The following is a 60,948-nucleotide window of genomic DNA, read 5'->3' as shown; positions in this document are numbered from 1 at the left end:
TAAGGGGAAAAACCCCTAGTTTTTTCTCGCTAAAAATCCAAATTTTAGGTGAAAAAAATTTGGATTTTCCTTGTCTTTTGTTCTCTTCTCTCTTGTTTCTTCTATTTCAAGTAGAGTGTTGGAGCATCATACAATTTGAAAAATAATTGTACTTTTGGAGCATTATAAATAAAGAAATAAATGGTCCTCGAAATATAATCTACTTTGTTATTTTAAACTTTATTTTTAATTTTCTGAGCATTTTCACTTTATTTTGGTCATTTTAAACAGAGTTTTGTTAAAAAACAAACAAAAAACGATAACAATTTTTTGTATCCCATTGGTATTATTACACATTAATTCTCTTATCACATTATTTTTTCACGTAAAATTGTGAGATAATATTTGGCGTAACACTACCAGAATATTTTAGGAATATTACCAATGTTTTTGTCTCCTAAAAACTTGACTTTATTTTTGTCATATTACAAATTTGTATCCAATAAAAATCTACTTTATATCTAAAAACTAAATTTATTGTGATGATTCGTGTCGACTATGAATATAATTTATAGATAAGTACATAAAGTATTTATTTCAGGTGTTTTTGACAGTTTCTTCAAAAAGGAATGTGCTTTTGGCTCCTGAAAACATTTGCAAGTCACACCGTTGAGGCGCTAATATCTTCCTTCTCACAGTCCAATGAGTACATATTTTCAACCAAAAACTTTAGCAAAGTAGACTAAATAGACACATTCTGTACAGTTGCATCCTCTTGTATCTGACAGCAAGGATTCTCTCCATGTTGATTTTTTTTTAGATGTATACAAAAACATCTGCAGACGACTTCATTACACACTTAAGAAGTGTTAATTAGAAGAAATAAAATAGCCAAAACTAAGAAAGCGAAGGTTGGTCACAGCGGAGGGAAGTGAGGAAGTCGCAGTTCAAAAACAGTCTCTAGTTTTATTCCCTGGACCAAATGGGGAAGGCTCCGCCCTCTCTCAGGAAGCGCTGTCGTTGTGCCCTCAAGCCAGGCACTTTTACAGAAGGCCAGCCAATATTCCAGTTGGAGCCTGCAAAAGGATCTCGGCTGATATTTTACAAGTTTTTTTTTTAAAATAACATTAAAACATTATGGCTATGCTGAAAATACATTCTGACATTTAGAGATCGACTATCTATATAAATGTGCAAAAAGTTGTAAACGAATGGAATGTGATGCGTGTCACAGCCTGGTTGGCTCCTCGTCACTGTCACTGCAATTGCCACAGCAGTCCTAAAGGGCGACAGAGAGACAATCAGTCTAGCATTAGTACAACATGACTTGACATTCACTATTTAGCTTCTAAGGTCTTAGAGCTATGAAACATAAAAACAGAATTTTTCTACAATTTTTTCCCGATTGTCTCTAAAAATTAGTTGACAATTTTGCCGCTCAAATGGTTTGCCGCTCATATGGTTTGGTTTATTGATGGCAACCACCCTTAACCCTATTGTGAGTAGGATGGGCGATAGCGTGATATATATTGCAGCCTCCTGCGATAGCAATAGATATCATGATATTTAATTTGGTGTGTAAATGATAATGAAACCATTTCAAAACGGGTTAGAAAAGATCCTAATTTGGCGGTAAATATAATCTTAGAGAAAAATGTAATATAAAACATTTGTACGCACGTACAACACTTAAGACCTTCAGTATATCAGTATGTGGAATTAAATTATGGAATGGATTAAGCAAATAAATCAAACAGTGTACTAATATAATCCACTTCAAGAAACTCTTCAAACTTAAAGTGTTTACAAAGTACAAAGAAGAAGAACCATGTTAAACATTCTGAATCCATCCATTCATTTTCTAGATAATCTTACTCATCTCACCATATGAAAAATAACTTACTGCACTAATTTTTTTTTAAATTTATTTATTAATTTTTATTGTTATTACTTATGGAGTATATTGTGAATAAATTGAGAACAAGAAGTGAAAAGTTTTAGCAACTGCTATGTAAAGGAAAAGGGGTAGGATTAAATAAGCTATGCTTCTTCCTACTCTTTTTCGAACATGTTGAGTAGAGAAACTGGAAATTGTGATGTATCATGTTGTATGCATGTATGTTCCAAATAAACACAAACTCAACTCAACCCAACATATTGTGTGATTTCTGGTTGTATTATTTTGTCAAAACTATTATTAATGTACTTGCTAATTTAATGTTAATATCTGGTTACCGTACTTTAAGCACGTATTATTCTGTTTTTTTAGCTACCTTACATTCTTTTTTTGTGATACTACAAATGTTGGTATCCAATACCAAGTAGTTACAACCAGAGGTGGGTAGAGTAGCCAGAAATTGTACTCAAGTAAGAGTACTGTTACTTTAGAGATTTATTACTCAAGTAAAAGTAATGAGTAGTCACCCAAATATTTACTTGAGTAAAAGTAAAAAGTATGTTGTGAAAAAACTACTCAAGTACTGAGTAACTGATGAGTAACATACACACACATATCATATATATATATATATATATATATATATATATATATATATATATATATACACATACATTGATATATACAGTATATCATTTATATTTATTTATTTTGCCGTTTTTGTTTACATGTTAAAGGTGTTTTAATGAATATACATGCATGTTTAACACATATAGATTCCTTTCTTTCATGTTGACAAGAATATAAGTTGGTGTATTACCTGATTCTGATGACTTGCATTGATTGTAATCAGACAGCAGTGCTTAACGTCCACGTTTTCAAATGCAGGAGAAAAAAAGTTCCTCCTTTCTGTCTAATACCACAAGAAAGTGGTTGGTTTTTGGTATCTTATTTGTCCAGCTTCCATATTCGTTTTCACACACTTTACAAGAAATACATTGGCGGCAAATTCCGTAGCTTGCTAGCTTGTTTGCGCTGGCTTTCGGAGACTCTTATTTTGAAAGCGCAGGCACGATGGAGCGGCACTTTTATTGTGAAGACAGGAACTGTGCAGTCAGTCTTTAGGCTTGTGACGGGATGTACGTTTGAAATAAAAAAGTGTCTTTTTTCCTTCACACTTTTGATTGATTGATTGAAACTTGTTTTAGTAGATTGCACAGTACAGTACATATTCCGTACAATTGACCACTAAATGGTAACACCCCAATAAGTTTTTCAACTTGTTTAAGTCAGGTCATGTGACCGCCTGGCTCTGTTTGATTGGTCCAACGTCACCAGTGACTGCATCTGATTGGTGGAACGGAGTCAAACGTCACTAGTGACTGCATTTTATTGGTGGAACGGAGTGAAACGTCACCAGTAACGCAGGCACTTTGAAGGTCTGTCTGACAGACCAAAACAAACAAAGCGTGCATCAACAGATCGATAAAAATTAGTAGCGAGTAGCGAGCTGAATGTAGATAAAAGTAGCGGAGTAAAAGTAGCGGAGTAAAAGTAGCGTTTCTTCTCTATAAATATACTCAAGTAAAAGTAAAAGTAAGTTGCATTAAAACTACTCTTAGAAGTAGAATTTATCCCAAAAGTTACTCAAGTAGATGTAACGGAGTAAATGTAGCGCGTTACTACCCACCTCTGGTTACAACTGATACAGATATTTAACATTTTTAAGATCATTGAATGACTTTGACAGGATGGCAGTGTAACAAATAATATAATATAATTAAATATTTAAATTATTTCCTATTATTGGCTCTGATTTAATCATTTGGTTTTTGCCCTTAAAGCCATCCTGTGTTCAGGGACTTATTTCCTGCAAAAAACTACCAAATCAATCAATCAATCAATCAATGTTCATTTATATAGCCCTAAATCACAAGTGTCTCAAAGGGCTGTACAAGCCACAACGACATCCTCGGTACAGAGCCCACATAAGGGCAAGGAAAAACTCACCCCAGTGGGACGTCGATGTGAATGACTATGAAAAACCTTGGAGAGGACCGCATATGTGGGTAACCCCCCCCCCAGGGGAGACCGAATGCAATGGATGTCGAGTGGGTCTGACATAATATTGTGAGAGTCCAGTCTATAGTGGATCCAACAAAAATGACAATGACACATTTTTTTTTAACTACAGTAGTATTGACTGACACTATACTTGTTATCCCTACTGTCGATACTTGTATCGATCCGCAAACTTTTGTTTACATCCAAGAGCTCTAGCTTGTGGTTAGCGGTTAATATATCATCCTACAGTAGGCCTATTCAACTGGCGGCCCGCGAAAGCTTTTAATTTGGCCCGCCGAACATTACCCAAGTAGGCTTGATAAAACCATTCAAAACAGGGTTGCACATGTGTGCAGTATCCCGCCACTCCGCAGGGGACAACAACAAAGCATAGGTGTCACAATGAAGCAGCAGTAGGTGATTAGAAGATGGCACTATCAACCCTAAAAAAATCTAAATAAATCACTTAAATCTTTTAACAGCGACTGGACAACAAAGTATGAATGTATTGAAATTGCTGACTCTGCAATGTCTTTTGTATTCATGGTCGTGTTATTTTTGGTTGTTAAACTCTGGCGATAAAAACTGATTTAAATACATGTAGCGCTGAATTTCACCACCAGAGGGCGATAAAGCTACACCTTAGGTTTAATTGTGTTAAATTACATGTGTGCAATGTTTGCTGTGCGTATTAAAACTAAACCTTCTATTTAATTTATGTAACAAACACAATGGACAATATTTACCGTATTTTTCGGAGTATAAGTCGCACCGGAGTATAAGTCGCACCTGCCGAAAATGCATTATAAAGAAGGGAAAAAAACATATATAACACTGGAGCCCGGCCAAACTATGAAAAAAACTGCGACTTATAGTCCGAAAAATACGGTATGTAAAATACACAAAGAACGTTATATTTTTGTAATATTTACATTTCCAGTCTTACAAACCTAAATAAAGGAAGACGTATAAAGAAACAAAACTGAGGAAGAAAACTAATTTGAAAGAAGGAACATCAATCATCAAAAACTAAAAACTAAACAAAAACTAAAAACTTACCTTCTGTTTATTAGCTATCTGTCTAGCTGCACACGCTGGAAACGAGCAGCGAGGGCAGAATAATTCATTTATTGACGGTGCAATGTGATAGCTGATGTATTTACTTTGTATATAAGTACACATAGTCTCAAAGGAATATAACCCGTGGAGGCACTTTCTAAAGACATCAAATTTTGATGTCCGGCCCCTGACACCTTGGACTCTTAAAACTACGGCCCTCTTCATTATGTATTTGAATAATCCTGTCCTACGGTGTGTAGTGTAGCATGTGTGGATGTTCCTTGTCCTCTAGTGAAGATTCTAATTCTGATGATATTTGTAAGACACATAGTTTATTTTCCGCCATGCAAGCGAGGATTGGTGATTTAGAAGTAGATTTGCACCGTGGAGGGACGATAGCCACTCGTGAGGACGCTACATTGCGTTGAGAACGTGTTCATTCACTTGTCGCTGTCAAATTTACAGGACACAGCTAGAGTATGTCAACATGCATTATCACAATATAATGATAGTATTAAAAGCTATATTGGCCGCCAAATTTATATGATTTTTATTGTAAATCATCTATATCGCGTAACCCTAATTGTGAGCGCAAAAGTAATGAACGTGACAAATCTATTATTATCAAACCTCGTCGTTAAAATTAAAGCCACCGATAAGAGTTTTTTAGATCTGTAATTTTTTTGTCAATATGTCAATGTATGTTAACACAATGGCCATTTAAAATGTAATTAATGCCTAACTTAACCTGATACGGCTCTGGTATTTTGTACCACTTTTTATACCACTAGTGGTGCCACTGTTTGGTAATCGTTATCCGAGATTGCAGCAGGTCACCAATTTTGTATCATAAATATAAATAATTAATAAATAAAATGAATAAAAAATATATATACAATATTATATAGTTATAATGAAATACTGAATCAGAATAATGAATAATCGCAATGAAAGTACTACTTTCTGTCTGCCATGTTGATAATATTGTCATACTACATATACTCAACTAACCTGTCTGCCAAACAGCCGCTGCAGCAGCCCCTGTTTGGGTGGCGGAGACGGCTGCCCTCGCCAATCCAGGTCAGGTGGTATCGTCCCATCCGGGTAAAAAACATTGAGCTGGGCAAAACACTCCGTCTCTATCATCTGCGGGACAAAAATAAACAGTCGTCACAGTTAAAAACTTTTTGTCACACCTGGGTGAAGTCTTGTCTGGGTTTCGTCTGTTGTCATGTTGTCTTGCCATTTCCTGTTTTATTTTGAAAGATTAACTCTCCCTCTCGTTTCAGGTCACTTGCCCTTCCTCCTGTTTCACTGGTCTGACGTCTCTCCTGATTGCCTGATTGTTCCCACCTGTGTCACACTCCCTCATGTGTATAAATGTCTCGTCCTCCTCTTGTCTTGTGCCAGAGTGTCTCGTTACTTCATGTGCGTACCTCCAGCGTTCCCTTGCCATAGCATTGTCCACAGCCACGTTTCTTGTATCTTTTTTGGATCCATGGGAGTATTTTGATTTGTAAGTTTTCTCAGGTAAGAATAGCTTCCTAGCATCACCTCCATTGGAGCGACTTTTGTTATACTTAGTAGTTTTTTGTTCATAGCCCCTTTTTCCCTCCGTAGACGGAGCGTTTTTGAGTTATTGATATTTTTGTTAGTTTAGAGCTCAGGTCAGTTGTGTTTTTATAGCCTGTTTTGTTTCTCCTGTTTTGGACCCCTTCCCTTGTCCAAATAAATATATTGTCTTCAAATCCTGCATCTGTGTTCAGAGTCCTGTTCTGGTCGTGACAGTACACTCTGGCCAGTATGGACACAGCAGGATCGAAGCAGTGGGCCGCGACCCTTCATGCGCAGGAATCCCGCCTCTCCACTCATGAGGAGCGGGTGGCAGTCTTGGGCCAGGGAATCCAGGGGATCGCCCGAATCCAAGAGAACTTTCAGACCGCTGTTACCTCCCAGGTGGGCCAACTTGCGGAACAGGTGCAACTTTTGTTCACCCAAATGACCAAGCCTGGTCCCGCACCCCATGTGCCTGAGCCGCAGCCATCCCCCATGACTCAGGTACTCCCCACCATTCATAGTGGGGTGGGAGCCCGATTGGCCCCTCCAGAACGCTTTGCGGGTGAACCCGGACAATGCAAAGAATTTATCATAAGCTGTGAGATGCATTTGGAGCTCTCGCCCCATGCCTTTCCCACCGATCGTGCTAAGGTGTCTTTTATGATCTCTTATCTGGCGGGGAGAGCAAGGAAATGGGCCATGGCCGAGTGGTCCAGGGGCTCTCACATATGCAGCTCACTCCAAGACTTCACAGAGACTCTCCAAAAGACTTTTGATCCTGTCTCTACTGAGCGCTAAAGGGCCAGAGAGCTAAGTAGGATTCGTCAGGGGAAAGAATCAGCTTCTGATTATGCCATTCGTTTTCGAACACTGGCCGCAGACAGCGGATGGAACACTACAGCACTCTATGACGTCTTCCTCAAGGGGCTGGCCGGCCCGCTTCTGGAGCGACTGCTACCCATAGACCTACCCGCGACCCTGGACGACCTCATCACCCTCGCCATCAGGACAGACCAACGACTACAGGAGTTCAAGTTTCTCCAAGGAGGCCGTCCGACGGATCCAGACCACCAGCTGCAGTTTTCCCTCACCGCCAGTTCTACTCCAGGTCCTCAACCAACAGTACGGATTCCCTGCCTGAGAGGGGAGAGGAGCCCATGCAGTTGGGCCGGGCACGACTCCCTCTGGTAGAGCGCCAACGTCGCCTTAAGGAGGGGCGATGTTTCTATTTTGGGGAGGTGGGGCATCTCGTGGCCGCCTGCCCTTCCAAGTCGACCCAGGTGAGGGATCAGAATCCTGCCTCAAGTGCTACCGTGCGTACCTTGACACCCATTAAGGTAACCAATGACTCTATTAGTGTGGTTATGCATGTTTTAATTGACTCTGGGGCTGATGAGAGCTTGATGGACTGGGGTTTAGCCAAGAAATTGGGAGTAAAAACAAGGGTCATCACACCCCCCCTTAAGGCTAGCGCCCTTAATGGTAGCGCTTTATTCACGATCACCCATGTCACAGAACCCGTAGCCATAGACATTGATAATCACCACGAAGTATTGAACTTTTTTTTGTTTCACTCACCAGCACGCACCCTGGTATTGGGACATCCATGGCTCGTTTACCACAACCCCCACATAGACTGGCCCACAGGCAAAATCAGGGGCTGGGGTGGGAACTGTGTGGGGAAATGTATGAGGGTTAGTGCCCCAGCAAAAACCACCACGAACATCAACTCTGTTTCTGCTCACTTTACCATAGAACCACAGCACCCAGATTTGACGTCAGTACCTCCTTGCTATCACCACCTGAAGGAGGTCTTTAATAAGGTAAAAGCTACATCGCTCCCACCACATCGTCCTTACGATTGTGCTATAGACCTCATTCCCGGATCTACCATCCCCAAGGGGCGCCTATATTCGGTTTCAGGTCCCGAAAAACATGCTATGAAAGACTACATACAATCCTCACTTAAAACGGGACTCATCCGTCCCTCATCGTCACCTGCTGGAGCAGGGTTTTTCTTTGTATCCAAGAAAGACGACACCCTGCGACCATGTATAGACTATAGTCCCCTCAACGACATAACAATAAAGAATCGGTACCCTCTGCCATTAATGTCATCAGTTTTCGATCAGCTCCAACAGGCCAAAGTTTTTACCAAGCTTGACCTACGCAATGCTTATCACCTCATTCGCATTAGGGAAGGTGATGAGTGGAAAACCGGATTTAACACCCCTAGTGGCCACTACGAATATTTAGTAATGCCTTTTGGTCTCACTAATGCCCCTGCTGTTTTTCAGGCTATGATTAATGATGTGTTGAGAGACTTTTTGGACAATTTTGTTTTCGTCTATCTTGATGACATACTAATTTATTCTGACAATCTGGACATTCACAGACACCATGTCAGCCAGGTTTTGCAACGGCTCCGGGAAAACCACCTGTACGTAAAAGCTGAAAAGTGTAAATTCCATGCCGACACCATCTCCTTCCTGGGCTTCATTGTAGCCCCTGGAAGTGTACAGATGGATCCGGCTAAAGTTAGCGCAGTCGCCAAGTGGCCAACACCTGATAGTCGTAAGAAGGTTCAGCAATTCCTCGGTTTTGCGAACTTCTACAGACGATTTATCAGAGGCTTTAGCGCAATAGCTTCCCCTCTCCATGCCTTGACTTCTCCACAGGTGCGCTTCCACTGGTCTCCGGAGGCAGAAAGGGCGTTCCAGGATCTCAAGCGCCGCTTCACGACTACACCCATCCTCACGCTACCAGATCCACAACGCCAATTTGTGGTCGAGGTGGACGCGTCGAACGAGGGAGTTGGGGCGGTCTTATCCCAAAGACTGGAGGCAGATGGGAAGACCCACCCCTGTGCTTTTCTGTCTCGCCGGTTGAGCCCTGCAGAACGTAACTATGATGTTGGCAACAGGGAACTTCTGGCGGTCAAGGTAGCGTTGGAAGAGTGGCGACATTGGTTAGAGGGGGCACAACATCCTTTCATAGTTTGGACTGACCACAAGAACTTGGGATATATTCGAAACGCCAAGAGACTGAATTCACGTCAGGCCAGGTGGGCATTGTTTTTCAATCGTTTTAACTTCACGTTGTCTTACAGGCCGTGGTCCCGCAACGTCAAGTCAGACGCTTTGTCACGCCTCTACGACCCCGAGCCTGCTGCCAAGTTACCAGAACCCATCCTTCCACTGAACTGTGTGGTTGGAGCGGTCACTTGGCAGATAGAACGAGAGGTAAGGCACGCTAATGGTGAGACCCCTCCACCTAGTGGGTGCCCAGAGAATCGCCTGTTTGTCCAGGTCAGTCTGCGCCCACAGGTGATCCATTGGGCTCACACCTTGCTGCTTACCTGCCATCCGGGGGTCCGGAGAACTATGTTTATGATCTCACAGCGGTTCTGGTGGCCATCCATGGAGGCGGGGGTCCGGGAGTACATCGAGGCGTGTCCGGTCTACGCTCGTAACAAAACATCCTCTGGGCCACGTGTTGGACTTTTACAGCCGCTGCCTATCCCTTCCAGACCGTGGTCTAACATCTCTATGGACTTCGTCACTGGCCTCCCGGTCTCAAGAGGTAACACCACGGTGCTCACCGTGGTCGATCGATTTTCAAAGATGACACATTTTATTGCTTTGCCAAAGTTGCCCACAGCCAAGGAGACTGCTCAGATATTGATGCAGCACGTTTTTAGAATTCATGGATTTCCCACAGACATTGTATCAGACCGGGGGCCCCAATTCATCTCACGGTTCTGGAAGGAGTTCTGCAAGCTCATCGGGGCTACAGCCAGCCTGACATCAGGATACCACCCGGAGGCAAACGGCCAGACCGAGCGCCTCAATCAACAACTGGAAACCGGCCTCCGATGCCTCGTGTCCCAGAACCCAACAACGTGGAGTTCCCACCTGGTTTGGGTGGAATATGCCCATAACTCCTTGCCTACCTCTGCCACTGGTTTCTCCCCCTTCAAGTGTGTCTACGGCTACCAACCGCCAGTGTTCCCAGACTCAGAGCCAGAAGCTTCTGTGCACTCCGCCCACGCCCTGGTGCGCCGATGCCGTCGTATTTGGCTTGCGGCCCGACAAGTGCTCGCTCGCCAAGGAGATCGGGTCAAGAAAGCAGCCGACCGGAAGCGGCGCCCAGCACCTGATTACCGGCCAGGACAGAGAGTATGGCTATCCGCCAAAGACCTGCACCTCAAGGTTCCCTCCAAGAAATTAGCGCCCAGATTCGTGGGTCCCTTTCCCATCACCAAGGTCATCAGTCCAGCAGCAGTACGCCTCCGCCTACCCAGGTCGCTCCGCGGCCACCCTACTTTCCATTTCAGCCAAGTCAAGCCTGCCAAAGAAAGCCCCATGGTCCCAGCCACCAAACCCCCCCCCCCACCGCCGCTGGTAGCTGTAGACGGAGGACTTCTGTACCGGGTCAAGAAACTTTTAGCGGTACGCAAAAGAGGTCGAGGTAGACAGTTCTTGGTGGATTGGGAGGGGTACGGTCCAGAAGAGAGACAGTGGATTCCCCAACGGAACATCGATGATCCCTCCCTGATCCGGGACTTCTATAGACTCCACCCTGAGGTCCCTGGGCCGTCAGGAGTCGGCCCTAGAAGGGGGGGTTCTGTCACACCTGGGTGAAGTCTTGTCTGGGTTTCGTCTGTTGTCATGTTGTCTTGCCATTTCCTGTTTTATTTTGAAAGATTAACTCTCCCTCTCGTTTCAGGTCACTTGCCCTTCCTCCTGTTTCACTGGTCTGACGTCTCTCCTGATTGCCTGATTGTTCCCACCTGTGTCACACTCCCTCATGTGTATAAATGTCTCGTCCTCCTCTTGTCTTGTGCCAGAGTGTCTCGTTACTTCATGTGCGTACCTCCAGCGTTCCCTTGCCATAGCATTGTCCACAGCCACGTTTCTTGTATCTTTTTTGGATCCATGAGAGTATTTTGATTTGTAAGTTTTCTCAGGTAAGAATAGCTTCCTAGCATCACCTCCATTGGAGCGACTTTTGTTATACTTAGTAGTTTTTTGTTCATAGCCCCTTTTTCCCTCCGTAGACGGAGCGTTTTTGAGTTATTGATATTTTTGTTAGTTTAGAGCTCAGGTCAGTTGTGTTTTTATAGCCTGTTTTGTTTCTCCTGTTTTGGACCCCTTCCCTTGTCCAAATAAATATATTGTCTTCAAATCCTGCATCTGTGTTCAGAGTCCTGTTCTGGTCGTGACACTTTTCAGGCATACTGATAAAAATGTCTGACCATACCTCGTTCTGCCAGGGAATTGAAACGCTGCCTGTGGACACTTTGCTGTAGAAAGACTCGTCTTTTGGCTCAAGCTCCACGCCTTTAACGGTGGAGAACTGCTCGATGTCCAGCACGTCTTTGCAGTAAATGGCCTGTGGCTGCACATACACATCACCAAGCCAAAACAATACACAGTTTAGGTGTGTTTTTATTCGGTGAATGGCTATCTCTGTAGGACTTACATCAGGAATGAAAGGTGCTTGCAGCATGCCTGCTTCCAGCCTATTGAAATTAATGGAGCGAAAGATGGGATGTGCTTTGACCTCTGAAGGGCCGCCTCCCTGGCAGCCCACTCTCACACTGGGGTCCTTAGCTAACAGCTGGAAGAAAAACCTGTCATTCTAGAGCCAATGGAAGGAAGTTATTGAGTAGCATTCACTCACTGCTTTACAGAGTGACTTGGCCTCCTCTGAGAACTTGCTGGAATATTCTTCCTCCACCTCCTTCACCAGCCGCTCTACTTCCTCACGCTTGATCTTTTTCTTCCTCTGCTGGAAGGGCGACTGGCCCTCTATCATCTCGTACACCAGGCAACCCAGCGCCCACCAGTCGGGGCTGAAGGTGTAAGATTCGTTTTTCACCACTTCTGGAGCTGCGGGAGAAGACCAATAAAACCGTTTAGATACCAGGCGACCACCATTTGTCCATTAGAGGTGGATTTAAGGCGTCTTACCCATGTATCCTACCGTTCCCACACGGCCCTTGATGGTCTGGCCCTCTGGTACGTGTACGGCAAGGCCCAGGTCTGATATCCTGATGTGTCCTAGAAACCACACACAAAATTTCTGGTTTCAGATGGAATCATTCTGCCAGGGGAAGAGCCCCCCCTGGTGACTCAGAGCTGAAAATACTAAGGCAAACTGTTTTTTTAATCCAAAAACAGATTGCAATGATGCTGTCTGATAAAATGGTTAATATAAGGCTGTATTTTCTTTATAGAATAGGAAAAAGATACTAATATCCCTATTAGTCTTACTAGTTTTCAAAAACCTATGGAATACGTATAGCGTTTTACAAATAAAGAGTTAAAAAACAAAATTACAGATTGAAAATTGACACCATTCAGTTGTTTTACCATGCCTTTTTTCTTTAAATATATTTCATAATATAACAAAAGGTGATTCAAAAATAATACACCAAAATCGTCACGCATTTATTAAGTTCTTAAGCACTTTAACAGACTGAATCAATGGTCATTTGAAACAGGAGTTATCCAAGTTTTATCGTGTTACAATTTCAACAATTGTGGTCATGTAATCCTTTCGGCACGGTTCAATTGTAGGAAGACCACGTGTTTATTTACCCTCAAAATGGCGACTCTTCAACAGCAGGCGTTTTGTGTGCTTAAGTTTGCGAAAACAAATGCCATTGTCACAGTGCAGCGTGCTTTTAAAACATAATTTGGCATTTATCCACCCTATCGTGAAAGCATTTGACGGTGGGTTAAACAGTTTAAAGAGACTGGCTGCTTGTGTAAAGGAAAGAGTCCTGGAAGACCTCCATGACATGAAAGATTGAATAACAGCAGCAATCAACACGGTGGATCGCGACATCCTGGGGCGCCTTTGGGAGGAATTCTCATATCCTTTTGGTGGCCATGTTGAGCACTTGTAAAGCATGAAATAAATACTCCAAGTTATGTACAACACATGCCTTCAAGCTAGGTTTTCTATTTTTAATTTTTTTAAATTATATATATATGTATTTTTTCATTGTCAACCTGGTAATTTGATATTTTATACTGTGGTTTTAACCTCGAGGGGGACAAGCGGTAGAAAATGGATGGATGGATACTGCAGTTTTAATGTTAGCTTTGAAATATCCTTAAAGACTATTATTAATAATATCTAATATTATTATATTAAATATTTCACCTAAATGTATTAAATGTTCTTGTTTTTTATATTTATTACTATCCCCATCATTATTCTTATTTTATCCCATTATTATTGTTTTATGAAAGGCACTATTTATAGAGTACGGTATATTATTACTAATATTAGTGCCGTCAAATGATAAATCAGATTAATCACTGGTTTGAATTTGGATTAATTTTTCATGATTAATCACAAGTTATTACTCACTTGCATAATTTTAGTAAACTTAAAAAAAGCCCCACAGTTGGACACAAATGCAGTTATTGTCAGAATGTCATACAGGAACGTCTTTTTTGAATTTATGTTTTACTTGAATGCACTAAATTTATTTGCTCAAAACTTGCTAACAGTTTCGGCTAAAGTCCCTCTAGGGGTGTTTTTTGAAGTGAAATCTGCCAGCGAGCACAACAGTCAGAGTCTCCTCACTCATCTTTGCACTGGCGTGTGCATTGACCCAATCACTGACCGTGCAACAACCCTCGCTACCTATAAGGTGAAGGAGCATGTACGGTCAAAATAAACTGTATGATTTATCCGCGTATATTCTTTTATAATGCGATCATTTTTTGTGATTCATCACATGAGTTAACTTGTTATTATTGACAGTCCAAATTCTTCTTCATATTATTATTATTATGACTCTTCTTTAATAGTCCAAACTACAGCAAACCTTAGATTTAATGTAATGTCACCTTCCTAAACAGTAAAAGCCCTACTAACCATGGTCGTCCAGCAGGATGTTTTCTGGTTTGAGATCTCTGTTTGTCAAAAAAAGAAAGAAAGAAAAGCCTAAAAGACATGTAAGGGACAAAACATCTGTCTGTGAGGGAGCTACATTCCCACCTGTAGACGATATGTTCCCTGTGCAAGTCCTCCAGGCCGCAGCAGATCTCGGCTGAATAGAAAACCGCTCTTTTTTCGTCGAAGCCCGCCTCGCCCATGTGGTAGATGTGAAACTTGAGGTCACCTCCGTTCATGAGGGTCAACACGAGACAGAGAGTGTCTTTGGTCTCATAGGCGTAGGCTAAGCTTACCTGGACAGAGGACATCATTTCTTATTTTATAATGGTAAAATTGCAAAATGAAGTGTTTAATAATGGTTACGTCTGTCGAACAACCTGTTAGATGTCATCATGGGTGCATGGACCACAAATTTTGACTGACAACAAATGCTTGCTGTGTTGCCTGGGCAAGTGCTTAAGTTCCCAATCATGTAGTCTTTCTAAACTGTTGTAAAATAAGCATGAATAATAATCAAATATGATTAAATTATATTAAAATACACAGCAAAACAAGTTCAGAAAAAAAGTTGAGATTAATGAAAAGGTGACTTTCGGGCAGCATGGATCAGGTGGTAGAAAGGTTGCAGGCCTCGAATTTTTACTTTTTAAGGTCAAGGCAAGTGTTAACTTAAAGGAGGGCTCCTATTTTAGGGCACCAAGGCAAGTTGGAAGGGCACCAAGGCAATCATTATTTTATTTCGAGGCAGGGACTCCAAAGCGCACACACACACACACAGACACACATATATATATATATATATCTCCGGTATATATATATATATATATATATATATTAGAGATGTCACTTATCACGGTTATCATTATTATCGCGGTAATTTGAAAATGTGCTCAAAATTTTCAAAAACTCCCTATACTAAAATCCTTTAACCAAGTTTTATTTATTTTTTAAACACAAACAACACATTCAAAATGTGTATATGTACCTCAAGTAGAAAGTTGAATGTGCATATATGAAAGCAACACAAGCATTATAAACAAAGTAATATGGCAGAAACTAAATAATACTATAAATAAATGTGAAATATTCGCAAGATGGCACCCTTTTGACATAAGACGTAACTGCACTTTTTGTCCATATAGATAAAAAAAAATAGTGTTCATATATGAGGTCAAGTCTTACACATAGGACTGCACAATAACGGGCAAAATAATACGATTATTTTTTATCAATATTGAAATCACGATTATTAATCATGATTGTTCATTGTTTGGTAAAACAGTGTTGGGGTGTGAACACATCGACGCCATAATGTAATTTGTAATATGTCATAAAAAATGCTCTAGATTCTAGATCTATATATTTAAAGACAAATATTTGTGTTTTTGTTCATTAATAGTATCAGCGTGTCAGATTTTTTATTACATGATGCCTTTATCTGTATTTTTAAAGTTATGCACACACATTTACATGTACTAATGTATGTACATGTACATGCTGTATCGGGACAGATCCATTGAGAGTTTGCGCAGAAATCGGTCGTATAGGAATTAATTATACACCATAAAACATTAACAAAATGCTATGTCACATGAATGGTTATTAAAATAATTACTTTGTGGAATGAAAAAAGACAAGTAATGTAAAAAACATGGTGTTTACTTTTTAATATCAATATAAAACACAAAGCAGTTTGGCCAATGAAGATATAATCAAATAAACAAGCTTTGTTCTTCAACAACAACCATGTACTTCAGTGCAACAGTTTGGCCAACAAAAATAAAGAGGAGTGACACCTCTCACATCTAACACACAATCTTTGTGCCTCACCGACAACTCAGCCAGCTTTCAATTCAAATCAACTTTATTTATAGAGCACATTTAAAAATTTACCACAGGGGTAGCCAAAGTGCTGTACAATGAGCAGGTTAAAAGATAAAACGAGTACCGAGCAAACACAACACAACACAAACAGAACACGATAAAAAATAAATAATTAAAATAGAATTAATAAAAACATAAAAACATAAAAACAGGATCACAGCAGGTGTATTATGGGGCGCCATTGCAGGATGGATATCACTCAGTGTTAAAAGCCATGGAATAAAAGTATGTTTTTAAGAGAGATTTAAAAACAGGAAGAGAGGAGGCTTGTCTAACACTCAGGGGTAGGTCGTTCCAGAGCTTGGGAGCAGCAACGGCGAAAGCTCTGTCACCTCTAAGCTTCAGCCTTGTGTCGGGGACCGTCAACAGCAGCTGATCAGCTGATCTTAAGGATCGGGTGGGGCAGTAAGGCTGAAGGAGGTCGGAGAGATAGGTTGGCGCGAGGTTGTTTAGACATTTAAAAACAAATAAAAGGAGTTTAAAATGTATTCGGTAACGCACAGGGAGCCAGTGAAGGGATGCTAAAATATTCGATGAAATTACAAAACATTTTAGCTAGTAATGACGTTATTGGAACACTAACAAAGTTAGCAGTTAAATAAAGGACAAGTGAGCATCCCAGTAAACAAACTAAATACTTTATTAACAAGTTGTGGCAACGTTCCCGACACATCACCCGCTGCATGGTAACTCAGTCCCAGCAGCTGACGGAAGGACGCTAGCAGCACGTTCAAAATTAAACTGCAACATCAAATATTTTCCTTCTCCAACAGCATTGCGCTCTTGAATGTACACCGACACTCCACAGAAGTAAAAACGATTGAAATGAAGTGAAACGAAGCGATCGGCCCCCTTAGCTCGGAGGGAACATTTTCAAAACGAAGTCCATGAAGTTGCCGCCATGTTTCCCGAGCCGAAAGGCTCTAGTGAGCATATGCAGATGCTGCGGCGTTTCAGTATTCGGAAAGTAAGCTGTTGCCTAAAATGCATTAATAATTGACGGTTTTTCGGTAATTAAAAATGTAAATGGTATAACTAACCGTCTGGAAATTTACCGCGGTTTATCATTATACCGTTTATCGTTACATCCCTAGACCATTACCAAGTAGAAAGTTGAGATCGGTCACGGCATATTGTTGCTGTGGATGCTGAAAAATATTTTAGGGCATTACGGCAAGAGACAAGGGCGGTCGCAGCAATTGCCGCGGTTAAATTCGAGCCCTGATTTTGGCCTGGACCCTGATGGTTGCGGGTTCGATCCTCAGTCCCCCTGTGACCATGTTGAAGTATCCTTGAGCAAGAGGCTGAACCCCCAGTTGCTTCTGATGCTACGTCATCTCTAGGCGAATGTAGTAAAAGTGTCAAAGAGCTTAGAGAGTACCTTAGAGGTAGAAAAGCGTTATATAAGTATAATCATTTACATAACTGTGGTATTTGGTCTACATTTTAAAAGTGTTGTAATACTGGGCAGTACTGTAGTTCCGAAAAATGTTGTTCTTCTAAAATGTAGTAAGATGTTCATAAATGATTAAAAAAATAAATAAATAAATAAAACAGAAAAACAAGTTAAAAAATGGCTATGGTTTCATGAAAGGAAACGTTTGTCACAATGTTTATAGAGAACAATATGCACTACAATCATGGGGCAGCAACTAGAGTATAAATTCGGACACCTTTTTCTTGTGATCATGTAAAAATAAAACAGGGAGTTATTGTCAAAATGAAAACACTTTGGCAAAAAGTGCCACTGAATGAGGTCTTTGATTAGGTGAAAGAAGAAATCAGCAGGTTTTGGCGGACATAGAAAACATCGTAATGAATGAAGGGGATTCATTTATTTTGACTTAGCCTAAAATTTTTGTGAAAATAGTCCATTAGAGGCTCAGTTTTAAAGGCCGTTAAGGGCCGTTCACACATTGCTGTTTTAGATGACAATTCGCCGAAATCCGCCAAAGACGGCAATAACACCAAACACAAAACCTGGCCATGAACCCTGAGAACCACGGGGAACCGACAAGAAAAATCCTGAACCTGTTTTAAGCACTGTGCTACAGCCACAGCAGCTACCTGGGCTGGCACCTCTGCTGGCTGGTACCTGATTTTGAAGGAGAAGTAAATCAAATAAACTTCAACAATGTTACAAAAAAGTCTGACATAAGTATAGGCGCAAATACATTTCTAACCACATTTAATGAGTTAATTAAAACGTACAGTACACAAAGACCTGGATAAAGAAAGCAAAGAACTACTCTCTCCCATGATTTAACAATGACCTATGGCAAACAATGAAAAAAGGTGATAAGGCACTTGAAAACTCCCTAAAAACAAAAATGCAATTAATCATTTGGCCTATACTGGCCTCAGAAATCAAGTTATAAGTCAGTTATTAGGAAGCAAAACTAATTATATAACTAAAAACATTGAAGAGTCTAAGGGCAGTAGCTCTAAACTTTGGCAACATATAAATGGCCTAACTAATCCAAGTAAGTAAAACACCAAAAGTTAAAAGTTAAAGTACCAATGATTGTCACACACACTAGGTGTGGTGAAATTTGTCCTCTACATTTGACCCATCCCCTTGTTCACCCCCTGGGAGGTGAGGGGAGCAGTGGGCAGCAGCGGTGCCGCGCCCAGGGATCATTTTTGGTGATTTAACCCCCAATTCCAACCCGTGATGCTGAGTGCCAAGCAAGGAGGTAATGGGTCCCATTTTTATAGTCTTTGGTATGACTCGGCCGGGGTTTGAACTCACAAGAATGACTCTCTTAAAGTACAAGGAAGCATCATTAATGACAATGAGTCTATGGCTAATGCTCTGAAAAGTTGTGTTTTTTTTTTATTCAGTGCATTAACTATCAAATAAATTTAATGACACAGTACTTTATTCAGAAGACATACACTACATCTGGAAAATACTGATAATTTTTGCATGAAGGAGGTGTCTAATGACAAACATATCAAACATAGGCAACTCGATGTCAAAAGACATCCATGACCTTATCACAGCTGTGCTTAAAAACACCAAGCTATTTTAGTACAGCCTATCACACACCTAATAAATCTTTCTATTCGATGTAATACATTTCCAAAGTGCTGGAAAACCGTGGAAAAGACGACAGTTTTGCCTTGCAGAACGACTCCCTTGTTTTTTTACTACTTGCAGCAAGCAACATTAATGCAGCAACAACTCCGCTGGCCAGCTGGCACATACACTTTTAATAAACACTCCTCTGCTTCTCCCGCTCCCGTGTCAGGTCAAAGTTCAGACTGTACCAGGCTATGACTTAAACATGATTCTTTAATTTTGGACCTTCAGAACAGCATCTCCTCATCCATTGTGTCAACAAGGTGACACAGTCGTCCCCATCGCTAGTGTGTCTTTTTCCGACTCATGCATTCAAAGCAGCAAAGTTTTCACTCTCGTTTGAATTTGACCAAATTGAGGCGGTGAGAGCAGAAGAGTAGCAATGCACGCTACAAGAACCCGAAGGGGTTCTTCTTTCAATACACAGAGGGAGCAGCAAAAACAACAAAGACCGGGGGTTTCCTGAAGTTATGAGCAACATATTTATCATGTTCATATCACTTGTGTGCTTAGCTGAAGCTAACTAAAATTAATCTCTTATATATAATTTAATATAACTTGTGTGTGTGAGCATATAAAAAGCATCCCTTAAGGCAGGGGATGGCTCATCATGAGGGTCAGGCTGCAGGTTTAATACACAACCTTCAAATTCCCAAAGACAAAGAAACGGATTGAAAATGAATCCATGCTAGCAGCTGTGTGCCTTCAGGCAAACTGCTACAGGGTGTCACGTTGAGCAGCTAATAGAAATCTGTTTGAAAAAACAAACAAAAATGCACCAATACATGCCCGATCAACTGTTGCCCTTTTACGCATGAGTTTTTTCAAATAATTTTATGAATTTAGATTATCTGGATGTGCTATGAAATGTGTTTATGTGAATGACTTCAATTTAACATGGACCCTCTAATGTGTTATCTTCAGATAGATACATCTTTAATTTGTTTGCCGGATGAAATGTTACATCTTTTTAGCTTCTGTCACCATCACTCTGGTGTATCTGTTTTAATTTGCTTACCACAAATCTGCTGTTGACTTTCTCCAGAATCTGCTTCTCATTGAGCGCCATGGACTCTCCTTTGCGCTTCTTGATCCTCTTTTTTTCCAGCTTCTTACAGGCGTACATTTTACCTGTGGCCCGTACCTGACACGCACACACCTGTGGGACAAAGCAGAGGAGGGGATAAGAATGATTGGATCTATAGCTTAAAAAACATCCCGACACATATTTACATTCACTAATAACAGCACATGCTGTAGCAGGAGTATATATTCTATGTGTGTGTCAAGCCACAGGCGGTTAATTCATAGACAACTGCAAGCTAAAAATACACTATGCTGTTAATAATGTGTCTTTTATCAATTGTTCTCATATCCCTGCGCTTGGACATCAAATGCACAGAAAACAAAGAACGCATTCAAAAGTAAAACATTGTGAGCAAACTTAAGACTCTTTGTCTGAGCCCAAACATGCAAAAAACACCACAGAATAGTTGTATTTGTTCTAAAAGAAAATGTTGTATGTCTTATATTGCGAATAAATGTGAGTTTTGATTAATAAAACTACAAAACACAGAAATATTTCATTCCTTTTACATATTTGGTTAAGCAAATACATTAACGGAATGAAATAAAAAAGCAATTGAAGATGGTAATGTAATAAAATACACATTTTAATAAATAGAAAAATACAACTTTAATTTCTATAAATAATACTGGAAAAATAAATAATGTGCATGTTTCCTATCATTCTAAAAATATTAATAGTAACTTTAAAATGATGCAACAACATATTGTTTTTGTTCAAAAAACATCAGTATACTGTAATTATTATTAAAATTACTAATAACAAATATTAGTCATACACAAATTAGTGAGTATAATCAAATGTATTGATAATAACCACATGTATAACTAATTATTGTATTCATAAAAAAATCTAAAATATGTAATACCTATTTTTAAATATTCTGAACAAAAAGCTATTTTGTTCTTATTAAAGGGCAATTTTGTGTTGATTTTCATTCCAATGTGTCCTGCAGCTCTATGCATTAAAAAAATATATTACTTCAAGGCATAATAATCCAACAAATACGGTACATCTCAACATAATAATTTATACAGAATTGTACACTTTTTATTAACTCATGCAGCTATTATCCTATAATTACTCACCTCTCCAAATCCCCCTTTTCCTAAAACTCTGTACTGTCTGAATGTGTTCTTTGTCACTGGTTGCCTGGTGGACACATAGCGAGAGAAAAAGGCAGAAGTCATTTGTTACATAGCCTGCAGCTCAGAGATACATAACCATATCTAAAACCTGCCATTTTAAGTAAAAAGCGTATATATGTTTTTCTGTTAACAGCCCGCAAAAACTACTAAACACGTTCCACAGAACACTGAATACTGAGAATTCATTACATTTCAGTGAGCGAAGAGCCCACTAATTTCTTGCTGGTTTTGTAATGCAGTACATTGAGGTAGCTCTCAAGGTCCAATTTAAACTACATGTCCCAACAGGCCTGTTTTACCACCTGCTACCTCATTATTACCGTCAACTAATGATGTCTCAGGTCCCGATTTCCCGATGTTGTTATGCAACTCATCTTCAGGCTATAACCACACCTTGTTTTATTTATTTTTTGGTGAAAACATGACATCACGTAGAGCCGTGCATGGACTCTGCAATTTGCACAGACGTCATCATGGATTACTAATGACCAGTTAGGAAAATTAGTTTAAAAAAGTAATTAATTATAGTTACTCATTACTTTCCCCAAAGAGTAATTGGATTACTAACATAATTACTCTTGATACATGTACAAAAAAATACTAGTAAGAGTAATTAATGTTACTTTTTTTTACTTTCATATATCTGGTGTATTCAGTTGAGATGTTTCATGAGAGAAGAGTGCGTGAGTGTGTGCCTTTTAAAAGGCGGCGCCTGTTGCCAAGTGAATCGTGACATTAGCGAGGGTGCACTCATTGACTGTTTTAGCTCAGTATTGGTAGTCTGCGGTAGTGATGTGTGATACCACTGATTTCCAATCCCATACAGAGAATCAGAAGTACTATATATAATACTGGGTAAAATTCAGGCTGGTTTCTGCGAGACCGATCAGATACTTTGTGCAAATATACCAAATGTGTCTGGTAAAATTTACTGTACTGTATTTCAAGTGTTTCTGCTCTTGGGGAATCATCTTCAAACCATATAAATTCAGAGGGCGAAACGACATAACTCTGCAAAGAATGTGTTATATTATTTATAATCAACTCTGTATGTAGTGTCTCCAAATAGCCTACAATAAAAGGAAACATACATTTGCTGTTGTATAATACTGAGTGACTAATTTTATTTGCTAGTAATTTTCTTAAACAAACAAATGACAGACTGAATGACGGAGCACAACACAGTGTGCTACTCTGCTCGCGCATTACATATTTACCTCTACGGAAAAAAAAGTAGTTCCCGCCAATCGCGTTACATTTAGACAACATCTCCTTCATTTAGTTACGTAACACTGTGTTCCTGTTAATGATATACATTATCTCAAATAACTTAAGTATCATAAGTATTGATATTTTGATTTGATAATCGAAATTAGAGCATATAGATCTGGTATCAGCGGTATCGATATTTCAGTATCGATCCGTACATCACTAGTCTGCGAACTGAAAGGAGATTGTTGACAGCAGCGCTAGTGGAATGTTTTTTACTGATAATGAATGAAGCGATTAAACGTGCATCAATGGCTGTGTCTCTCCTTGTCCACAAATTGGGTATTGTAAGAATATTATTGTTGATGATTGTCACTTTATTGAATGTTCATTATTCCCCCGTAGTAGTAGTAGTAGTAGCAGAAGTAGTATTAAAGTGCGCACGCGTGTGTACGTGCGGTGCCTGTCGCTTGTACTAGTAAAGAGCTACATCCTGAAGTGAATTTGCTGGGATTCTAAAGTTTTCTTGTCTGCATCAAGAAGTAGCGTGCCACATTACATCAAACGTATCAATAACAGAGTTGTAACGTACATAAAAGTAATTAATTAGATAAATCGTTACTAGAAAAACTAACAGCATTATTATGATAACTTTGGAGAGGGTGGGGTGTGGTTTCATTTGCAATCTGGGAATGCCTCCAAGAGCGAACATCTTGCAGACAGACTCAAAAAACAGGTTTAAAAAGTGACTGTGGAAAAAAATGTACCCATCATTTTCACCAAAACATACAGGTATTGTCTAGACCACAAGGAAGTGTTTTAAATGTAGTTTAAAACCATCAAAGGTCTAGTTTAACATATGTTGCTGTGTGAAATCACACAAAGCTCTGACAATATCCAAGTTCACTGGACTCTGTCTTGGTTTCTTTCACATAGAAATCCTACAAAATTGCAGTATCAAAGCTGTAACTGCTGATCTGGTATGTATTTGCCTGTACCTTTTTATTCAGAATCTATGAAAGCGAGATATTGCCGCAGCTGTGTGTGCTTTTACACAGTGACTCAGCATTTAGCAATCACATAATTTGATGCGTGACGTGACGTATAAAATACTTGACAGACTGATTTATGTCTGGAGAATTGAGTGCTGGATGTTCAACCTTACACAAAGGCAGTGTTCCACCTCTGTTATGGCTCTGAAACTACCTCCAAAGGCAGGAAAATAACTGGGTTGATTTTGCTGATACAAAAGTTAGGATGGAAAAATTCTATGTAGTGTTTTCAGTTTATATTTCTGATATAAAAGGAGTTTTTAAGGAAGAGATTAAAAAAGATCACCTCTCCAGCCATTTCCACTGTAGGAACCTGTTGTAGTACATGCTGTCGAGGTAGTCCGCGAAAGGCGCCATGCTCAGGAAGTCGTGGATCAATCTACAAGATAAGGCACCAAAAATGTGCATCATTCGGGTGCCCTAAATACAACAACAGGCCTTAACGCTGTTGAGATTGCCAACCTACTTGGTACAGTCTTTGAAGAGCTCTTTGCACGCCTCTTGATGCAGCCGCTCGGCGCACTGAGTCTTCATTGTCTCCTCCACCTCCGGCAAGTGGTCCTCTCCCTGTGTTGCAAAAAAAAAAGCTGCTCAATTGTGACAGCAAACAACTGCATACTTGGAAGTACACATTAGGAGACATAAAAACACAGTAATAAGTGTTCCTGTTTGTGTGTCGAATGTAAAGGCATTGTAGATTGCGGTTGTGAGGGAAGAACCAATGATACTATGGTGCAGATTGACGCATTAATGTCACTTTTCTAATGCTGTAGTCTTGTTGCATTGGGGTCAAACGGGGGCAAAGAAGAGAAAGTAATAACAGAATAGAGGGGAGTAGAGTGAATTTGGAGAACCTTTGGATTGAAGAATACATCAATTAGTTCCTCCCCGCACTCCCTCCTCTTCTCATCTGGCGTCACCTCGTACTCGGCCTGCGGGGGGACACAATATGTGAATTCAAATTCTGACCCAAAACAGCTGGCTTTCTGTTCGTAAACTATTTTTGAACAATTTTCCTTCTGCATCATTAAAGTTTGTCTAATGCTAAGTCTAAGTAGAGGACATATCTTCTTTAGACTTGTGCATTTAGGACAGGGCTATATTCAACTGGTGGCCCCCATCACCAAACTGGCCTCCGAGTTCAGTTCAAAACAAACATTTTTGCAGCAAATTCCTAAAAATACTAGAGTGCTCCTGTTGTAAATTCCAGATGGAGGCAGATCGTCGAAGTCTTCTGTCCCGTCAGGGACGAAGAGGATTAAGTTAAGTCCTGTTGTAAAGAAAAACTCGAACCACTGTATACACATTGACAAATCCTTGCATTGACATTTTAACTTTAAGCATAGAACACTGGGACCAAACCTGTGATTTACGAAAGCCCTCTCCTTTTAGGCAGTTACGTTTATTTTTTGTAATGTGATTTATATACCGGTAACTTAGGTGTTGCTGTAGCGAGTTTACTTCAGATGCAGTCAGTAGTCATTTGTTTAACTTGTTTAGTCATACTAGTGGTATTTCTCAAGGTGCCATTTTAAGCCCTCTCTTTTTCACCATTTAGGCTATTTAACTGGTGGTCCGTGAGTTCAGTTCCAAAAACTTGTGAGAGGCTCACCTTTTTGCAGCTTATTCCTAAAAACACTAAACTCAGGGCTGTCACAGAGATGATTTTTTTGCAGAGTGCTCCTGTAACTCTAACAATATAAATAGACCAAAATCAAATGTCTACTGCAGAGGATGTCGGTTCTCAAGAATATACAAAATAAGACTACAGTGAAGGAAGAAGTCCGGCCCCCGGGTCATTAGCTTTCTAGAAATGCGGCCCCTAAAATAATTTAGTTGAATATCCCTGTTTTAGGAGGTCACACTCGATAGAGCTAAAATATTTTAATTCAAGCCGTTTTCCAGAGGGATAAACTGTGGAAAAAGAAAGTGGGTTTAAAAAAAAGTTGTTTAATCTCGACAACTCTACTGGCTTAACTTTATAGCCAACAGGTGGCAGTATGCAAAAATATGCCATTCAACGTAGAAAACAGGGCAGGCTCTTGCTTGATTAATGAAAGATTGCATACGCTCGTGAGCCGTCCCCTCCATTTCCCTCGCAGCGGCCGTAAAAGCCAAGTCTGTCTGTAAATGTCCAAAGTGCTTTCTCTCGCTGGTAGTGCCTCAAAACAAACGCTAAGTGATGACGGAGACGGTTCAATTCTCCATCTTGCTCTCTTGCTCTCGTTTTCTCAGCGGAGCCCCCTGAGAGACACAGGAAGCGGTCACGGGGTCGAAGAGTTTTTAATGCGAGCTGAGAGCCGTAAAACCGGCCAGTCAGACTGGAGCCTTGTGTCGGATGGACGCTGCCGCCACTCATCGCATCATGGATATCAATTTCATAGATATAAATCAATATATTGACTTTGGTCAATTTTACAATTCTGTTCCTATTTTTCATTATATGTTAAATGACTATTACACTTTGTTTTCAGTATGAGCCACTTTTTGTGTAATTCGGTGTCTGCCCCGGTTTTCGTACACTGTCTCAGTTATTGTGCGGCCAAACACTCCATGTATCAAATTCACTCCAATAAAGCAGCACGGTGGAACAGGGGTTAGTGCATGTGCCTCACAATACGAAGGTCCTGGGTTTGATCCTGGGCTCGGAATCATCCTGTGTGGAGTTTGCATGTTCTCCCCGTGACTGCGTGGGTTCCGTACGGGTTCACCGGCCACATCCAAAGACATGCACCTGGGGATAGGTTGATTGGCAACACTAAATTGGCCCTAGGGTGTGAAAGTGAGTGTGAATGTTGTCTGTCTATCTGTGTTGGCCCTGCGATGAGGTAGCGACTTGTCCAGGGTGTACTCTGCCTTCCGCCCGAATGCAGCTGAGATAGGCTCCAGCACCCCCCATGACCCCAAAAGGGACAAACGGTAGAAAATGGATGGATGGAAAGGTAAAATCGATGTTCAATAAGCCATTTTGTTCATCATTTAGATGTATCTCACATAATTGTCTGGAAGTAAAACCATAATTATTCTCTACTACTCAGTGGCCTAGTGGTTAGAGTGTCCGCCCTGAGATCGGTAGGTTGTGAGTTCAAATCCCGGCCGAGTCATACCAAAGACTATAAAAATGGGACCCATTACCTCCCTGCTTGGCACTCAGCATCAAGGGTTGGAATTGGGGGTTAAATCACCAAAATGATTCCCGGGCGCGGCCGCCGCTGCTGCCCACTGCTCCCCTCACCTCCCAGGGGGTGAGGTGATGGGTCAAATGCAGAGAATAATATCGCCACACCTAGTGTGTGTGTGACAATCATTGGTACTTTAACTTTAACTTTAACTTTAAAATGTGTTTTGTGTTAATATTTGTGAGTGTCTGCAACGGACTAATTAGATTTGCACGATTTATTGTGGTAGAAACGTCTAGTTTTTGTTCGATTTATTTTTTACCTTTTGGAAACTGTACAATGATGTTGGTCACAACATTAGGTACACCTGCAAATTCTAACGAGATGTTAGATGTTACTGATCATTTTGTTGCTTTGTTTGGCTGCATTACAGCGCCACGATATTCCATACAGTGTGATACAGTCACTGTAAACTACAACACACGGTCAAGCTCATTTAAAGTGCAGGTGTAACTAAGGAATTGTATGCTGTAAGTTTTCTAGAGTCGGGATGGTTTACTTACGCACAAAAGATGTTAAAAACGGTCACCCGCACAGATACCGCTACAGTATTAAGCAAAGAAAAACAGCATGGCCACTGGTGGGAGTATATTTTAAAAGAAACATAAGGCTAAAAAACGTTTTGTCCTTTTGAAGCATATTAAACATAATGGTTAAAAGAGCTGGGAAAAAAATATTGATTTTCTGATGCATAAAAATCACAATGTGGACGATTGTGACTCAATGAACAAATGTCCAAATATTCATTATTCATTATTATACATATTACATATGTTAAATAAATAGTGAGGGTTCTAAAATGCTTGAGAAATTGACCGATATGTTTTTTTTTAGGACCGATACTGATTATAAGTAGTCAAGGAGGCCGATAACTGATATTTAGAGCTGATATTCATTTGCAGTAAAAGTTATTTCAACATAAATAGTATACGTCAGTAAACAGTTGGACAAGGCTTTAAGTTGTTTTTTTAACTTTATTTTTTAGGAAACGTCGGACCAGTAGTGGCATAATGTTTTATGTGGCGCTAATGTTGTGGTTAATTTGCCATCAAAATACATCAGGGGATTTCACAAACACCTTTGTTACATGTGTCTAATGCTGCGGGTCAGAGGAACATCAACATTTGCATTTCAAAGTATGGGACATCTTCTGGGAATGATGGTAAAAATATGGGACTTTGCTACATTACAATAACTCACCATTAACTCAGTTTTATAGCAGTTCATGGATTGAATCCATTTTAAGGTTTCCTCATGAGGAAACAATTCTGGGCTCCATCACGTAGCTTATAGTTGAGACATTTTTCAAGCTTGTTGACCTCATTTCTTTCTGGTTGTTACACTAAGTATGAGAATGTGTGAGCTGCTGTCTGCTCCTCTTCTTTAGTTGTATAATAAGTATCCTATTAATAAAGATATTTACACAAACTTTGGATTTTTGGCGGAGATATCCTTTCTGTCGCATCGTTGTTTGACTGAATCGGAACATGACACTCGCGGCGCTCCTTTAATGAGCTCACGCTCCAAGGGTTGCGGGCGGAGGCTTGCCAAGCGACTCCATAGCTGCAGTAGCAAAAACAAACAAAACAAGACCGGAAAGGCGCCAGAAAAGAAGGACAAAAACTGGATTTCCCAGGGGGGGAAATAAAGTTTTGACAGGTTAGCAGAGGAGACGTACGAGAAACGGAGGCGTGGCCGCGTGAACGCCGCAGTGAAAGCAGCTGAGCCGACTGTAGAAAAATTCTCACAAGAACTCAAATTAATGCCCTGTCAGATATCAAAAAATATTAAGGGGAGAATTAACAATAAGAGTAATTTTTAGTCTATTAAAAAAAGGCAGATACCAATTTTAAAAAAAAAAGGCAGATACTAATACAAGTCAAAAAGCCAAATATTGGCGCCAATAATCAGTCGATCTACAATATATAACCTTAGAGGAAAGTCTAATTTAAAACATTTGTATGCGCATCCAACACTTAAAACCTTTAGCATATCCGTATGTGGAATTAAATTATGGAATGGATTAACCAAATAAATCAAACAAAGCACCAATATGATCCAGTTTAAGAGACTGTTCAAACTAAAAGTAATAATGAATTATTATTTATTTATTCACTGTTCTGTTACAGACCACAAGGAAATGGGATAAAATTGCTATGATATGAAAAGGGGTAGGATTAAATAAGATCTGCTTCTTCCTACTGCTTTTCGGACGTGCTCTAATGAAACAACTGGAAATATGTGATGCGATACATTGTATCGTATGCATGATCGAAATAAACTTAAACTCAACATAACTGAACTGATCTCGAATTAATGCTAACATTCTCTAAACTAACCATGGGAGAACCATTAGCTAACATTATTTTATTGTTACATGTTAGCTGGGTTAGCACGGAAGAGGGAGGAGGAGAGGACAAGCTATGCTCGCCGCAGTGTAAAATAGTAGTAGATAGACGACACACGTCTTTGAGCTGCAAGTTTATGGCAACTACTTATGTCATGTATCTAATCTTTCATATACAGTATATAACCTACTCAGTGGCCTTGTGGTTAGAGTGTCCGCCCTGAGATCGGTAGGTCGTGAGTTCAAACCCCGGCCGAGTCATACCAAAGACTATAAAAATGGGACCCATTACCTCCCTGCTTGGCACTTCCCGGGTGTGGCCACCGCTCTTGCTGCTCATTACTCCCCTCACCTCCCAGGGGGTGAACAAGGGGATTGGTCAAATGCAGAGAATAATTTCACCACACCTAGTGTGTGTATGACAATCATTGGTACTTTAACTTTAACTCTATGTCTAAAATGTGCACACTAACATCCCCCCAAAATTTTGAGATTCCCACATCTAGTGGTTAAACTATGGCTTCCTATCACCTGATCCACTTCTTCAGTAGACTTACACTTGAATCTTTGTTTCCTAAAGGCCAACCGCTAACAAAGAGTGAGTTTGGAACTTTTCCCCAATTTTACCACAGCGTCCAGAAACTTGACGCAGCGCCTCAGCTCAGGTCGAGTCTCGCAAAACACCCGGAAGAGTAGGCGCCCAATGGGTTGGCGCTCGCACAGGCTGCTGTAGTCTTTCTCTGGGGGAGGACAAAAAGCAAAGAAGATCAGTCAAAGCCTCGTACAGTGAGTAATGAGTGTAAATATTTTCGACAATGGGCAAACCAGTGGTAATGTTCAAGAACAGGAAAGCCAAAAAATGTGTTAAAAGAATTGCCTCCAATGGCTGGAATCAGATTCTTTGGACTTGTATCGGAATGATGGGAAATTGTTGGTAAAGGAAAAGTGGAAAAACTAATGATCCAAATCGTGCCACATTACATATGGATACAATTTCATCTAATTATAGGATTGCAAAATGCGTTTTGTGCTGTCGTGGCTAAATTACATTTTGGTGCCCCCCATGGGTGTGCTCGGAATGCTTTAGAATGCAGGGCAGATATCTTCACGTTTTTTATCATCATAGCATTAGACCAGGGGTGTCAAACTCATTTTAGCTCAGGGGCACGCATGGAGGAAAATCTGTGCACGCGCAGGCCGGACTATTAAAATGATGGCATTAAAACTGAAAAAATAAAGACAACTTCAGATGGTTTTCTTTGTCTTACTTTGACCAAAAATAGAACAAACACATTCTGAAAATATAACAATAAAAATATAGAAAAAAAATACCGGCAGCGGTAAAGTTTAGATCCATGAAGGAAAGAAGAAAGTGAATGAATGTTTATAACTGAATACATTTACATATGCATAAAAATGTGTTTTCTTTTGTATAATTTTTTTTATGAATTAAGTAACGTTTATTACAACCTTGTTCCAAAACACAATATAGAATATAATGTGAGGTATAACAGGATAATGCATACATTTATAATTTGTTTTAAAAACAGTTACAAAAAAGTTGGACCCCAAAAATTTACTGTGGCACCCCATTTTGAAAATTCCAGCAGTAGGCGGCTGTGGCCTGCTTTCTAACTTGTTTTAAAATATCATCCCGGGGGCCATAGATAATTCGTACGCGGGCCAGATCCGGCCCGTGGGCCTTGACTTTGACACCCCTGCATTATACAAATGGTCAATGACTTATGGGCAATGAATTACCCTTGAAAAAAATTAACAGGCATGCACTTGTCACTGCCCTCAAGGTGTGTACTAAATTTTGTGATGATTTGGCCAAACATTGAAAAGTTACAATAGGTGTGTGTGAGGAGTCAATGTGTTAATAACCATCATGTGGTGTATTTGTCAGAAAAATAAAAGCACAGGCAACACAATTGAGTTGCATGTTTTGACCAGTTTTTACCATTTTGTGTGCAGCGGTTCCGGACTAAAAGTCGGATACAATCGATACAATACAGTCAGATAACGTGACAGTTAATTTGCAGGGTCTTTGTTTGAATTCCAAAGCCATTATCCCCCTCCGGACCTGCTGGTCTTCTTCACAATGGCCCCCTCATGATGAACTTAGTACCCTGTCTCTTGGAAGGTTCCATCATGTCGTGGATGCTTGTGGATCAATGGCTCAGTAAGAGGTGTGATGTACACAACGTGTAAAGAACATGCTGTGCATCACCGAGCAGAAAGAGGTGGGCTGTGGCATTGTTATACCAGGGGATTCAATTTGTGATATTCAATTATTCACACCTGGAGAGTTAAATCCACAACCGATGTGTGATTTCATTCAGTATACTTGAAACAGAGGTGATGTGACAAAAGGAAAGAAGCTAACAAACAAGGAAGTTGACTCTTTCCTGAATGTCTTTCTCAAGACACTTCTCCATGTCGTAATAACAACCATACACAAAGTGCTTAAAGCTCCCCTTAGTGATACATGTCAAATCCTCTCGCTTTGCATCCTTTCATTGTTCGACTCCCCTTCTGCATCAGCGTTTAGCATCAGGTGTGGCTTCGACGATAACAACTTCCTTCCTGTCTCGGTTTGTTTTTTAGCGTGAAGGAGCCATTTGACTCATTCAAATAGAAAGGCGATTTGCATTGACAACGACAAAGAGAGAACCTGCTCAAAGCCCGCTTGAGGCCATAGACAGAAGACTAACGTTTTGACATCAGTAGATGGCAGCGATGATGCCCTTTCACACCACTTCTGCATCTTGAGCGCGGCCGTCAGCTAAGCCTCCATTTATGAGGTCAATAAGAAGTCAACAAAGCAGCCTCGAATCAAAAAATAGTTGATTCATTAACTCATGAACAAAGTCCCGAGCACGCGCCTCGGGCGCTTAAACGGAGGAAATCTGTGGTTAGGTGCAGTGGGAGGAAGCTGACTAACTGCTACGTTTTGAACGTTACAGTTCTTTCATAACAGAGGTGACAAAGCGTCTTGTCACAACGTAGATTTGCACCAATGTGACGGAATGTTTTAAAGATCCCATATTGTGCTAAAATGACTTTTTAATGATGTGTCCCAACAAGGAAACGTAAAAAAATCAATCATCTCCCTCACTTGCTTGCTGCATGTTTGAGAGAAGAGGCACTCAAACGATGGCTTTTAAAGTTCCGGCATTCCATGGCGTCATGAAGGGAAAACCTAATTCCCCCTGGACATGATACCGCCTCTGACCTGCCCCTAGTAGATGTCTCCATCCGGTCTACTGTATACTTTATGCCCCATGGAGGATAGTTTTTTTTTAAAAACTCACATCTTACAACAAAGTCTTCAACTATCAGTCAGTGAGCTACAAACATTTGGTCATTTAGTTTTTCTCCAGTGAATATTCTTACCTAGCATGATGTTGCTGTTAAAATGTGTAATTATTGCACACCAGCTCACATAGCTATGCTGGCGTTGCTATTATTTTTCTTCTCTTGTCCCAGTCCTTAATTTGACGTTGTGGAGTCAATTTATATGAATCATGAGCTCACCAGATACCTAATAACCTGCACAACCTAACGAGATCCAATACAAAGACAAGTAACTGCATGATTAAGGACAGGCTTTGTCTGGTCCTAAACAAGATTTTGTAATTATATTTATTTAATAACATTAATAGACTCCTTAAGGCCTCCAGCCCACCCTTAACCTACTGTAACATCACTGCCTCACATGCACACACTATGTGTATTTACATGCACTAAAAAAAATGATTGACTTAATTTGGTTGAGACTAGGTTTTCAAAACACTGAAATAAAAATAACTATAATTAGGTTTAGACTTTTTAATCATGGTATTAACATATTTAGATTATGTGACGTTGTTTCTTGCATGTATACACTCTCATCAATCGATCATTGTATCAGGCGTTCTACACACTTGCCAGTATTCCCAACGCGATAACCCGGAAGCACAGTAGATGGCACACTCAATGATCAGAAACCCCACAATACTTTTACTTATACACGCTCAGGTCTTTGTTTCATCAATAATGTTTTTCATCAAGCGTTATTAGGCCTCTTTTGGGGGGCTGAATGCTACCTAAAATATTAATAAATCCTCCAAAATTATGTGGTGGTGTTTTAATGTTTTTTTAAGTTCAGAATAGTGCCAACAAATGTAACGTAAAGTAGCCAGAATATGAGTTTTAATAATCATACAAACTGTTATTATTTACTAAAAAAATATTATAAACATGACAAGTTCATAGTGTAAAGCAACTTACACATAACGGATGATAATAATCATAATAATACATAATTATTTTACTATTATGATGACGATTATTATTATTGCATCTACTGTGGGGTTAGTCTTCACCTTTCTTTAAAAACTAGTGACGCCCCTCTTTCAAACTTTAATTTAGGGTCCTTGAACACACCACAATTATGTTCTAGGAGATAAAAAAGTTAAACTTAAAAATAACTTTGTCAGATGCTGCCACAAATAGATATTTTACAATTTTTCTATCACCTCATCCTGGTTCCCAAATGTTGGTGCTGTGTGTGAATGTACAAATGTGAGCTTTGAAGACATTATGACGTTTGTGTTTAGCGGTCAATTTTTGTTTTTTTGTATACACATTCCTACATTTGATTTATACAACCTTATTATTGAACTTTGACAGCAAGTTTGATTTTATTTTCACTTTTATGACATTGAATTTTATAACTGACAAATTTAAATTCAAGAAAAAAATCTTAAAATCTTTACAAAAGCCCAGGCCCTGCTCAAGTGGTCCCCCGAGTGGCCCTAAACAACCCGAGAGTGTTTATGCTAGGAGCCGGTCTTGCTTGTGGACTACAATGTATCTCATTGAGCATCTACAATTTCTTCTTACACATTGGCTACCATATTTAGTCCACGCAACCAAATAGGATCCCATACAAGAGATGTGTCAAAGTACAATGTTTTAGTCAGAAATAATGGTGAAAATGGTGTGGGACGCCGACCTATGCATGCTGCTATACTATTAATCCGTTATTTGGACTGTCGCCGTGGTATTAATGTACACGCTCACACACACACAGTACACACACAGGCCGCTTTGTTTGGACGGGGGCCATTAAAGACACAGCAGGGCCGGTGACTTCCACGGATAAGACTGGAAATGACACGAAGTGCAGGGCAGTGAGAGACCACGGGATGCATGGCTTTACTGTGAGACACTAATTACATTACAATATTACCCCAGAGAAGATAATAGGGCAGTATGGAAAGTGTTTACATTGAGTCATTTCATTAGGAGAAAGAGTACAAAACAACTTTTCATTAACATGCAATTGTTTTATTTCTTTTTTTCAATTATTAGCACTTTGATGTGCGTTTCTTCGTGCTCAAATAAAGTATTTTTTAGTAAAATTAATAAATAAAATGTTGAATATTAATAATCTAATAAAATAACCTAGACAATATGTTAAATGTATTTATTTCTTATTTAATAGCATCAAGACTTTTTTTAAATATTTTTATTTTTTATGTGCTGTCATATTTTATTACCAGATGCACTATGTGTCTTTCATTACAAACGTTATTTTTGTAAGTTTTTAAAGTGTGTAAATCATATAATTGTATATGATATTTACATATGTACGGTATTATATTTACTTTGTTAAAATTGTCACATACTATATTTTCCCATATCATGCATGCATCTAGTTTATGGTTAAAAAAAATATTTGTTTGTAAAACACATACTCTGTATGCTGCTGTGAAAAAATTACATTTACTCAGCAAGAGCGCATAAAAAATTAATTATATAATAACTTATTTTGCTATTTGTCTGTCAAAGTGTGGCAATTAGCGTTTGATTATGGTACTGTAAAATGTTGCTGGCTTACCTGTGGATTGTCGCAGCTCTTCACACAAACTAATGTGGGGAAACTGCAGCATTTGCTTCCATTTTTTACTCTTGCCTTTCCTATTTCCACCGCCTCCTGTAAAGAACAACAAAACATAGAGTAAACACGTGTTCATGTTAGCCGCCGCGTTGTGTTGTTTATCTAATGTAATGCGCTTTCAATGCAAACAAGATGTTTTGTTTGCCACCAAATAATGAAATCTGCCATACGATCATAATCGATAACAGGCAGAAACGACTCAGGCAATGTAGATCCAGATGCACAACGTGGGTATAAATACATTACATATGCCCTCCAGGCCGCTAGATGAACTTTTGAGCTTTAAGTCACGAAGGAAGGTCGACTCAGTTGACACATAGCAAGTGTGTTTGTTTTGTTTGCAAATTGCCGCAATATGCTTTTGTCAATTTTTGGAATAACTGAAAGTGATTTACTACAACCTAAAGGCAAAACAAGATGATAAAGATTACGCACAGACAACACCATCCTTTGTTTTTATCATTTGCTCAACAAATTTTACAGACTTTCCAGACCCAACTCCAAAGTTTTACGTAGAGGCTTCCACAATTTAAAAAAAACACCTAACAAAAGACGCCAGACACACTCTGCTATTGACTGAATAAACAGTATCATAATCAAATGCAGTATAAAGGTTACAGTTCATAAGTAAAACTTTGAAGTTGTATCTGGAGAGTCTGTAATATTTGTTCAGCAAATTATAAAAACAAAGCATGGTGTTGTCTGTGCGTAATCTTTATCACTAGAAAATGTACAGATAGCGGCTTCCACAATTTAAAAAAAACAACTAACAAAAGACGCCAGACACTCTCTGCACTTGACTGAATGAACAGTATCATAATCAAACGCAGTATAAAGGTTCCGGTTAATATCTGTACATTTTCTAGTTTCTAATATTGTACTTTTTCATTTTATTTTACTATGTTCTGTCCTTGTCTGTATGTATACAGTATATTTCCACCTATTCGCAGATCCCACATATTTGCAGATTTCATTTTTCTACTTTAAATTGTAAATAATTAGTTACTCTTCATTGTAACTTAAATAGAAAGTATTTTGATGGCGCTGTCTGCAGTGGAAAGAACTGTGTTGCAGCTATAATTCCAGCAGAGGGTGCTGTGAAGTGATGACTAAATGACACTGCAGTGACAGTATGGCACACTCACTACATGTATCGACCCTGCACTTATACTGTGTTGGTGTTTCATAATAGTCGTCCGCGATCTTCTGGATTAAAAAAGTCACTACATTTGACCTGCAAATAAATAATAATAGTAGCTATCTGTCCAGGGGTCTACAATTTCAAAAAATACTTTAATACAACATTAAAGCAAAAGGGAATACAGACATATTTATACATGATAATAGCACTATATTCAAAATATTAGGACAGCTCCACTTTAATAACATGCAATAATTATGCCAATTATTGTAGGATTACACAACAGCCATAAATGTAAAATTGTTTTCAAAAACGTACAGATTATTTTGCATGCAATCAACTTAGAAACCAAAAATTGACAAAAAAAGAAAAGAGAATGATAGGTATTCTTGTGAAAGATATTTAGTGTTAATCTTTAACAAAAAGTTACTGAATTAATTCCCAAAGTCAAAAATATAGAAACATTAAGCACATATAATTGTTTTTTTTTTTTTAAATAAATAGCTGCAATGAGCCAAATAGTAACACACAGTATGGTGCTTTGCAGTCAAAGAAAACAGCAGCTGTATCGGCCATGTGATTTTTTTTTTTTTTAAACACACACATTGAGATGTTGAGGGACACAATATCGCTCCTCGCATTTCAGAAAGCATCGGTCATTCAGTATTGTTTTACTAATTACTAGCACTGTCTCATCATAAGTCAATTAACTCATCATTGTCTTGTCCAGCAGGAAGATGCTTTGACAAAACGTGATGTTTTGTAACTGCATTGTTTGTATGTACAACAGTACATATTCCTCTAATGGTTTCTTAATGTGTAAAAAAAAAAGAATTTAAAATGTGTTAAAAAGCTGTGAGATACATATTATAGGGTTTACAGAGGGATATTCAACTAAATTGTTTTGGGGGCCACATTTCCAGGCAGCTAAGGACCAAGGGACCGCACTTCTCTTTTCACTGTTAGTCTTATTTTGTATATTCCGGTGAACCAGCATCCTCTACAGTAGACATTTGATTTCGGACTATTTATTTTGTCAGAGTTACAGGAGCGCTCTGCTGTTTTTGAGGACCTTCTGCAAAAAAGCCAGTCAAAGATCATCTCTATCACAGCACTCTAGTGTTTTTAAGAATCTGCTGCACAATACAAGTTTTGTGTTTTTTTTTAACTGAACTTGTGACCCACAACTTGATTATCCAAAATGATGAAAAAGAGAGGACCTAAAATAGACCCTAAAGGAACACTACTAAGTTGAACAAATGACTATCAACTGCATCTAAAGTAAACAAGCTACAGCAAAACCTTAGTTACATAAATTGCATCACAAAGAAAAATGTTGAAACTGCCAAAAAGGAGAGGACTTAAAGAGGTGCCTTGAGGTACGCCTCAGTTATGTAAACCACAAGTTTGGACCCCAGTGTTCTATGTTTTCTACAGCAGCAAGGTTACGCAACTCCCCAATGCTGGAGGTTAGAGTGTCAAAGTTAACACACTGTCCTAGTATAACGTTTTATATGTCAAACCAGATGCTGGCTTATTTTGTGATAGTGTGATGCCGTGTCTTTGTGTATATGCACACATGGTTACAGCAAACTGTGTGAAAGGCACAATGCCAGATTGTTACCGCTCTGATGGACTAATGTTGTGAGAGTGAGGTGCTTGGGTTACTTTTAGAAACCGCTTTTGCTCCAGAATGGGCCTTGTTACAAACAGCAGCACTACAGTAGCTTAAACGTCAGCTTTACAGATGCCACGCCATGCCGTTCGTCTATATCAGGGGAGTCACATGTTTTAAATGATTATATTTTTTATAGATTGATGGATAACTTGCTTTGAAATCGAAAGTTAAAATGACAAGCAGATTTTTAAGTGTTTATTTTTCATGACCAAAAAAAAATTATTGGAACATCAGCTAATATTAAAGTGTAGAACATTTGTAATTGCATGTGGAACCGTTTTCTGTTAAAATCGAAATAACAAGTACATTTTGCCAGAAATAGCTTTTATTATTTCCAGCTTTTTGCAGGCCACATAAACGACATGGTGGGCCACATAAATGAGGTGGTGGGCCACATAAAATGACGTGGAGAGACACATAATATCATGTGGAGGGCCACATAAAAGATGTGGCAGACCACATAAAGTGATGTGGCGGGCCATATTAAAATGTCGTTGCATACCACATTAAGTGAGGTGGCGGACCACATAGTGAAGTGAAGTGAATTACATTTATATAGCGCTTTTTCTCAAGTGACTCAAAGCGCTTTACATTGTGAAACCCAATATCTAAGTTACATTTAAACCAGTGTGGGTGGCACTGGGAGCAGGTGGGTAAAGTGTCTTGCCCAAGGACACAACGGCAGTGACTAGGATGGCGGAAGCGGGGATCAAACCTGCAACCCTCAAGTTGCTGGCACGGCCGCTCTACCAACCGAGCTATACCGCCCCAAATAAAATTAATGAAAATTAATAAAATGGGTGGGCCACATTAGAATTATGTGGTGTGCCACATTAAAATTATGGGACAGGCCACTTAAAATCAAATGGGGGTTCACAATAAAATGATGTGGCGGTCCACAACAGAGTGCAGTGGTGGGCCACCATAAAATTATATGGCGGATGGACCACATAAATTATGTGGCGGGCCACATAAAATGGTGTGGATTTCCACATAAAATCATGTGATGGTCCACATTAAAGAAATTGGTGGGCCACGTAAAAGATGTGGCAGATCACATAAAGTGATGTGGCGGGCCATGTTAAAATGTCGTAGCAGACCACATTAAATGAGGTGGCGGACGACATAAAATGATGTGGTGGGCCACATTAGAATTATGTGGTGTGCCACATTAAAATTATGGTACGGGCCACCAAAAATCAAATGGGGGTTCACAGTAAAATGATGTGGCGGTCCACAATAGAGTGCAGTGGTGGGTCAGCATAAAATTATATGGCGGACCACATACATTTTGTGGCGGGCCACGTAAAATGATGTAGACGGTCACATTAAAATGTCGTGGTGGAGCTCATAAAATGACGTGCCACATTAGAATTATGTGGTGTGCCACATTAAAATTATGGAACAGGCCACATAAAATCATGTGGCAGTTTACAAAAAAATTATGTGGCGGTCCACGTTAAATTGCTGTGGCGGGCCACCATTATATTATATCGCGGACCAGCTAAAAATGACGTGGAGGGCAACATTAAAATATCGTGGCGGACCACATTAATTGATATGGCATGCAACATTAAAATTATTATGCGGCCCACAATAAATTGACGTGGCAGGCCAGATTTAACTCCCTGGCTTTCTGTTTGACACCTGTGCACCTATGCACGCCTGAGTGGCACATGACTGTAGTAGTCTTAGTGGCATCAGCCGGTAATAAAATTGTTTGCTCTGAGGTTGGATTTAGTTCGCTCCAACCTCTGCTCTGCCGCTAATAGGAAGCATCTTGCATTGAGTAATTCTGTCTCCCTACCATTAACATTGACTGAATTAATGCCCAGCATACTGAGAGCACTAACGCAGATCAACTTACGCCAACATTAGAACTGTCTTTGTACTTTGCGGATGCAAGTTTGAGCCACGTAGGATCGTAACCATTTATTTCCCCCCCCCCGAGTGACAGAAAGAGAATTTTGTTTACACTCAGGGGAGGTCAAGGGTCAACAGAAGGCCTGTGGCTGTGCTGCTCTGCTGATGGGACGCATCAGCTGGGAAGATGTTTAACACAACACTCGGTAGCTAAGGGTTGTGACAGTCTCTTGTTGTCCCAGTTAGCCAGCATGTATGAAAACACAACATGCTCTAAAAGAAAAAATAGGCCATTATTATAACAAAGATAAGACATTGTCTACCCACAAAGTACTATTTGCTCACCCTCAACATCCTGTTTTGCAAACGACAGGACGATGCTGCAACGTCAAGCATGGGAAACTTACTGTGTTGCTACACTTCATATTTCACGCAGAACCATACAGTCATTCTAAAAAAAACTATGGACAATGAATTTCATGTCTCTTATATATGAACAATAGTAGTATTTTGGGCGGCACACTTGTAAAATACTACTGTGAAACCCTACGAAAACGTGTTAGGGAATACGCATAGGCGCCGATCTACATTTCTACCAGTGAGTGACTGTGTGGGTTCCCTCCGGGTACTCCGGCTTCCTCCCACCTCCAAAAACATGCACCTGGGGATAGGTTGATTGGCAACACTAAATTGGCCCTCGTGTGTGAATGTGAGTGTGAATGTTGTCTGTCTATATGTGTTGGCCCTGTGTTGAGATGGCGACTTGTCCAGGGTGTACCCCGCCTTCCACCCCAACAGAGCCGGCCCAAGGCATAAGCGTACTAAGCGCTTGCTTAGGGCCCCGCGGCCACCAGGGGGCCCCCAAAAGCAATTAACAAAATTATTATTTTTTATTTTTTGCATGTACGAGTCTGACTGATGATTTCTAAATGATCAAAGATATATTATTGTACAAAAACACAATTTTAGGTCAACATTTTTGCACATTGCTGTTTCAGGTTTTTGTTACCAAAAATAATAAAGTGAATCAGAATCAGCTTTATTGTCCAGTTATGTTTAACACACATGGAATTTAACTTCAGTAGACTGCGCTCTCTTTGTACAAAGTAAACATTAAATATGAACAATTAACTAAAAATATAAACTAGTAATTAAAGACTAATATGTACAAGACTGATGAGACAAGATGACACTTTTACTGTAAATACAAAGCTTTATCACTTGGACTGTTCAACCCCAGGCCACTCTTGTAGCTGAATGTTTTCTACATTTTAAGATTAGGAACCATATGTGGCACTCTGGACATCATTCGTTCATTCATTGGTATTATTTATGTTCTTAACTGGGCCACCCCCATATCTTTATAAATGACATGTCATTTGTAAAGACATGCCAGGCTGACAATAGGATAATGTAAACAACACTGCCAGAGCCGCAATGAGTTTATATATTATTTATATATTATTGGCAGAAATAGAGGGCCCCAAAATCAAATTTTGCTTAGGGCCCCATGGAGGCTTGGGCCGGCACTGCGCCCCAATGCAGCTGCGATAGGCTCCAGCGCCCTCCCGCCACCCCGAAAGGAACAAGCGGTAGAAAATGGATGGATGGATGGGTGCTCGGTGTGTGTGTATTTAAAAAAAAATAGACGTTCAGCGAAGTTAATATCCTATATGATTTGAGGCTTTATTACTTTGTAAAATTAACTACAACAAGATTGATTTTTCAAAAATTATTTTGAAGATTGAAAGTTGCCATCAATCACCCAGGGGATCGGCGCCTATGGGGAATAATATAATCGATAATTGTTTAGCTTCATCTTGAGGGATGGTAAGAGTAAAATAGCAGCGTTAGTTACACCTAATGTCATTAGTCGGATTTCAGCATCAAATTGACAATATTTACATGCCGAATCAACCAACCGTTGCCAAGTAGTCGTCAAATCAATCAATAGCGGTATAGAAGACGTATATGCAGGTGCAGGTGACAGAAGACTTTAGATGGCTTAGTTTTCGAATGCAGTTCCGCACGTCAGTAGTGAGAATGCGGTGCGTGTATGCGAATATATTCCCACGTTGTGGCCCATCATTATTAAACTATGTGATCACCATCAAAGCCACTTGTCATCCGTGACACAAGACACCAGACACTGAAGCTGTCACTCCGCCATCTCTCCATCCTCACCTTCACGGGCTTTCAGTAGCACGGTGTTGGCCACGATGTTCTCCAGCTCCATGTTGTCTCAGGTTAAAGCAGCAGCAACAACCGGGCCGAGCTCCAACGCCGCCCTCCACCTCGGCGAGTTTAAAACTACCTTAACGCTGTCCACCACCTCCTCCCACCGGCCGGCCCGAGGAGAAGACAGCCTTCCAGTTTCGTTGCTTTCCCCCGCAGTCCTGTCCGGTGACATCCGCACTCCTCCTCCCTCTCTCTCCGCCCCATAGCTGCCACCGAAGACCACAAACCAACATAGACGTCGGACTCGGTGCGTCAACTGGAGTTGAAATTTCAGTCTCCCTCTCTGCTTCTACTCTGAAGAAAACAGTCACACACACACAAAAATCAATGTTTTCAACAGGATTTTACTTTTTAATTTAAAAAACAAAACAAACAAAAAAACACGGTGGTTACCTAGTACCGCTAGAGGGAGCATGTTGAGTAGAGATGAGACGTTGGCGAACGAGTTGAGTTTTTTTAACGACCCATTAATGTGAACGATGATAACCGATTCGTTTGGGAGCCGTTGGCGAACGAGTTGAGTTTTTTGAACGGCCCATTAATGTGAACGAAGATAAACGATTTGTTTGGAAGCCGTTTTTATGCACATGTAGATTAGAGATGGATATATGGCTCTTTGAAGGGAGACAGACCTTGAAGAGTCGTTCCTTTAAAAGAGCCGTTCAAAAGGCTGGCTCGTTCTTCAAAAAACAAAAAAATCTACATAACGGTAGAAGATGGATGAATGGATGGATGGATGGAACTTGTTTTTTATCAAGGAAACAATCACTCGTAGCAGTAATACGATAAAGGTGTGGTCAACAATTAAAAATGTATACATAATCCATCCATCCATCCATCTTCTTCCGCTTATCCGAGGTCGGGTCGCGGGGGCAGCAGCCTAAGCAGGGAAGCCCAGACTTTCCTCTCCCCAGCCACTTCGTCCAGCTCTTCCCGGGGGATCCCGAGGCGTTCCCAGGCCAGCCGGGAGACGTAGTCTTCCCAACGTGTCCTGGGTCTTCCCCGTGGCCTCCTACCGGTTGGACGTGCCCTAAACACCTCCCTAGGGAGGCGTTCGGGTGGCATCCTGACCAGATGCCCGAACCACCTCATCTGGCTCCTCTCGATGTGGAGGAGCAGCGGCTTTATTTTGAGCTCCCCCCGGATGACAGAGCTTCTCACCCTATCTCTAAGGGAGAGACCCGCCACCCGGCGGAGGAAACTCATTTCGGCCGCTTGTACCCGTGATCTTGTCTTTTCGGTCATAACCCAAAGCTCATGACCATAGGTGAGGATGGGAACGTAGATCGACCGGTAAATTGAGAGCTTTGCCTTCCGGCTCAGCTCCTTTTTCACCACAACGGATCGATACAGCGTGCGCATTACTGAAGATGCCGCACCGATCCGCCTGTCAATCTCACGATCCACTCTTCCCCCACTCGTGAACAAGACTCCTAGGTACTTGAACTCCTCCACTTGGGGCAGGGTCTCCTCCCCCACCCGGAGATGGCACTCCACCCTTTTCCGGGCGAGAACCATGGACTCGGACTTGGAGGTGCTGATTCTCATCCCAATTATTATTTTGAAATACTGATAATAATGTAATTTGGCTTTTGTTTGCATAAACATTCCACAGGATGGTGCCACTGCGTGCCTCATAATACAAAGGTCCTGTGTTCGGTCCCTGGGCTAGGGGTCTTTCTGTGTGGAGTTTGCATGTTCTCCCCGTGACTGCGTGGGTTCCCTGCGGGTACTCCTGCTTCCTCCCACCTCCAAAGACATGCACCTGGGGATAGGTTGATTGGCAACACTAAATTGGCCCTAGTGTGTGAATGTTGTCTGTCTATCTGTGTTGGACCTACGATGAGGTGGCGACTTGTCCAGGGTGTACCCCGCCTTCCGCCCGAGTGCAGCTGAGATAGGCTCCAGCACCCCCGCGACCCCAAACGGGACAAGCGGTAGAAAATGGATGGATGGATGATAAACGATTCGTTTTGGAGCCGTTTTTATGCACGCGTTGATTAGAGATGGGCTGTATGGCTCTTTGAAGGGAGACAGACCTTGAAGAGTCGTTCCTTTAAAAGAGCCGTTCAAAAGGCTGGCTCGTTCTTAAAAAAAAAAAATTAAAAAAAATCTATATCCATCCATCCATTTTCATATATCGATTTTTCTTAAGTAACTTGTTTTTTATCAAGGAAACAATCACTCGGGGAAGTAATACGATAAAGGTGTGGTCAACAATTAAAAATGTATACATAAAATGGACACTATTGGTGAGAATTATTTTTGAAATATTGATAATAATGTAATTTGGCTTTTGTTTGCATAAACATTCCACAGGATGGTGCCACTGCGTGCCTCATAATACAAAGGTCCTGGGTTCGGTCCCTGGGCTAGGGGTCTTTCTGTGTGAAGTTTGCATGTTCTCCCTGTGACTGCGTGGATTCCCTTCGGGTACTCCGGCTTCCTCCCACCTCCAAAGATATGCACCTGAGGATAGGTTGATTGGCAACACTAAATTGGCCCTAGTGTGTGAATGTTGTCTGTCTATCTGTGTTGGCCCTGCGATGAGGTGGCGACTTGTCCAGGTTGCACCCCGCCTTCCGCCCGAATGCAGCAGAGATAGGCTCCAGCAACCCCCCGCGACCCTGACAAGCGGTAGAAAATGGATGGATGGATGGGTGCCACTGTAGCGATGTACACAACGCAAAGGAGTACTACATCGCTACACCACTTTATCTATTTCTAATTCAAAATACAGCGGCAAAAAAGGCTCCAGTAGATTCAGGTGCTCCTACCCCAATTTAACTGTCTATGTTTAGTGCGTGTATGTCACTTGAATAAGAGCCCTCTGGGATGACTCCAACTCAGTGATGTCATTGCTCTTTCACTAAATAAAGCCAATAGAGCTGATTTTGATCCTGATTCTGTGAGAACAGCCTGGGAAATTTGCATAAGGAACGTCTCTCAAACAATCAATCAATCAATCAATGTTTATTTATATAGCCCTAAATCACAAGTGTCTCAAAGGGCTGCACAAGCCACGGTACAGAGCCCACATAAGGGCAAGGAAAAACTCACCCCAGTGGAACAACAAATTACAACTGAATCGGTTCTCATCGTTCACTTGAACGAGCTGTTAAAAAGACTCGACTTGTTCGCGAACGTCACCTTTCTAACGCAGATCTGTACAGATTTGGCAAATGCCCACCCGACTGGCAACTGGACTAGAACATTAGGAAGAGTCAAAAGAAAGCAGCATTTGGATTTATTTTTTTATCTAAAAAATATACATATGGAGAAAGATATAATTTTTTGTATTTATTCATTTTCATTTTATTTATTTATTTGGATTCAATTTTCTGGTTAATGTTTCTGATAAAGTACTGTGGTGGTGTACAAAAATATGAAGACACTTGACATGAACTGGAAAACAAAGTTTTATTTCAATCGTTAGGCCCTTTTCCACCTCAGGAACTTTTTCAGGAATGTTCACACTTATATGTAAATAAGCTTCCCCCTGTGTTTCCACCAAAAAACTACTCTGGTAAATTTAGTTCTTCAGGAACCTTTTGGAGTTCCTGTCCGCTAGGTGGGACTTTTCGAAGCTACCCTGAACGTTTTCGAGGGCGGGCTGTGCTGTCGAACGCTGATTGTTTGAACATCATTGGGGGCGTTCCGAAAACATATTTTTTTAAACACACGGCTAACGCTAAAGCCGATGTATTTGTATTCTTGGCGTGAGATAAACACTGAAATTTACTATTTATATATTGTTATTTACAGCCCTAATTAATTCATCATTTACTGAGAGGACGACTCTCTGACTGTTGGACAATTTGGTACACTTTATTTCATAAATCATATCGTTTTGTACATGATTGCTTTGTATTTCATTTACTTACTTTTTAGTAAAAGAACTGTGACCTAATATTGTCTGTTTATATACATGGTATCAGTGTAGAAATATACTAAACCACTCCTCCATACGTCATCAGCCTGATTTGTATAAACTATCCTGAACTGTGAAGTGACGTTGAAATACAAACCACACACTTCTACAGGAACCAAGAGTTGAACTTTTGGTGGGAAAGGTCCTATTGTTTCTCTCATAATGGAACCTGCAACCATACTGATATTGCATAATTAATGTTCCAGAAACACCTGCATGCTACCTTTTTAAATTTCTGGGGAACACACTGCATTTTGAAAATGCTGACTAACAGTCAAATCTCTTGTCTTTCTGAGAGTATGGAACGACATTGAGATTGAAACTCCCAGAAAATACATCAACACAAGGCCAGAGAGATGCGCTGCTGTGATTGTTGCCAAAGGGGACCACATTAAATATTTGAGAAAAATATAAAAAAATAGACTGGACCGATAACCCAGCAGACACAAGACATTGAAACAAACTTGTTGAATTAGTTCCTGGCATTGAACAACTTAAAATTAATGTAGGAACAACATGCTTTTTGGCAACCTTTAATCAATGTTGGGTTCCGACGTTGATTTGACCATTGAATTTTGGTCATTTCCCAACCAATATTCTACAACACTAATACAACATTGAAACAACAGGCTTTTTGACACCGTTTATTCAATGTCAGGTTGTGACGTTGATTTGACCATTGAAATGTGGTAATTTCGTCAATGTGAATACAGTGTTAGATATCAATGTTGTCTCAATTTACAACATTGTTTTAAGATCAGTTTTAAAAGACATGTATATATAATCAACATATCAATTTCTTGTGTCTGCTGGGAAATTTGTAGCTGAAATTGTTGCAGTACTACCTTTGCCTTTACCTTTCATAATGGCATAAAAGGGAAATTCATTCTCTGGAAACAAAACACAATTTTTCTAAGATTTTAACAAGTGTGCTTAAATATTTTTGCACACCACTGCATTTAAATTTTTCACACATACAATTTGTGTTCACATTTGTATTATTTCCTCATTGTTATTCTAGTTGTATTAATACTTTTTATAGCCATAAATAACATTTATCCTCATTATTATTTGTGCATTGTTTTCCTGTATTGTTAAAATGCTCTTGTGTGACAACGTTTTTTTTAGGTGAGGGGAAGTTCCAAGTAGTAATGCCATTGTCAAAGTATTGGGATACGTCGCAGCCTTTTGGAATAGGATAGGATAGACTTTCGAACAGACGTTATTTATCCCACAAGGGGGAAATTATGTGCTTGCAGTGCAGATTCAAAAAGTCCACTAAAATAAGGTAAAAACAACAACATTAAAACAAGAGAGAAACATCAAACAACACAAGAGACGTAAAAGTTATTGTAAAAGCAGAGCTGTTGCAACCAGCTGCCACTTTAGCGCCACCTTTACTACATACAGCTACAAAGTAAAACACAACAAAAAAAATAAACAATACATATTGCACACATGCGATTGCACCAGGCATAGACAGAACCAAAACACCAATTCAACACCCACATACACCGCGGTGGCCTCTGCTTTGCTACACGCCATCGCCTGCTAGGGTCACGGGCAGCACGTCCAGAGACAGGAGCAGACCTAAAGAAGCGACCAAGAGCACCAGCTCCTTCCAAGGCTGCCCATTAACCCTCGGACAATGTCCAGGCCGCATGGATGACCAAATTGTCCAACACACGCTCATCCAGCAAAGGCTCCGTGAAGCTCATCCATCCTGACGTCAACGCCAGCCTCGCAGCCCCCGCCTCTTCCTTTACATCGCTTCCGGTCTCGCTACGCGTACTCCGGTGTGGCAGAGAGCCAGCAGCTGGTCTCCAGTGCAAACATGGCCATGGCCAAAAGGTTCACCCAGCCCGATCCAAAAGTCTACCCAAAAGCACACATCTTATGTTCTAAGTGCTACCAGTGATTGTTTTCTTGGTAAAAGAAAAAAGAAAACTAAGGAATCGTACAAGAACTATAATAACAAGCCAGGAACGGTTTCTAAAGCTTCGCCTCCATTCAAAGAGCCATGAATCCCATCTCTAATGTTGAGGCTCACAGGTAATGAGGCTGTAATTATATCAAACTACTTTCTAAGCATACACATTTCCCCTGTACTGTCCTTCGCCACTAGAGGGCACACTTAGCTGAGGATTGCTATGGTATGTTGCACAGTGTCAACTATAGTTTTAGTGCCTGATTAATTATTTTCTCTGGAATTCAGACTCATGTTTACTAAACCCATCCGTGACTGCTCAGACCTTCCTACCTTCAAAAGCCTTCTCAAAACACACCTCTTCAGATCTGCTTTTAACCTAAGACTCTTGAACGCATCATAATTAAACCCCTCAACTCCCCCCAAAATGGATTAACTCGCTGGAACAAAAAAGACAATATAACATACATCCATAAACGTGGACGCATGTGAAAAAGTACAATATATTTATCCGTACAGTAATCTGTTTATTTATTTATATATATTTATATATATTTATTTATTTTATATATATATATTATATATATTATTTATATATATTTATTTATACAGTATATGCACCTTTCTGCTTTTTTATCCTGCACTACCATGAGCTTATGTAACGAAATTTCGTTTTTATCTGTGCTGTAAAGTTCAAATTTGAATGACAATAAAAAGGAAGTCTAAGTCTAAGTCTAAGTCTAACCTGTGATTAGTGTTCTGTGTCTTATAATGTCCAGTGTTATTATGTATTTTACTATGTACTGCTTTTATATTTCCTGTATTATGTATTATTACTTTGAACTGTTTTATATTTTAATTTTTATCCCATAAAGCGTCTTTGAGTACCCGGAAAAGCGCTATACCAAATAAAATGTATTATTATTATTATTATAATATTATTGAAAGATATATTTTAACCTAAATGCAAGGGCATTACACGAACAATTCATATCTCTTTAGCTCCTGATCTGGTGTTAGCATGGATGCACCGCTTCAAATCCAAAATCAATAGAACACGACTCTGAAGCACATACTTTTTGTGGCGTGTCTCACTCGGAGAGATCAATGAAAGCACCACAGCATTTTTAAAGATGCATTAGGAAACACTTTTACCGTTTACGGCCTCGTACAGGGTGACGTCAGCGCCTCAAAGGTTGTAAGCTTGATAGACTTATTGATCGGCTCAGTAGTTGCTTATGTTGTTATGATGCACAAGCCAGTTGGTGTTTATGAAGAATGTTTGCAATAATCCTCAACACTTTTATCAATTAAATAGTTGCATCTTGGTCTCATTAGTGTTTAACAATTAGCTTGTTTAGGTTTAATACGAAGGTCCTGAGTAGTCTTGGGTTCAATCCCGGGCTCGGGATCTTTCTGTGTGGAGTTTGCATGTTCTCCCCGTGACTGCGTGGGTTCCCTCCGGGTACTCCGGCTTCCTCCCACTTCCAAAGACATGCACCTGGGGATAAGTTGATTGGCAACACTAAATTGGCCCTAGTGTGTGAATGTGAGTGTGAATGTTGTCTGTCTATCTATGTTGGCCCTGCGATGAGGTGGCGACTTGTCCAGGGTGTACCCCGCCTTCCGCCCGATTGTAGCTGAGATAGGCTCCAGCGCCCCCCGCGACCCCAAAAGGGAATAAGCGGTAGAAAATGGATGGATGGAGGTTTAATTTACTCACTTTGTGGAATTGCTTTTACGTGACATTCATGTACTGTATACCGTATATTACCAAATAAACACCCTTGGGCAAATATGTTTACAATAGCTTTTACATTAAAAGTTTTTTGTACGAAAAAAAAATACTGGACAGTAACCATTTTAACCAAATAATGACCTGGTGCAGGCTGGTGCAAAAATAAATAAAAGCCTTGTGCAAATAACCACCTGCTTCTTTTAAATACCAGTCTCCAAAATCGATTTTGTGAAATAAACGCCCTATTTGGTAACATACGGTAAGTTATTATCGAGTACACAGTTCTTTGCACAGTCGATTGTCTGTTCTCCAGTGCAGTGGTCCCCAACCACCGGTTCGGGTACCGGTACCGGTCCGTGACGCATTGGCTACTGGGCCGCAGAGAAACATTAAATAATTTATTAACAACTGCATTTTCTCCGACTTAACTTTTGTCAACAGGTGTAAAAGAAAGGGCATCTCTATCCTCCTTCAAAACCGCCCTAAAAGAACACCTCCACGCAACTGCATCCTACCTCCCCGGTTTGTAAATAATCAAATGTAAATAATCAAATGTAGATACTTATTCTTATGCTTTCTGATCTCTTTCTCTATGTCCACTACTTGCTGTACATATCCTACCAAGTCAGTCCTACACTGTTCCAATGTCCATTTCTCTGATGATGCAATTGTTGATGACTGAAGTGTTGATATCAACCAAACATAACCCCCCCCCCCCCCTCCACATTCCACACCCCGGATTGTAAATAATGTAAATAATTCAATGTATGTACTCTGATGATTATCTTGTGTGATGACTGTATTATGATGATAGTATATATCTGTATCATGAATCAATTTAAGTGGACCCGACTTTAACAAGTTGAAAAACTTATTCGGGTGTTACCATTTAGTGGTCAATTGTACGGAATATGTACTTCACTGTGCAATCTACTAATAAAAGTTTCAATCAATCAATCAAAGTCTATCCCACGAGACACACCAATAAGCTTGTTTATAGATGTACAATACAACTCATCATAGGAAGCTGCCATTTGTTATAACTTTTGGGACATGATACATTGCACATTAATGAACATATAAAATATAAATGTGACAGATTGTAGCCAAAGGCTGATTTCCATTTGCAGTTCCCAGCAGGTTGATGGTAACCTGCTGGGGATCTCATTGCAAAGAAACAAGCCCAAGGCTCCCACTAATTCAGTGTTATAGAGAGTTGTATTTTTCATGCACTTATTTTTGCTGTATTTATCTGGCACAAGTGGAAAGCCGGTTCCTGGAAATAATGCCTACATTAAACTGGTCCGTGGTGCAAAAAGGTTGGGGACCACTGCCTTAGTGGATAACGTTGATAACTGCAGCCTTGGTAATCAATTTAAAAAAATCTTGAAAAAAAACTGCAAATCTTTATAAAAATATATATTATTTTATTTACTCGTAAAGTTTTGTGGTGTAGTATCGATTACTAAGGAAGAATAAGAGAAAAAAAACCTTCGGAAAAACGAAATCGTTGGTTGGGGGAAATCACATGACCGGAACTAAACACACGCACATCCTGTCTCTCCACGTTGCCTTACATTGCCAAAGATAACACGTATTACTTATCGCTGTGAGTAAAACGCAAATTTAAGTCATGGCGAACACCAAGCGGTCTAACAAGAGAAAGAAGTTCGATTATAATAAAGACAGGAAGAACCTGAAGAGCAGGTCCATAAAGAAAGCCAACCCGAGGATAGAAATGTAAGCATGGTAGCTAATGCTAGCTGTTAACCGATCTGCTTTCAAGTACTCTCGCAGTAAACGTGTTGTTGTGTTAGCAGCTTGTTTGCTATTCTGTGACATATTTGTGCTACACAACTTATTGTACTACTCTCATGCCAATCTTTATCTCAAATTGTGGACTTTTTTGTAAAAACAAATAGCGACCCAATAAATGGTGTAGACTGGCACCATCTCGTTGATCTACTTCTATATTATTATTTTTCTTTCTTTAGTTTATTACGAACATTAACACACGTAAAGCATAATACATCACACAATTCCATATAATTTCGCTTTACATCATGTCCGAAAAGGAGTAGGAAGAAGCAAAGCTTATTTAATCCTACCCCTTTCCCACACTTCATAGCGTTTACAAATACATATGTTCATTTACTGACTTCTTTTTGTAGTACAATGACATCCGTGAATGATTAATATGTCGAATAGTCCTTCGGTTTTTGTCTGCACTATAATGTGTTTACTTATGTTTGTTTACTTTCACAGGAAAGACATTCGAAATGCATGGGACCAAAGGAAGTCCACATCCACGAACCTGAGGGAGATGGGGCTGTCATTTGATCCAAATCGCAGTTTACCAATCAAGAAAGATGGTGTAAGTACTGTAGAGCTGGGCAATATGGCTGAAAACTGTATCACGATGTAAGTGTTTTATATCGGGCGATATCGATAGTTGGTAAAAAAAAAAAAAAAAAAAAAAAGACCTACAGAAAATACAGACCTGGAGAAAAATGTAGCAAATGTAAACCTTTTTATTTGAAATGCAACTTTCGTCTGATTATAATCTCCTCCGCTATCAACGCAGAAAGGAAATGAATACAGTCATAGAAAACACTCAATGTAAACTCAATTCTAAAATCACAATGAACACTTAACAATTACCTCTTAAAAATTAAGTGCACAAGTAATGAATATTTAAGAAAAGCTTGCTGAAGTGTAACAAAAAATGCAAAGTGTGAAAATGTAAAAGTAGAGAAACCTGAAAAGAACTCTTATTTTATTTTTTCCCCAGGTTTAGTGTCAGGAATTGAAGGCCATGTCTACATTAAGCCGGATAACTTTAAGGTTCCCCTTAGGGCTGGGCGATATATCGATATACTCGATATATCGCGGGTTTGTCTCTGTGCGATATAGAAAATGACTATATCGTGATATTCGAGTATACGTTCTGACGCAGTCACTTTTAGCTGCAGGCATTACACTACAGGCTCTTCTCACTCTTTCTAGTCTCTCCTTCTCACATACGTATACGCCCTCGCTGAGCAGAGAGGTAGCAGCATGGCTAAAGTTAGCTGTGGTGCGAGTGGTAATACGAGAGAAAGAAGGTGCGAATCTGGTAACAAATGAAGGAAGAATTAATTCCTAAGAAAAACAGCACAGGGTCCATCATCTGGCGGTGGTTTGGCTTCAAGTGGTAATATGTCAAACAGACAACCATAATTTGTCAAGTGTGGGGCGAAAGCGTTGCTACAAAAAGTAGCATTATTGCTAATATGTAGCATCATTTGAAATGTCACCCGCTAGAGAATGAAGAGTGCTTACTTCGCACGTCAACGTCTCCGTTCGGTGCCACACCAACAAAATGCAGAGGCAACTATTTCCACATCAACACCGTATGAAAAAAATAGTCCACGACATAAGGAGATAACGTCCCCCGGAACCTACCACATAGCGAAGGACGTACACAATTTGATTTTCTATTATGCAGCTAATTTTTATTTGACAGTTATTGAAAGATCTTGTGTGACATCATGCACAAAAGTGCACTTTATTTGTTTTAAACTATTTTAGTGGCGTTCTGTACAAAAAGGGCACTTTAATTTAGTGTTGTTTTGATTTGTCATCTTGAGGACATCATGCACAAAAGTGCACTCATAGCTTGTTTTAAAATGTCTCTGACAATCTTGCACGTTCTGTTTTGAAATTACATGAATGTTTGTGCCACAGCTTAATAACTGTTTAATAAATACAGTGTTGGTCAATTGACTTAGTTGGATTTCCCTCTCTGCATGACAGTTTAAAATGAGCATATATTAATGCAGTATGAACAAGAATGTTTTAATGTAGACACATAGAATCATCATACTGCTGTGATTATATGCATCAAGTGTTCATTCAAGGCTAAGGCAAAATATCGAGATATGTATCGTGTGTCGCGATATTGCCTAAAAATATCGAGATATTAAAAAAAGGCCATATCGCCCAGCCCTAGTTCCCCTCCTTGGATAATTTTTTACACAGATAAGTGCGCCGTGTATTTCTCGAATCTCCAGCTCTTAGCTTTGTATGGACTCATCGATCGTTTACAAACTGAGTTCGGAGAGGAAGTGATGCCAGAAAGACTGCACCCAACACAGGAAGTGACGTCAGAAAGAACGTGCCACAGCCAGCTTCATAACAGACGCTTGTGGAAATCACACATGAATACCTTAAAAGAAGGATACGCGCAATTGCAGCTATTTCGGATACAACACATCTCAGACGACAACATAGCAATGTTGAGCGACGGTTTTGGATAAGGCCTGGTGGGATATGTTTGTCAACGAGTGTGTTGTGCCTGAAAATTTGTCGGCGCCGAGCGGTAGTTGATAAGGTTCTTTTTCTCTATCTTGTTATGTGACATTCATCCTCCGCTGTTGCCATTTCTAATATAAAGTAGTGTAAAGTTCTTACTTATCTCCGTCAGTAAACTCGCCATGAAAGCGCTAAAACATACTGGCGTAGTGAGTTTACATTATTCACCCAAGGAACTTTAGTTATTAGAGTTCCGGTCGGACGGTTTTTCACGGGACACATTTCCGGTGTGGTTGTTTCTGGATGAGGAGATGCTCCTCCGTTTCTGATTTAAGTAAAGTTTGAATGTCATTAAAACAGTTAGCGCCATCTTTTGACACTTCTTCCACCCCCGTCCTTGCACGCTACAACACTACAACAAAGATGACGGGGAGAAGAAGCTGCCACGTAAATAAGACCGCCCACAAAACGGCGCATCCGGCAGCGACTGTCAGAAAGCGACTGGAAGATGATCTGTAAAACATAATCTATGCAACATTTTGACCAAAGAACCACCATTATATGTTATGTAGACCACAAGGAAGTGTTTTCAATTCACAAAAAAAAATAATGATATGACTCCTTTAATGTGCCTAATACATGAAAAAGGACCATTCATCTGCAGTGCGCCTTATAATCCGGTGCGCCCTATGGTCCGAAAAATACGGTACTGGTTTGAAATTACTTGTTACTGAAAAACATGGTCATTTTAAACCAACCGGCATCGTTGTATATATGATATACTTGATAATTCTCTGGACATGTGTATTGGCGTTCAAAATATCCAGTATTAATTTAAAAATGAGAAAAGAGGAACTATATTCTATAGTTGTATGTGGTTGCTTCAATGCAAGCAACACTCCCTTTTTAAAAATGTCTTTATAATAGATTATATCTTGCAAATTGTTTTAAATTGCTTGAAATATGTTGTATATTCAATTAAATTACACTTTTGGAAAGGGTGCACCTGGAAGTTCCTCTACTTGGCCATAAGAGGGCAACAGAGTATTGTATTTGCTGTTGAACATTGGAACATACGGTAACTGTTTTCTCACAATTATTTGTATTCACTTATTTCCAGTTCTTTGGTCCAAGAAAAGAGACAAAAGCACCCGTCAACATTGTGACCAAACCCTATGTTGTCAACCGTAAGTTTTGGTGCCCTTTTGCACTACTACACTTCTAGCTTTTCTCTTTCTTAGAATCCTAGTGGGCATAAATGCACCATGTGAGTCTGTGCTGCGAAACAAACTGAAAACATGTTCTGTTCCAGGGTTGGAGCAGGAGGCCAGCCTGCCGGGCAAAGACACCAAGACGTTATCTTCCGACTTGGTCGAGTATGTTCAACATATGATCCGAGAACACAAAGACAACTATAAGGTGAGCGTGAGATCAACAGCATTGGATACTTGCGGTCCCCACCATCAGTTGTTGTCATAGGGGTGGTCATGGTGATGTTATGCTTTTTCACAAAACAGGGTATTCTTCCAAAGTTCTACAAATTGGAAAAAGGCACCTGTATGTGAAATGTGTGGTTTTAAGCATTGAGAAAGAAAATACAGTGCATCCAGAAAGTATTCACAACGCTTCACTTTTTCCACATTTTGTTATGTTACAGCTTTATTCTAAAATGGAATACATTCATTTATGTCCTCAAAACTCTACACACAATAAATACCCCATAATGACAATGTGAAAACGTTTTTTGAGTATTTTGCAAATGTATTTAAACTAAAATACTAAGAAATCACATGTCCATAAGTATTCACAGCATTTGCCATGAAGTTCAAAAGTGAGATCCTGTTTCAACTGATCATCCTTGAGATTGAGCACAGGTCAACTCTAATTAAGATGTAACTTAATTAGAGTTGACCTGTACTCAATACTTTGTTGATGCGCCTCTTCAATCAGATTCAAGTCTGGCTTCTGGCTCCGAGTGCCACCCACACTGTTTTAAATGTAACTTAGATAATGGGTTCACTATGTAAAGCGCTTTGAGTCACTAGAGAGAAGCGCTGTATAAATGTACTTCACCGATTTTGCAACAAGAGGTTCCAAGAAAATTTTTATTTTTGGTAATCAAAACTTAAATATCTGGTTGACACCTTAACTTTATATGTCAAAACAAGTTATTAATATTCTGTTTGTAAAAAACCAAAAAACTAATCAAATACAGTTGCCAATGCTAATTTTGTTACGAGGCTACTAGACGTTTATTATCATATATATTCACTGTTACAAGTGGCCCTCTAAGGGCAGCCATAATTGTGATGAGGCCCTCAATATAAACAGGTTTGACAACCCTGTCCTATGGTAAACTTTGTATTGAAACCAGAACACCTTTTTAGTATGTCTGTCAGATGATTATTTTTTTAAATCAGATTAATCATATTTTGGAATTTGGATACATCATTATTAATCACAGGTGATTGCTCGCTTGTTTAACTGCAATCACCTTTAAGAAAATACCTCAATATTTGTACACAAATGCATTATTGGCACATTGTCATCCAGGAACATTTTTACAACATTTTACTTGAATGCATATCATTTATTTGCACAAAACTGTGTGGGGAAAAAAAAGAAGTTTGAAGAAAAATTACAAAAATAAGTTAAATTAGTCTCCTTGCTCGTCGTTGTGGCTTGTGCAGCCCTTTGAGACACTCGTGATTTAGGGCTATATAAATAAACTTTGATTGATTGATTACTAGAGATGTCCGATAATATCGGACTGCCTATATTATCGGCCGATAAATGCTTTAAAATGTAATATCGGAAATTATCGGTATCGGTTTCAAAAGTAAAATTTATGACTTTTTAAAACGCCGCTGTGTATACGGACGTAGGGGGAAGTACAGAGCGCCAATAAACCTTAAAGGCACTGCCTTTGCGTGCCGGCCCAATCACATAATATCTACGGCTTTTCACACACACAAGTGAATGCAAAGCATACCTGGTCAACAGCCATACAGGTCACACTGAGGGTGGCTGTATAAACAACTTTAACACTGTTACAAATATGCGCCACACTGAACCCACACGAAACAAGAATGACAAACACATTTTAGGAGAACATCCGCACCGTAACACAACAGAATAAATACCCAGAACCCCTTGCAGCACTAACTCTTCCGGGACGCTACAATATCTCCCCCCCCCTCCCCTCCCTCAAGTGGCTCTTGAAATATTACCTGCACTGTTGGTAAAGGTTTTCAACAGGTAGAGCCTTAAAGTGAATTAATAATTTTTAAATTTTTTGAGATTGGCACAACTTCACGGTCAACCAGCATACCAAGTAGGTAGTGTTTAATTGTGGATGTTTTACCATATTACAACTTTGCGCCAAGGATGAAGCTAAAGCACAAATGTACGTGTTGTTCCTTCAAGGCCGCTGGAACTACAGATTGAAAAGACACGCTGGAGAGCATATTGTACAAACCACCCAAGTGTTTAACTCGGTGTGGTATGCAGCCCATTAAAAATACTTTATTCACACTGATTTTTTTATGGTTTTCAACAGCATGATCCTCAATACAATTCTTGGAATATCTTTTCCTTGGTTTCACCAATTTGACTTGCTACTGTGTTCACTCGTAGGCAATGGCCCGCGACGAGAAGAACTACTATCAAGACACACCCAAACAGATCAAGAGGAAAATTAACGAGTACAAGCGCTGCCACTCTGCGCACTATGACTCTTTCATCAGCTCGCTCGTCTCCCCTGAGCCGACGATCCAGTGAGGACATTACAGACTCCACAAGTGAGAGTACAAACATTTTTCGGAACGCTAAATGGGTGAGATCATTGCTAAACTAGTCAGGAGTTACTGTCGGCGTCTGCTGCAGGCGTTAGCTTGATGTGAAATCACAATTCCACATAAGGACTGAGAAATGTGTGTGTGGAGAACTATATTTATGAATTTTATTACAGATGATTGTTGACAGCAAAACCTCCAGTAAAAAAAAAATACATTAACCAATAAGAGGTCCATCAAAATTAAAAGAAAAAAACTTTCACCGGTCACCAATGACAAAATATGTCTGCTTCCCAAAACACTTTTTTTTTTTAAATTTTTTTTACACAAGTCAGTGTGGGCAGCACGGTGTCACAGGGGTTAGTGCGTGTGCCTCGCTCCTAGTGGGTTCCATCCCCGGGCTCGGGGTCTTTTTGTGTAAAGTCTGCATGTTCTCCCCGTGACTGCGTGGGTTCCCCCCGGGTACTCCGGCTTCCTCCCACTTCCAAACACACCCGGGGATAGGTTGATTGGCAACACTAAATTGTCCCTAGTGTGTGAATGTTGTCTATCTGTGTTGGCCCTGCGATTAGTTGGCGACTTGTCCAGGGTGTACCCCGCCTTCTGCCCAAGTGCAGCTGGGATAGGCTCCAGCACCCTTCGCGACCCCGAAAGGGACAAGCGGTAGAAGATGGATGGATGGATAAGTCAGTGGCCTAGTAAAGGCCTAGTAAGAAAAGTTAACCCAGAACTTTAGCCTGAAAGGGTCCTTTTAAATATCCTCACAATATACAGGTATTATGGTTAATACCGGTGTATTTTAGAAAAACATTTATATTTGAGAATATACCGCCATACCGGTATCTTTTATGTGCCTTTGTTGCGGCACGCCGCCGTCAGGGGACTCGGCAGACACCGTAGCTGAGTCGGGGTAGGAAAGGTCTAGCACGCGTCTGGAGTTGCTACCGCGCACAGCTGACGTACCTGCACCGTATCTCCGGCGGCTGGCGGGGAGCGAGGCAGCGGCTCCTCTTTATTGACCAGAGGTAACACAAGCCAGGGAAAAGATTCAAAGGAGTAGCCGTCACAGCCGACAAACTGTCCCTGCTAACGCAGCTAAAGCTAGCAAAAATATCCATCCGTCTGTTATCTACCGCTTGTCCCTTTCGGGGTTGCGGGGGTGCTGGAGCCTATCCAAGTTCAGTTGAAACCCTCAATGACGTCACACGTTGCTTGGTAACACACACGCTGCTCTCATAAAACTCTCAACTGCGTAAAGTTATTTAAGTAACGCATTAATTATAAATTACATTGATTAAAGAGTATTTCCATTAGTAATGAAATGTATTTTTTGGTAACTACAATTAATTTTTTTTAAAGTAATTTGCAGAACACTGGTCATTACAGTAATGTGGTGTTGAGTATAAAGTAAACACTTCTCATGTTTTGTTTAAAATACCATAATATACCGTACTGTTTATCGCCATTCGACTTAGAAATACCGGGATATCAGTTTAGGTCCATATCCCCCAGTGTAATATCCTCACTCATTTGTCCCTAATGACAAAACATTGCCAGCTTCCCATCAGTATTGTTTTCCACTTTATATTAGACAATCTTTTGAAATGACTTCAACATGAAGTAAAAATTTATGTTTTTATTTGGAGTATTTACCCTTTAAAGGCAAGTTTGTATACTTAGCTCCACTCCCTTTTTTTAAACATAAGAAATACAACACACAGATGCACCATTATCCAACATCAAAGTCAAGCAATTGTTTTTTTTGTTTGTTTTTAATGAAAGCTTTTTTTCTGCATGCTTTGAATGGAAAAGGTATTGCTCGCTGTTGACAAATACTGAGGAAAATCTATTAAAATGCATGATCACAGTAGTTTAAGGCATATGTGGGATCATTTAGGAACAATATTTTTGTGTAGCTTTTGTCATTTTAGCTGAATTTAAGGACCAGTGATGACTGTTCTAACAACGAATCTTCGACCTACATGTATATTCTTTTAATACAGCCAACATTGCTTGAAAAAACAACCGAATGGTCTTTAGCACCTTAGAAAATAGTGAAATATACTTTGGACAAGCGGTAGAAAATGGATGGATGGACTTTATTATAATCTTTCAAGTCTACTGTGTGCTTTGATATGTCCTAATAAAATGTTTCCACAATCAATGTTCATATTGTGTCACAGAGCAGCTATGTCACACTTGCAATTCATAACAAACTTGATCTTTTATTTGCACTAAACAATGACTAACCTGCTCTATGAAACCTGCTGCTTGTGGAACTTTGCCCAGTCAAACAAGAAGTATAGTATACCGGTAGATGGTATGGATTGATGCTTGTGTTTGCACTGGTATGAACAATGTCACAACGTGTGTACATACTGTGAATTCGTAATAGGAGGCTGAAAAGACAATACATATATTTAATATTTTCCACACATTTAAAATGTGTTATAACATGCACAGATGCTACACCACTTTGCATCAACACATACTGTACAAAGACCAATGCAGGTCTCGTCATAAAAGTGCGGCCATCAATACGCTGCCAAAACATCTTTTAGAACTGCAGCGCATCAAACAGAATAAAACATCACATTCATTACAAATGACTGCTGCTCTAACTCGCTGCATGAACGAAGCCATAGTCCAAAACAGCTACAAAAGATGAGCGATGAGCCGTTTCTTTTTGCTTCCTCACTGTGGCCTCAATAACATCAAAAAGGCCAAAGAAAAATTTGATTTGTTTTGGATGTGCCGCATTTTAAACACCATTCATTTTTCGATGTTTGTTGAAGTTTTACATAAGTTGTTGCCGTAAAACATGAGCTTTTTTTGAGTAACATTTGAACATCCAGAATTGTCCTACAAGTGTTAAAAATAAGTTAACCCCTGAATTATAAAACTAAATGAATGTAAAAACTACTTGCA

The 60,948-nt window shown here is 39.9% G+C and overlaps 3 protein-coding genes across 4 annotated transcripts in view; 1 reads left to right on the top strand and 2 right to left on the bottom strand.

Moving 5' to 3' along the window:
- Nucleotides 1-547: 547 nt before the first annotated feature.
- On the bottom strand, nt 548-42,530 carry grk6 (G protein-coupled receptor kinase 6). Of its 2 annotated transcripts, none has more exons than XM_061962662.2 (16): nt 42,284-42,527; nt 35,358-35,453; nt 30,095-30,207; nt 24,796-24,873; nt 24,408-24,508; nt 24,228-24,320; nt 21,621-21,684; nt 20,464-20,604; nt 14,579-14,769; nt 14,456-14,493; nt 12,532-12,621; nt 12,242-12,450; nt 12,041-12,178; nt 11,819-11,956; nt 6,011-6,145; nt 548-1,258 (listed from the first exon to the last, which is right to left on the bottom strand). In XM_061962662.2, the coding sequence occupies exons 1-16, from the start codon at nt 42,333-42,335 to the stop codon at nt 1,208-1,210; spliced, it is 1,728 nt and encodes a 575-aa protein (XP_061818646.1). In that variant the 5' UTR covers nt 42,336-42,527; the 3' UTR covers nt 548-1,207. The 2 variants fall into 2 exon arrangements, with proteins under 2 accessions (XP_061818646.1, XP_061818648.1); XM_061962664.2 differs by lacking the exon at nt 548-1,258 and adding an exon at nt 8,135-8,228 and having other exon boundaries at nt 6,010-6,145; nt 42,284-42,530.
- Nucleotides 42,531-51,463: 8,933 nt separating this feature from the next.
- nop16 (NOP16 nucleolar protein homolog (yeast)) lies at nt 51,464-60,188 on the top strand. The gene is made up of 5 exons (XM_061962665.2): nt 51,464-51,673; nt 52,199-52,307; nt 55,347-55,413; nt 55,539-55,645; nt 57,863-60,188. The coding sequence occupies exons 1-5, from the start codon at nt 51,567-51,569 to the stop codon at nt 58,004-58,006; spliced, it is 534 nt and encodes a 177-aa protein (XP_061818649.1). The 5' UTR covers nt 51,464-51,566; the 3' UTR covers nt 58,007-60,188.
- A 238-nt stretch (nt 60,189-60,426) lies between these two features.
- arl10 (ADP-ribosylation factor-like 10) overlaps nt 60,427-60,948 on the bottom strand; it is a 9,373-nt gene continuing 8,851 nt past the window's right edge. The window contains exon 4 of the mRNA XM_061962666.2: nt 60,427-60,948. This exon is cut by the window's right edge and continues 1,388 nt beyond it. The gene's annotated coding sequence lies outside the window, so the exon portion shown is untranslated.

Source organism: Nerophis lumbriciformis, linkage group LG09, assembly GCF_033978685.3.
Source record: "Nerophis lumbriciformis linkage group LG09, RoL_Nlum_v2.1, whole genome shotgun sequence".
In the NCBI taxonomy this organism is placed as follows: Eukaryota; Metazoa; Chordata; class Actinopteri; order Syngnathiformes; family Syngnathidae; genus Nerophis; species Nerophis lumbriciformis.
This window is presented reverse-complemented; position numbering and strand designations above follow the sequence as displayed.

Coding starts and splice junctions, on each gene's coding strand:
- grk6 (XM_061962662.2), bottom strand. CDS start 42,335: ATGGAGCTGGAGAACATCGTGGCCAACACCGTGCTACTGAAAGCCCGT. Junction 30,208..35,357: donor AGAGCTGCGACAATCCACAG/GTAAGCCAGCAA, acceptor GTCCTCCCCCAG/AGAAAGACTACAGCAGCCTG. Junction 12,451..12,531: donor GGGAACGGTAGGATACATGG/GTAAGACGCCTT, acceptor CTTCTCCCGCAG/CTCCAGAAGTGGTGAAAAAC.
- nop16 (XM_061962665.2), top strand. CDS start 51,567: ATGGCGAACACCAAGCGGTCTAACAAGAGAAAGAAGTTCGATTATAAT. Junction 51,674..52,198: donor GCCAACCCGAGGATAGAAAT/GTAAGCATGGTA, acceptor TTACTTTCACAG/GAAAGACATTCGAAATGCAT. Junction 55,646..57,862: donor AACACAAAGACAACTATAAG/GTGAGCGTGAGA, acceptor GTTCACTCGTAG/GCAATGGCCCGCGACGAGAA.